This window comes from Mustela putorius, unplaced genomic scaffold (genome assembly GCF_011764305.1).
Source record: "Mustela putorius furo isolate JIRA1106 unplaced genomic scaffold, ASM1176430v1.1 tig00000275_pilon_pilon_pilon, whole genome shotgun sequence".
NCBI lineage: Eukaryota > Metazoa > Chordata > Mammalia > Carnivora > Mustelidae > Mustela > Mustela putorius.
In genome coordinates, this window is record NW_025421341.1 from 20,298,157 (window position 1) to 20,368,191 (window position 70,035).

Genomic DNA, 70,035 nt, shown 5'->3' on the forward strand with positions numbered 1-70,035 from the left:
TGGGTTAAACCTCTGCCTTCAGCTCAGGTCATGATCTCAGGGTCCTGGAATGGAGCCCTGCATCGGGCTCTCTGCGTAGCAGAGAGCCTGCTTCTCTCTCTCTCTCTCTCTCTACCTGCCTCTCTGCCTACGGGTGATCTATCGAATAAATACTATAAAATCTTTTTTAAAAGAAAATAAAATAATAGGATGAAGGTAGCTTCGTGGTAATTTAAGAAGGATCAGGCTGCTGAGTTAGGGCAACAAAGGCAAATGATTTAGAATAGGCAGAAAGTGTAATAAACACTCCCTACATCCTGGAGGCTGGCATTTGGGTTTGCATGTCTAAAGAATCAAACTTGGGGCTCCTACATGGTTCAATCCATTAAGCTTCTGTCTTCAGCTCAGGTCATGATCCCAGGGTCCTGGGATTGAGCCCTGGTCAGGCTCACTGCTCAGTGGACAGCCTGTTTCTCCCTCTCCCTCTGCCTGCCGCTCCTGCTTGTGCTCTGTCAAATAAATAAATAAAATATTTTTAAAAAGATAATAATAATAAATAAATAAATAAATAAATAAAAATAAAAACTCGATCTTATTATTGCTCTCTCCAAAGTTCTCAGAACTCAGGGATACTGGCTCACGCTCATAAACCCACTGGGAATTAAAGCATGTGGTCTAGGCTAACACAAAAGTCTCACAGTGGCTCGACATTCTGAGGTGCCAGAGCAGCCCATTATTTCCGCTTAGGCAAAACTGCACAGAAAATCAGATATCTTAGATTCTTTTTTGCACATGGACTTGGAGGGAAGGGAGTTGCTTTAACGAATTCAGTTCTGAAAGTCTGATGCACCCTTTTCCACAGCCAATGTGTACACACTGAGCCAAGCAAATGTTTGTAACCTGTGAGTGGGGTGTGTGTCTTATGACCAGTTTCTACACTGGATGATGGATCACTCTCCCACTTTGGAGGGCTGCATGTTTTCTGCTCACATTTGTATTTTAAACCACGTTAAAATGAATAATTGCTGTGAAATGACAGGGAATTTTGGAATTTACTCTAAGATACTTAGCAATCAAGTAGGGGAGATAAACAAGTTTGGAAAAACATACATCATAATTAAATCTGGGGGGGCACCTGGGTGGCTCAGTGGGTTAAGCTGTTGCCTTCGGCTCAGGTCATGATCTCAGGGTCCTGGGATCGAGTCCCGCATCGGGCCCTCTACTCAGCAGGGAGCCTGCTTCCTCCTCTCTCTCTCTCTGCCTGCCTCTCTGCCTACTTGTCATCTCTCTCTGTCAAATATATAAATAAAATATTTTTAAAAAAATTAAATCTGGGTAATGGATATTATGATACTCTTCTCTCTAGTGAATGTTTGAATGGTTCCATTAACAAAAATGTTTGTGTTATCTCTCGATGCCTTGGTGAGAGTCTGTCTCTCTCAGGATATCACATTGGTCACCGGCTCTACAGTTAGACTCTTTCAGCTCAAATCCCACTTCTGCATTCAGTAGGTAAGATCTGGAGCAAGGCATTGGGCCTGTTTGTGCAGGTTTCCCCAACTATAAATGCTGCTAGTGATGAAACCTACCGCATGTGGTCTTTGTAAGGGTAAGATGACATCATGCATGGAAAGTGTTTGGCACTATCTGGCATGTCGTAATCACTCAATAAATGATAGTTCTCATTACCTACGGCGTATTGGTTCTATAGCTCTGTGGGCAGTATGTTTCTGCTCTCCAATTTGAACTCCCAAGCCAACACAAAGCCCATTTCTATCCACACATGCTTTGCTTGCTCAACAAAATATTCTCTTCTGTGTCTTACTGAAATCCTCTCCATTTTATTCCTCCAAGTAAAATAGTAAGAACTAATGAGGATCCAATGAAGGCATCCATCCTCCACAATTCCCCAATCTCCATCCCAACAACACAGAAGAGAAGGGTTGCTCCTTCTCCCTCCCCACCATGGTCAGTCCCACCAACCCCCAATCCAGACTCAATGCCTCACTTGGAAATCTTCCCAGGGGGAAGAAATAGACGAGTCTTCTGTTTTCAGCTCATCTGAAAACAAGAAGCTAAAGAAATTTAACAAAATCAGCTTTGGTACATACAGCCTTTACTTTAGAGGCTAAAATTAAAGGGTAAGAAATTCTGACAATTACTCCAAATCACCTAATCACCTATAGAAATGACCTTATTATTTTTTTTAAAGAAATCTTTATTACCTGAGTTTATGGTAATTATTAGTATCTGAAAAAAGGTAATTCTGTTGGGTTATACTTAAAACTACAAATTCTAACTATATTTGTGACTCAGTCTATACAGATGAAAACAAGCTTCATGGTCCAAATAGTCAAGAAAACCAAGGAATATTGGTCTTGCTTTGGCTATTTGAGTTTTTCCAAATTTACCAATTGGATATAATTTCCCCATTGAAGTGTATGAACTCAACTATATCAATGTCACTGGAATAACTGGACCATTGTCCCTTTCCTGCTACTCTACATCTTTACCTAACTGGTTTGTGCTGGGCCTGACTAACTGGTAATGCTAACCAACCAGGATGGGAGGCTGGCCAGAACTTCGTGTTGTGCCCAGTGCCTGCAGGACAGAATTCAGGTTAAGAGGCAATAATTTTATACCACCAAATACATATGCTCCTTGGAACCTGGTCTTTTCCTCTCTCTGCCATACCCATGTACCCCCAAGAACCATTGGATGTAACTGCAAACTCTCTCCTGTTTCTCCCCTTTCTTTACAACCAACTAATTCTTGACCATGTTACCCACTATCCAAGTAATGAGTGAGACCATTTTTATTTTGCAAATTTTTTTTTATTTGAGGAATTTCCAAACTTACCCAAATGTAGAGATAAGAATAGAATTAACCAATATATAATTATCTGTCAGTGGCCTAAACAATTACTATCATGCTTCCAATCTCCTTCCACTTCCTCCCATCCCCTACCCCACTTTTCTTTAAACTGGAGTATTTAAAACCAAATCCCAAATACCGTTTCTTTCCTAATAGGGAAGGACATTAAAAAAAAAAAAAAAAAAAAAAGTAACTGCCCTGTTATTATCACATCGAATGACAAGTATCTCTTGCATAACATAGGCTAATATCCAGTCCATATTCTAACCTCGCAATTGTCTCAAAGCCGTGACAAGAGTCAGTGGTAGAAGCTGGAATTGGAAACCAGGCAGTTGGACGCCAGCAGAGACTAAGAGCCCTAACTCATGGAAGGAGAGAGCCCACGGAGCGCTCTGTAGGAACGGGCAGGAAAGGGCAGAATAAACAGGGGGAGAGGATGTAAGGGTGCCTGTGAGCAGACAGGTTGTTGTTAACGTCTGCAAAGTGGCGTCAATCAGGAGAGAACGGACAAGCTCCAGAAGACCAAGTTTGGAGGCTGCAGATGGTAAAGAGGTATAGGCGGGCTCGCTCGATGAGAGGAGTAAGAACACCCCCCGCGATGCAGCCCCGATGCGGACAGTGTTAGGACTTGCGGTCCGCAGGATCTGACTCCCACCGGGGCAGAGGACAGACATGCCTCTGGTCCACGCCCAGCTGAGAAAACTGGGCGGAGGCGCGGCTTGGGGCAGAGCAGACACGAACCGACAGGGGGCGCTGGTTACCAAGCAAATCAGAGCATTGCCCGCGGGATTCCAAACATCCCTTTGGATAAGCAGAAATTTCGATATTCCTTGGGATAATTGTCATAAAACAAGCGCTGGATGTTCACCCGCTTTTACTCGAATACACTTTTCTGGATTATGGTTTCAAATCTTCCTGCCAGTTGTTCAAATTTCAACACTTCAGGGAAGTGGATGTGATTTGAAGTTTGGTTCAATAAGCAAACGGCCAAGGAAGAATTCTTGAGAGGTTTTTGGTCCAAAAAAGGTGATTTTATTATAGTAGGGGGACAGGCTCCGTAGGCCGATGAGCTGCACCTGAGTGTGGGGGTGACTGACTATATATTTTACGTTTGTGGAGGGAGGGGAGGTAGAGATAACAGGTTTCTAAGGAATTTCTGTATGCGCAAAGCAGGGTCTTACAGGACTGTGAAGATCTAGCTATCATCAAGATAACGTTGCTTCTAGTCTTTAACGAATATCCCTGGACTGCAAGCTCTAAGTTTCATTTAAAAAACATCTTTCTTGCCTTTGTCCTCCTCATCAAAGTGAAACCCTTGTAAAGGAGGAGTGCAGAAGAAATACTAGAAGACATTAGAGCTCAAGTGGAAACTTTGCAGGCAAGTCTTGGCTTCCCAAGAAGGCCCTGTCCAGAGAGGCTCCTGTTCCACAATTAACCACAAGGTGACACTTTTTTGAGCCAAGCTTTTGGGATAGTGTTGAAAATAAAAGGGGCTGGTGGTCACGGGATATAGGCATGTGGCAGCTTCAAAATGCAACCCTTTGGCCGTGGGCAACAGTTAATTGCCATCTCGGCCCTAGTATATTAGTAGTTCCTTTTTATATCTGCTTTTCCCTTACTGGTTTTTTCAGTAAGCACTGTGCCTAATGTGAGGCTGGAACCCACCACTCTGAGATCAAGAGTTTTGTGCTCTATCAACTGAGCCAGGCAGGTGCCCTTATTCCATTATTCTTTACAGTTCTCCTTACTTCCTATTAGCCAATCTCTCATCGCTCCCATCCCCTGTGGTAGCTCATAGTGCGAGATACTGAATCCAGGTGAGAGTTTACCATTCCTGCTCGCAGGGACTCAGACACCAGTCTCCTGGGGCTTATACACAGACTGATCCACAGGCACGGAATCCCAAGCATCAGCATGCAATCAGGTGACCCACTTCCCAGGAAAATGTGTGAGACTGGGTCCCTGACCTTGAAACCATCAGTCATTGCACACACAATGCTTCTAGAAGGAGCCAGCTCCACAGAGGACTAGAACAACCAATGCACAGCCTAAGTGCCAGCATCCTTCTGAAAGGTTGGAGTACCATCTGTCAGGATGCCTTTCCCCAAAGTCTTCGGGAGCATTTCTGGGAACCAGTGAGTGGAAGAGAGAGTGGTCCTACTTACCAACACTTCCAAAGCTCCACCGTGGGACTTGGTACTTCCCATCCATTTCTGAATCTTGTAGCATTGGAAGTCCTGGTTCCAAAGCAAGGCATTCTTGCCAACTATGAACTATGGCCGAGTTCAGGGACCATTGGCCTGCCTGTGTGCAGGCACGAGCTGATGAAAAAAGGAGTATCCCGGGCCAGCAGGAGGAGCAGAGCTACTCCTAGACAGTGAGGACAAGAGTGACCATGTGGAACCCAGGTCATCTACCAAGTGTCTCCGGGTACCCCCAGGCCCCACCGTGGTGTGAATGTGCACATGCAGCAAACCTTCCCTCTGCCTCCTGCTCACTCCTGTCTTTGTCCCTCTTTCACGGGTGTCACACTTGCTCCACGGTCTGAAGGTCGCCGCAGTCTTCTGGGGCTCCCCGCCTCTGCAGCCATATCCCCCAAGTCTCACGCACATCTCATTCTGTCTTGGCACCTGCTTCCCAGAGGACCTGAACTAACATAAGCCATGAACAAAAGGAGAGGCATGTGGGTGGGGGAGAATGTCCACTCTTTTAACTCAATTAACAGAGTTGTTTTTTCCTCTTGATATCTTTTTCTTCCTGGTATATGCCTTTAGCACCATGACCTTACGTTTTATGGCACTTAGAGCACTTAGGGAGGCTTAAATTTCTATGTGGCTTGATTAATGTTTCTCTCTCTCTCTTACTCTTGTAACCTCTGTTGGGGGGCAAGGTCAGTGTGGCTTTGGTTGTTGTTGTTTTGTTTTTTTTTTTTTTTCAAAATTGTACACCCAATACTTTTTTTTTCTTTTTAAGATGTTATTTATTTGACAGAGATCACAAGTAAGCAGAGCGACAGGCAGAGAGAGGGGGAAACAGGCTCCCTGCTGAGCAGAGCGCTCAATGTGGGGCTCAATCCCAGGACCCTGAGATCATGACTGGAGCCAAAGGCAGAGGCTTTAACCCACTGAGCCACCCAGGTGCCCCTGCACACCCAATTCTTAACATGATGCTGAGCACACAGGGGCTTAAAATTATTGAATGATTAAACTTATTCAGGAATATTCAGTCTATAACCAAATTTCCTAAGTGTAGTAGCAAGAGAACATTATTGAGAGGACACTATCATGAAATGTACAGAAGTCCTGGGGAGTAGACTTATGATCCTAGAACATAGATAATGGTCAGCTGTCCAATCATTAAGCTAACAAGAAGATCTAATGAGGAGTGGTAGTTACGTCTCATGCTATGTGGGGTGGCCTCCATGCCTTACATAGAAATAAACATGCGACAACATCATGGAGAATTGTGGGGTTGTTTTCGGTTATGGGCATGAGGAAATTTGAAAAGGAAGCCCTCCCTGCCTCTTTGTCTTCCACACCAACCAATGTTAGGGTTAACCTGTGGCTTGAACGCTTAACAACTACGATATTATCGTGTCCAGAAGGCCATTTTCAAGTGTTTTCTAGAAGGAAAAGATTTCTGATCTTTCGCTCTGAATAGCACGGACACAAAATGTACAGTTGTGTGTGTCCTCTCAGGGGCGACTCTGCACTTGGGCTCACCCATTAGAGAGCATCTCTTTCATGCTGCCCAACCCCTTCCAGGCATCTAGTTAGCCTCACCCTGGTCCTGGCCCCATGTGGGAGCCTCATAAAATGGCAGATTTGTGGGTCACTTCCGGGGCATGGAAAATTACATATAGCTGTCAGCAACTTAACGATGGTTTGATGAGATTTTTCAACTTCACTGTGGTGTGAAAGCGAAAAGACTTTCAGCAGGAATTGCAGACCATTCTGCACCCATACAACCGTTCTGGTTTTCACTTTCAGCACAGTATTCACTAAATTACATGAGATATTCAACACTTCAGTGTAACGTCGGCTTTGTGTGAGATGATCTTGACCAACTGTTGGCTAGCGTAAGTGTTCTGGGCATGTTGAAGGGAGACGAGGCCAAATGACTGATTTTCAATAAGCTGGGTGCATTAAATGCATTTTTGACTTAATGATATTATCAACTAACAATGGGGTTATCAGGACATGACCCCTTTTTAAGCCAAGAAGATCTGTACTTCGCACTGAGAATAAAGAAAAGAAAATATCTACTTGACTTCAAGAGGGAATAAGTCAATTAAAAGATGTTTAATTAATACAAAAAATGAATGTACATAATTTATAAAAGGCATTTCAGAAGTTGGGATCATTGCCCAAAAAAGTCAAGTGAAGGTAGGATATTGAACCCTAATTTGCATAACCTTTCATTTAAAATTCTTGTTTTGCATACAAAAAGAGAAACATGAAATAAAGGGAATACTTTAGATTGGAAATCAAGACACAAATGAAATACTTCCAAGAAATGCTGCACATGACTCTACTTCTCTTCTGATTCAAGAGGCTTTATGCAAATCTAACTTCATGAACAAAACAAATCATTATCGACTATTATCATAAAGCCTTATGGCTCCAAAAGCATGATACCCACCATGAGACATGAATCACTGTCTATCTCTATACACTGTATATCTTCTATATACAGAGTTTTAAGAATCATCCAGAGGCCAGGTTTACTGCCTACCTTTACAACCAAATATTAAAACCTTTTTGGAAGATCATAATACCTCTATTATTAATTTGAAATGATTTCATTTTTCAATTAGCTTGCTTAGAAATGAAAGGCATCATCATAAAGTATGTTAAGCCCCATTCCTAAAACAGAAATCTTTAATCACAGGCTAAACAGTGTTGTTTGGGGCTTAAACATGCATTATTTCAAGAACAGTTTTTGCATAGGCATGACTGATAACATTAAAAGGCAGAAAGTGATAGTTCCCTTCATATTATCAGCTCCTGGAAAGTACCAAAGTGCATTCTTGAGATATTAAGGCATTTGGAGACAAAAGACACGTGTAGTTTCCTTAGCTTAGAGCTTGCTTTTACTCTTGAAATCCTCCTTCATCTGTTTGACGACAGAAAGGTCCCCTGCTCCATCAGGCCAGTTGTCGTGGTCTGGTGAGTAAGCGGAAAAGCTCACATCAAGCGTAAATCTATTAACCTCCTTCATCATCTTAGTTTCCAGAAGACTCCCTTCTTATTTTCCCTGGTTCAACCCTTTTCTTTTCTCAGCAAGAAAAAAGAAATCATTAGGACAACTGGCAAAGGTCCTGAGAAAATCCTGGTTTGGAATCCCAGCCCTGCCAGGTACCAGCATTTCCAAATTTGGAGAGGTTCCTCCTCCTGAGCCTGTTTTCCTGGGGCGGGGGGGGGGGGTTGCTAACAACATCTGCTCTTCTAAAGTTGTGAAAATTAAATGTGACGGCCTATGCAGAGTGCTCGGCGCACCGCAGCCGTTCCACACGTACTATTTCCTTAGGAACCAGGATGACTTTAAAGCCGTGTACTTAATTTGTACCGGGCACACACAGCTGCCTGTCCAGCATCCAGTCCCTCATCCTCTCTTTCCAAGAGCCTCCACCTGCACTGGGGAAATCCATGAGTTTCTGGGGAAGTGGCCCCACTTTGATCTCTGACCGAGCTAAGTCATGCCTCTGGCTACTGGTTGGTGAGAGCTAAACACGTCAGCTGGTCCAAAACAGAGTAGGTCTGAGAATTCTGCCTGAAATGCTATAAAACGTCATTCCACTCCCTTCTCTCTGTCCAGCAGGCTGGGGAAAAAGAAGCATGGGGCTTTCAGAGGACAGGCAGCCGTTCTGCAACCAGGAGAGTCCGTTTTAAGAGAAAGCCAACACCACAGAAGCAAAAACAGAGGGAAAAGAAAAAAAAAAAAAAACATTGCCCCCAAAGAGCTCAATGAGGGGATAATTTAAGTCTAGCAGACCATTTATTTACGGGCCAATAAATGCCTTTCCTGCTCAGGTCAGTATGAGCTACAGCTAAAAACATGCTATCTGACGCAAGGCTTTAAATGTGCATTATCTAATTTAACGCTTCCAACTGTTTACCCAATTAATGCTGTAAGTGACCCTGCTTTACAGAAAGGAAAATAGAAGCCTACAGATATTAATTTTCCCAGGACTTGTCACTCCTGGGCTGGCAATCTTCAAGAAAACATAGGACGAAAGGCTCAGTATTCCCACTCATGGTGGGGTCGGGGCAGAAGTATATTCTTTTTTTTTTTTTTTTTTTTTAAGATTTTGTTTATTTGTCAGAGAGAGGGAGCACAAGCAGGGGGAGCATCAAGCAGATCAGGCAGAGGTAGAGGCAGACTCCCCGCTGTGCAGGGAGCCCGATGTGAGACTCCATCCCAGGACCCTGGGATCATGACTTGAGCTGAAGGCAGCTGCTTAACCAACTGAGCCCCCCAGGCATGCCTCGGTGGTGGAGGGAGAATATTCTTGAAAAACTGCTGTAGCTGATTTCACCAAAAACTTAAAAAAAAAAAAAATCTCTACACTAATAAATACAGTGTTTGAGGCGCTTGGGTGGCTCAGTCGGGTGAGTGTCCGACTCTTGATTTTGGCTCAGGTCATGATCTCAGGGTCCTGAGATGGAGCCTAGCATTGGGCTCAGCAGGGAGTCTGCTTGGAGATTCTCCCTCTCCCTTCCCCCTGCTCACTCTCTCTAGTATAAATAAATAAAATCTTAAAAACAAAACAAAACAAAACAAAACAGCGTTGGAATTAATAAGGAAAATCTTTCACTGGTGGCCGGGAGAAGCCGCTATCTGGAGTTCCTTTCCCTTTCTAGACGGAATCGATAAATACCCTCAGCACCGCCGGGGAGGGAAGTGGCCACTTTAACTACTATCTGAAAATGGTATTGTACAGCATGGAGGTGTTTCTGTCTTTCTAACCAGGTGCCTTAAAACCATCATATCTGGGGCACCTGGGTGCTCAGTGAGTTAAAGCCTCTGCCTTTGACTCGGGTCATGATCCCAGGGTCCTGGGATCCAGCCTGCCATTGGGCTCTCTGCTCAGTGGGGAGCCTGCTTCCCTCTCTCTCTCTCTGCCTGCCTCTCTGCCTACTTGTGATCTCTATCAAATAAATAAATAAAATTTAAAACAAAAACGAAAACCACGATATCTTCTGCACATCACCACATTGATGTTACTTGTAAATACTAGTAAAGAAATCTATATAGGAGGGGAAAATAATAATATTGAAGTCCTATACGTATCATTTATTAATGCAAAGAAGGTCTGAAGCCTGGAGTAGACTGTTAGTACACAAAAGAGTAGGGTGAACGTCGGTCCCTGATGTGAAACTGAAATACACATGCAGGAGTCTGGAGTGGCCCAGTAGGTTAAGTGTCCAACCCTTGGTTTCAGCTCAGGTCTGATCTCAGGGTCGTGAGATGGAGCCCTGCTTTGGACTCCATGCTCAGCAAAGAGTCTGCTTGAGATTCTCTCTCCCTGTCCTTCTGCCTGCCCCTTCTCCCGTGTTCTCTCTCTCACTGAAATAAATAAATAAATAACTCTTTAAAAAAAATACACATGCCTTACCTCAACCACACTTTGATTTGGTAGTAGCCACTTAACACTCTTCAGTAACAGTGTGAATAGCTTTGAATTTTATATTTGTGTGCAATGTCTATATTTGGCTGAGACTCATGAAATTATTGGTTTTGTATATTAAAAGTGGTTGAAGAAGGTATTCACACACGACACTACATACAAAGGGCTGATATCCAAGATCTATAAAGAACTCCTCAAACTCAACATACACAAAACAGATAATCACGTCAAAAAATGGGCAGAAGACATGAACAGACACTTCTCCAAAGAAGACATACAAATGGCTAACAGACGCATGAAAAAATGTTCATCGTCATTAGCCATCAGGGAGATTCCAATCAAAACCACATGGAGATGCCACCTAACAACCAGTCAGAATGACAAAAATTAATAAGACCGGAAACAACAAGTGTTAGAGAGGATGTGGAGAAAGGGGAACCCTCTTACACTGTTGGTAGAAAGGCAAGTTGGTGCAGCCACTTTGGAAAACAGTGTGGAGATTCCTTAAGAAATTAAAAATCGAGCTTTCCTATGACCCTGCAAAAGCACTATTGGGTGTTTCCCACAAAGATACAGATGTAGTGAGAAGAAGGGCCATCTGTACCCCAATGTTCATAGCAGCAATGGCCATAGTCGCCAAACTGTAGAAAGAGCCGAGATGCCCTTCAACAGACGAAGAGATAAAGAAGATATGGTCCATATCTACAATGGAATACTTTGCCTCCATCAGAAAGGATGAATACCCAACTTTTGTATCAACATGGACAGGACTGGAAGAGATTATGCTGAATGAAATAAGTCAAGCAGAGAGAGTCAATTATCATATGGTTTCACTTACTTGTGAAGCATAAGGAATAACATGGAGGACACTGGGAGATAGAGAGGAAAAGTGAGTTGGGGGAAATTGGAGGGGGAGACAAACCATGAGAGACTGTGGACTCTGAGAAACAAACTGAGGGTTTTGGAGGGGAGTGCGGTGGGGGGGTTGGGTGAGCCCGGTGGTGGGTATTAAAGAGGGCACGTATTGCATGGAGTACTGGGTATGGTACATAAACAAAGAATTATGGATCACTGAAAAAAAATTAAGTTAAATTTTAAAAAAAAGAAAAATAAGGTTGAATATAGAAAATTCCTACGGTTTCACTCAATACATATCCCAAAGATAATGTAAAATGGTACCGTAGCACCCTTCCCTATCTAGTAGGTCTGAGTCTTCTGCTCAGATATAAAACTCACTTATTAGAGGAACAAAGAGGAATTAAATCTTAAAAATACGGCAACCTCTTGCCTCTTTTCTATCTCCTCCTTATATATTCATATCAAGAATATTTTTCAAGGTTAAAAATCCACCAACCTATATACACAAGGCAATTTCTTAAAATATATAAATATGTGCTATGATAAAAAATATTTAGATATTTTCTTTAGGAACATTTCCTTTAAAGATGCTTTTAAGAATATAAACATTTTGAAATAAGTCAAGCAGAGAAAGACAACTATCATATGATCTCCCTGATATGAGGAAGTGGTGATGCAACATGGAGGCTTAAGTGGGTAGAAGAATAAATGAAACAAGATGGGATTGGGAGGGAGACAAACCATAAGTGACTCTTAATCTCACAAAACAAACTGAGGGTTGCCGGGGGGAGGGGATTTGGGAGAAGGGGGTGGGATTATGGACATTGGGGAGGGTATGTGATTTGGTGAGTGCTGTGAAGTGTGTAAACCTGGTGATTCACAGACCTGTACCCCTGGGGATAAAAATATATGTTTATAAAAAATAAAAAATTTAAAAAAAAATAAAAAAATAAAAAACAAAAAATGTACAAAAAAAATAATATAAACATTTTGTACATTTTTTATGTCCCGTGAGAGAAAACCATAATCCTCTCTGTAACTGCTTAAACTTTTTTTGAAAATCTGTGCACCTGCATGACTCAGAAAATCAAGCATATGCCTTAAGCTCAGATCATGATCCCAGGGCCCTGGGATCAAGTCCCACATCAAGCACCCTGCTCGGCGGGGAGCCTGCATCTCCTTCTTCCTCTGCCTGCAGCTCCCCCTGCTTGTGCTCTTTCTTTCTCTCTCACAAATAAACAAATAAAATGTTACAAAAAGAAAGAGATTTTGAGAACTTGAAGCTGAAAAGGCACAAAGTTAGTGGTGGTCATTTCTTGTGGGCCCACCTGGTACATCGAAGATGTGCGTGTACAAGGACTGGCCCCCGTCCACATCCACCAACTGTCCGGTGATGAAGGAAGCCGCAGGGGACAGCAGGAAGCAGACCAGCGAGGAGATCTGGAAACGGAAGCATACATATGCACACAGAAAAGCAGATACTCCCCACCTGGGGCTGCTCCCCTGCCCAAGGAAACGCATCCCGAAACACAGCTGTAACACACAACCTATAGTCCGTGTGCAACCTGACAGATCACAGATGACTAACCGCTTTTTCTATTTGAGGCCCGCTGAAACAACGTGACTGGTGTGGAGAGATAGGAAGGCGCCCACACAGTGTCAAATAAGCTAGACGTGGTGAAGAACTGAAAGCAAACACAGTGCTTGATTTTTCCCAGACCACCCAGTTCCTGGCACACCTCTCAGCACCTACCATAACTCACTCACCACACCACCATGTGCCTTTTATGGTTTTGCCCCTGACGTAGTCGATGTGTCTATGGAACATGAAGCTGGCATCTAGCCAAGGATCCTGCAGGCTGCAAGGCCAGGAACGGAGACTACAGGAGCCTGATGATTACAGCTTTGTAATCATGCTTGAAGTCCAGAATTATGATGCCATCTGCTTTGGTTTTCTTTTTCAACATTCCTTTGGCAATTTGGGGTCTTTTTTTATTCCATACAAATGTTAGGATTATTTGTGCCAGTTCCATGAAAAAAAGGTGATGATATTTTCATAGGAATTGCATTGATTACGTAGCTTGTTCTAGGCAGCATGGACATTTTAACAATATTTGTTCTTCTAATCCGTGAGCATGGAACATTTTTCCACTTCTTTGTGTCTTCCTCAATTTTTTTTTCATGAGTATTCTACAGTTTTCTGAATACAGACCCTTTGCCTCTTGGGTTTATTCTTAGGTATCTTACAGTTTGGGGTGCAATTGGAAATGGGATCATCTCCTTAACTTCTTTCTTCTGTCTCACTGTTGGTGTACAGAAATGCAACTGATTCCTGTGCTTGGATTTTATAACCTACCACTTTACTGAATTCCTGTATGAATTCTAGCAGTTTTGGAGTAGTCTTTTGGGTTTTCCACATAGAATATCATGTCATCGGCAAAGAGTGAGAGTTTGACTTCTTCTTTGCCAATTCCGATGCCTTTTATTTTTTGTTGTCTGATTGCTGAGGCTAGGACTTGTAGTACTATGTTCAACAGCAGTGGTGAGCATGGACATCCATGTCCTGTTCCTGACCTTAGGGGACAAGCTCTCAGTTTTCCCCCACTGGGAATGATATTTGCTGTGGGTTTTTCATTATGGCTTTTATGATATTGAGGTATGTACCCTCTATCCCTCCCCTGTAAAGAGTTTTGATCAAGAAAGGATGCTTTACTAAAAAAAAAAAAAATGCTATACTTTGTCAAATGCCTTTTCTGCATCTATTGACAGGATCATATGGTTCTAGTCCTTTCTTTTATTTATGTAGTGTTATCACATTGATTTGTGGGTGTTGAACCAACCTTGTAGCCCAGGAATAAATGCCACTTGGTCGTGGTGACTAATCCTTTTAATATACTGCTGGATCCTATTGGCTAGTCTTTTGGTGAGAATTTGTGCATCCATGTTCATCAGGGATATTGGTCAGTAGTTCTCCTTTTTGATGGGGTCTTTGTCTGGCTTTGGGATCAAGGTAATGCTGGCTTCAAAGAAGGAGTTTGGAAGTGTTCCTTCCATCTCAAGTTTCTGAAACAGCTTCAGAAGAATATGCATTAATTCTTTTTAACTGTTTGGTAGAATTTCCCTGAGAAGCCATCTGGCCCTGGGCTCTTGTTTGTTGAGACATTTTTGATTACTGCTTCAATTTCCTTGCTGCTTATGGGTCTGCTCAGGTTTTCTGGTTCAGTTTTGGTAGTTTATATGTCGCTAGGAATGCATCCATTTCTCCAAGATTGTCTAATTTGTTGGCATATAGTTGCTCATAATATATTCTTATAATTGTTTGTATTTCCTTGGTATTGGTTGTGACCTCACCTCTTTCATTCATGATTTTATTTATTGGGGTCCTTTCTCTTTTCTTTTTGATAAGTCTGGCTAGGGTTTTATCAATCTTATTAATTCTTTCAAAGAACCAGCTCCTAGGTTCGTTGATCTGTTTTACTGTTCCTATTTCATTGATTTCTGTTATAATCTTTATTATTTCTCTTCTGCTGGGCTTAGGCTTTATTTGTTGGTCTTTCTCCAGCTAATTTAGGTGTAAGGTTAGGTTGTATACTTGAGACCTTTCTTGTTTCTTGAGAAAGGCCTGTAGTGCTATGTACTTCCCTCTTAGAAATATCTTCGCTGCATCCTACGGATTTTGAACAGTTGTGTTTTCATTTTCATTTGTTTCCATGATTTTTTAAAGTCTTCTTTAATTTCCTGGTTGACCCATTCATTCTTTAGTAGAATGCTCTTTAGCCTCCATGTCTTTGAGTTCTTTTCAAATTTCCACTTGTGATTAAGTTCCAGTTTCAAAGCATTGGGTCTGAAAATATGCATGGAATGACTCCTAGCTTCCGGTACTAGTTGAGTCCTGATTTGTGACCAGGTATGTGATCTATTCTGGGGAATGTTCCGTGAGCACTTGGGAAGAATGTATATTCTGTTGCTTTAAGATGGAGTGTTTTGAATAGATCTGTTAGGTCCAGCTGGTTTAGTGTGTCATTCATAGCCTTGTTTCCTTGTTTATCTTCTGCTTGGGTCATCTGTCCATTACAGTGAGGGGGGGCATTAATATCCCCTACTATTATTATTATTGATTTTTTTATTTTGTTATTAATTGGCTTATATAATTGGCTGCTCCCATGTAGGGGTATAAATGTTTACAATTGTTAGAGCTTCTTGTTGGATAGGCCCTTTAATTATAATCAGCAACCTTCCTCATCTTTTATTACAGTCTTCAGTTTAAAATCTACTTTGATATAAGGATTGCTACCCCAGCTTTCTTTTGATGTCCATTGGCACAATGAATGACTTTCCCCCCCTCACTTTAAATCTGAAGGTGTCTTTGGGTATAAAATGACTCTCCTGCTGATAACATATCGACAGATCTTGCTTTTTTATCCAACCTGATACCCTGTGTCTTTTGATTGGGGCATTTAGCCCATTTACAGATTAACCATGGAAATATATCAATTTAGTGGCATTGTATTACCTGTAAAGTCACTGTTTCTGTATATTGACTCTGTTCCTTTCTGGTCTGTGTCACTTTTAAGCTATCTTGATCTTTAAAAGATCCCCTTTAATATTTCTTGCAGGGCTGGTTTGGTGATCACAAATTCTTTTAGTTTCTGTTTGTCCTGGAAGCTTTTTATCTTTCCTTCTATTTTGAATGACATCCTTGTTGAAAAAATATTCTTGACTGCATGTTCTCACTTAGCACCCTCAATGTATCATTCCAATCCTTTCTGGCCTGCCAGGTCTCTGTGGATAGGTCTGCTGCTCATCTAATGCTTCTACCCTTGTAGGTTATCGACCTCTCGTCTGGGGCTGCTTTCAGGACATTTTTTGTCTCTGAGATGTGCGAGATTCACTGTTATATACTGAGGTGTTGATCTATTTCTATTGATTTTGAGGGGGCTTCCCTGTGTCTGCTGGACTTGAATGTGTGTTTCCTTCCCCAGATTAGGGAAGTTCTCAGCTATAATTTGCTCCAATATACCTTCTGCACCCTCATCTCTTTCCTCTTCTTCTGAGATCCCAACTATTCTAATATTGTTTTGCTTTATGGTATCACTTATCTCTCAAATTCTCCCCCACGTGATCCAGTAGTTGTTTATCTCTCTTTTTCACAGCTTGTTTATTCCCTATCATTTTGTCTTCTGTATCGCTAATTCTCTCTTCTGCTTCATTTATCCTACCTTAAAAAATTTAGCCTCCATTTTTTATTGCATATCATTAACAGCCCCTTTTATTTTTGACTTACTAGATTTTAGTCCACTTTTTTCTCCAGAAAAGGATTCTCTCGTGTCTTCTATGCTTTTTTCAAGCCCAATTAGTATAAGCGTTATTTTGAACTCTAGCTCTGACATATTACTTATTATATTCATACTGATTAGGTTCCTGGTGGTCAGTACTGCCTCTTATTCTCTTTTTGGAGGTGAGTTTTTCTGTCTTGTCATTCCTGCAAAAAGTGTTCACTTTTCTAGTTGTAGAATCTAGCAAGTCTTCTCTTAGATCTCTACTCGAGTTCACAGGTGTTCAGAATGAGAAGGGCTCCTACTTCTCACCAACATGGACTCCTCACAAATGTGATCTTTTGATATTGTATAATGGATTATATGTAACCACCTAGAAGTTCTCCATAACACGGTGGACCAGTTTTTCCCAAAAGAACAATAACTTATGTCACAAAATCATGTTTGGGTGAAAGATCTAATCAAAGTGCAATAAACACTAGTGGTTTTCATGTAACAGAGTACGAAAGATTCATGGACATGGTTTGAGGTCAATCCACATTGCAACCCATCTTTAAGAAACAGCCACTTGTCAAATATCAAAGAAGAACATCCACAATTATCTAAAAAGACCATTAAAATGCTGCTCCCTTTTCTAACTGTTCATGTACATGAAACTCAATTTCCTCATATGATTTAAACAAAACAATATACAGCAACGTATGGAATGAAGACATAAATAAAGCAAGTGCAAAAAGTGGTTTTCTTTTGCTTTTTAATGAATAGCAACTTTTCACTAAAAATATTAAGTTAACATGTAATGTCTTTATTACTATTATTTTAACTGAACTGATAAATATTCCTTAAACTTCTCAATTTTGATTTTATACAGTTAATAGAGATAGTATAGTTCACATAAACAAAGGGAGTGCTCTCCCCAAAATAAAAATATAATCATATCACCTCCTTGATTAAAATCTTTTAAAACCCCTCTTAGTTTACAGAATAGAAATCCAAACATCACGCTTAAAATGGCCCATCAAATGTCTGATTTAACGGTATCTTCCAAAAACTTAATATGCAAAACTATTTTACTTCAAAAATTCTAGAAAGTTACTCCTGACACAAGAGTGCACATCTGTGTTCAGGGATGTTCACTACAGAATTACCACAATATCAGAAATATAAAAGGAATCTAAATATGCAACAGTAGAATCTAGTTGAACATATCATGGTATAGCCATAGCAAGCTGCAGAAAAAGACATACAGCAGAATCCCAATCTGTAAAAAAGTTGGTAAATATGGGTCTTTTGGGGTTGTCTAGTAAATTTCTGTAAAGAAAGACATCAAAATGCCAATGAAACCTAGTTTAGAAATTAGAAAACTTTTTCTTTGAAGAGTTTAATGGACTTGCTTGTACATTTAGCACTTCAATATATGTGAAAATTATTTTGAATGTGATATGAGATAAGAGGCCTAGCTTTTTTCTAATTAAACAGCCAATTGCCATAAGACTTTCCTCGCAGATTTGAAATCTTATTTTTCCCTATTAAACTCCTTATACATACATGGCACAAAAAGAGGAGTACATTCTACTCCACTAAATTTATTCTGTTCCAGTGTCAGCACCAGATACCCTAAATAAGTATGACATTTATAATATGTTTTGATATTGGGAAGGTCAAATTCCCCCATTATTCTTTTTCAACACTTGTTGGCTGCTTTCGCATTAAAATTTCTCTGACAAACATTAGAATCAGTGTGTTTAATTCCAAAACTATATTAAATGTATGCATTAGTTTAGGGAAGCTTGATATTATGTATTTTTTATTATTTATTAATTTTTTAATTAAAGTACAGCTGACACCCAACATTTCATTAGTTTCAAGCATACAACATAGTATCTCACAACTCTATGTTATCCTACGCTCAGCAGAAGTGTAGCTACCCTCTGCCATTAAACAAAGAGAACCATGATTTTTAATAAAACTGATTCTCTCCACTGAGGATTATGACCTGTATCTATTTACTCTTTTTTCTTGTTCTTCAGGAATAAATTTCTTGTTGTTTAGAGATAAGTTTATACCATGTAGTTCCATTTTTATTATTATTATAAAAACTATATCCTTTTTCCATTGTATTTTAAGACTGATATTGCTGGCCTCTAAGAAAACTACTGATTTCTACATACTTAAATCTGGTCACCTTCCAGAAACCAAGTATGGAACTTCACATAGTTCTGGAAGTGAAGTACGGAACTTCACCTGATTTGGCTTAGGGTCCCGGGTACCAACAAAGGCCATGTGATAAAATAACATAGCTGAAAAGTGCAATGAAATAAAACCAGGCTGCTCTTCATTCACACTGCATTCAGTTCTGGATAAAGAGAGCTGTGAGTGTGTAAGGCACAGAGCCAGAAAGTGTAGGGGAAATGGGCTGGTGGCAATAGGACCACTCATCTCTGTCAGCCTCTATCATCTATCAGAATGTGTAAAAAGGACAGCAAATGTCACAGTATTACAAAGTATAAAAGAAAGCAATTGGAATCAATGTTAGAAATATACATTACCTCCTCAGGAATTCCAATTCGCTTAGCTGGGATTCTCTTAAAGAACCTTGCAAATACGTTTTTTGCCAACGGACCATAGTTTTCAACAGCAGTCGGGGAATAAATGACTCCCTATGTTTAAGAATAAAAAAGAACAAAATGAAGCCCATAAAACTAAATTTTAAAATCACAAAGACATCAAGGCAGTCGTCAACGAACACCAAAACAGTGGCTTAATAGAAAAGGCAACATTTCTAATATAAATTTTTCTCAATATCATCAAGGAAGTACAGTTAACCACGATTACAAGTGGATCATATGAATTTTCATTTTGTGAACTCTTCTCCCTGAATAACCAGCAAAGCCCTGTATTTTTCCTGAAAAGATGTGTTCTCTAAAAACATAATTCCATGAATAGATCAGAGAGGCACTTAAGTGTGAAAAGGCGGGTGATAGAGGAGTCTATTCTGTTTTCCACGAGGCTTCTCTGATTTGTAACAGAAGCCTGGGCTGTGGTTATGTGAGACATGGAAAATACAATGGTTTCATGGGTTTTCATTATGGTAAAACCACAGATAAAATGTTTGAATCCAATATAAATAAATAAAATTTCAATTGTTTGGGAATTCTTTGATTTGGCTCTTACTAGTTTTCAAGTATGTTCCCGAGACATTTTCTCTTCACTTTGAATCAATCTCTAACTTGAATTAGACCTTAGTTTTTTCTCTCTCTCCTACAGAAGCATTAATGATACACCAAGAAATAACAACATAATCTGGCAAATATTTGTTCTCTAAAGCAGAGGTTCTCAATCTTCATTGTGCATTTGAATGTCCTAGGTGGCTTTTAAAAATACCAACACCTCAACTCCATAGCAGGGAATCAAGCTTACCTTTCAATATTTTTTAGACGTTTCCTAGATAATTCTAAGATACTGTCAAGACTGAGAATCACTGGCTTCCATTCACCTGCTTGACACTCTAGTCGTAAATCGAAGCTTCAGTCTCTCCAATTTTACCTATTTTTAAAACCCTGTGTTTCCTAGTATGCAGGCATATGAACAAACACATCCATCGACAATACTACGTGAATCAGAAAAGCACGTATGGAACGTTTACCTACAGGGGCAACACAGTTGATCCTTACTCCACTGCTAGCCCATTCCACAGCCAAGGACTTGGTGAGGTTGTAAACCCCTGCTCTAGCGGCTCCAGAATGCCTTTAAAAGACAAAGCATAACAAATCCAATCAGCTTCCACTGAATGTTTCTCTCGTTACCTCAAGTGACAGGTATGTCAGTGGCCCATCAGATCCCCACAGATATGTCTTGTTGAGCTGTTATTTGGAGTCCTCGTCTGAACAGTGGGAAAGAAGTGGGTCCTTTAACAGTAAAGCCAAAACATAGATATCTCATAGTCAATTGTGTGTGACCAGTCCACACAAGATTCTTCAAAACACTATGACCATAAGAGAAATATTTTAAAAGAAGATCTTTTATTATGTAGAAAAATTAACAGATAGGTTATTTTGGGAGTTACAAGTGTGGTTATCTTTGAAATCAATTTTAGATGACAAGGCATAAGAAATTCATACATTGGGCTAAAAATAGTATCAGTACACTTTCTAAACACACCCAAATTTATGTAAATTTTAATATATTTTCAGATACAAAGTTCAAAATAGTTAGGTCTGCATGGATATGGGGTCTTATGCACAAGGTACACTGTGGCTTAGAATTTCTAATTATAAGGTCCTCTGACCTTATAATATCCTCTGACCAAGTATGTCAGATCTGGGGGCCTATCCACTTCTCACTAGAGAGGACCTACAGAGATCAACCTCTTTGGAGAAAACCCATCTCTGTCCCAGTGTTGGCCACAGTAACCTTAGTGGGATTCCAGGCAGAAGACAACTACTTTGTCAGAATTACCCAAGAGATTCCATCGCCATCAGGTATGGCCACAACTTCTGTTGCTACTGCATCCAGCAGTCTGGGTCTATCTGTAGGACATGTTCCCTTGCCCTGCCTACCGCCCCCAATGCTAAGAGTGGTCCAAAAGCAACACTCAGCTGGAAGGATAATGGAAATTTCCAGGCTTCTCCACAACACCAGAAGTAAGAGGAAGTGGCAGGAATAAACATGCTTGATTGAAATGCAATCAAGCCCTGGCCCTTTTCTGTGAGGGGGACCTAGAGGTGTTTGTCCCCTTGCACTCAATGCCCTGATCACCAGGGCCACCACATGAGGTCCTGCCTCAGCATAGGAAAAGCCTCGGCAGTTATGTTGACCCCCTGAAAAAGAAGCAAGTGGCAGACGTTCAGAAGTTGGAGTAACGGCCAAAGAGAGACAGCCACTAGAACTGAGAGACAGGTGGAAAACCAGAGACAGAAGTTACTGGATTTCAGCATCTGAACCAGTTTGTTATACATGAGCAAGAGACAGATGCAGGGCAACAGAATATGCCACTCCAAAATATGACAGTAGAAGCTCAGGACATGCCACCCAAAATACACAGCTTTGATAGATTATTTTGAGCTGTAGGCACTTGAAAAATAGAGGAGCTTTCTCTGAACTCCCCTTATCTGCCTAAATATAGACTGGGTTCCACCCAAAGGAGCTCGATTACCATAAATCCCCTCCCCAAGGGGTTTATCACCCAGGGAAGACTGCCTGTGGCCACATTTGTAGAAAGACTAGAAGTTGACATCACACCCAGACACACTCTGTCACAAGCTACCATACCTCCCACCTATTTTTCCAAGGGGCCCACACATCTTTCGTAAAAATCATTTGCTCTCCTCTATGAGGCCTCCACTGTTCCTCCCCTATCGTTACTAAGATAGTGGTTCAGTCTGAGCTCTAAGCCACTCTTGGAAGCTACTCATTTCTCCCTGGGTATCTCCCGCATACACATGATTTATACCTATGAAGAAAGTTTTTTTTGTCTTGTTAATTTGTCTGTTATTGCAGGGGTCTCTACTAAGAACTCAGAAGGGTAGAGGGAAAATTCTTTTTCCTCCCCTACACAGTTTTCTCATGCTTCACAGATGCAGAGAAGGACATTCAGTAGAAACTTAACACAAACATAACAACATGTTGAGATTACATTTCCATACTCAACGATCTACCAGAGAAGGTGACAGAAAAGGGTGTGACGTCAGAAGTGAAACTGCTGATGGATGTCAAGGGCACAGCAACAGGGGAGCCTGAGGCCCAGCTCTCCATCCTTCCCGGTTAAGGAGAGAAGGATGCAGTCTTCCTCCATGGGATTCAGATCTCCTAAAAGTGATACAAGGACTGAAAGAAGTTACTCTCGATCCCCAAACAGCACATCCTAATCTGCTTCTCTCTGAGGATAAACAACAACAACAAACACCAAAACCCAGAAAAAACTTTGACAACTGTGAAGAAAAAGCAGAGAGTTCATTCAAATCCAGAGAGACTTATAGTTTATCCAGTCCTGTGCTCTGAAAGACTTGATTCCGGTGGGTGTTCCTCAGAGGTCAAGGTGGATGAGATGCCTGAATGGGCCATGGGGATTTGTGAAGATTCCCTTTCCAGGAAGAGAAAGTGGTTCCCATTGGAACAGAACAGATACTGGACAATTCAGCTTCAGAGTGATGACTATGTCACATTAAGTGCTGCCCTAGTCACTCTTCTTCTAATGGAAAACCCCAGAGGGACAGACATTTATTTGAACTATGAGTTGACTGAGATTATATGTTACCATTTCCATGACAGGTCTCACCGCTGTTCTTTCAATGACCCATTTTCTGAAGAATGAAGGCCTCGTTTCTGCATCAGATATGATTTAAAATCTCTTACAATCTGTACTGGAACAGACTGTGAGTGATAAACTGTCTTGAAGCTTGTCACAATGCCTCACTGTCTTCCTCTAATTTATAATAGGAAGCAGAAGGATGCATGACTCTCCATGAATATAGCACCAACCAATTTTTTCAATGCTTCTACAACTTAAATTCATAACACCATACAGCATACAGTCCTTTTCATCAGGCCTCTTTCAATCAGAATAATTATTTTGAGGGAGGAGTAAAGATGGTGGAGTAGGGAGCCCTATTTCAACCGGTCCCCTGAATTGAGCTGGCTATCTACCAGATCATTCTGAACACCCAAGAAATCAGCGTCAGATGTAAGAAGATATATCTGGATCTCTACAAACAGCATGTCTGCAGTGGATGGCCTCGAGGTATGAAGTGGGAAGCCGTGATTCTGCAGGCAGATACCGGAAGATAAATGGATGGGGGAGGAAACCTCCATAATCTTGTACCAGGAAGGCAAAAGCCTCCCACACTGGGGACTGGGCACAGACTCACAGACTGGAAGCCAGGGAGATAGGACTTTAGGGTAGCCTACCAGACTGGAACCTGGAACTACAGGGGTACATGTGTGAACGGGGGTACAGCTTGCGGTTTTAGAAGCACTATGGGCAGAGTGTCCGGCCCTGGGAGTGAGGACTGGAGTTCTGCTATGCAGCCTGCAATGCAGGATGCTGCAGTTTTTAGCAGCACAGACAGAAAGAGAGGCAGTGTGGCCTGGAGGGCTCAGTGAAGAGCAGACTGCAATCTCATTGTTCTGGGACAAAGGTTTGGATATGGTTACTACTTCTGTTCTGACACTCAGAAGAGACGCATAAATCGACCAGAGAACCAAAGCCCCTCTTCCCCCAAACCAGCTTTCACTGAGCCCATCTCCCTCCCCCCACAGGGGGCAGGGCAACTCTGCCCAAACAGGGTTGCCTCAGTGACAGTGTGGCAGGCCCCTCCTCCAGAAGACAGGCTGGAAGAACAAGAAACGGACAACCCTAAGTTCCCTATAAAGCAGGTGCATCTTGCTTGGGTTGTGGTCAATAAAATGTACTTTGTACGTTCCCGAAACCACCCCTCAACAGAATGATTATGAGCAGGAACCCCAACAAAGGAAAGAATCAGAGAATATGGCCTCTGCCACAGAACTAATACATATGGATATAACCAAGATGTCAGAAATAGCTTCAGAGTAACAATTACAAGGGGAAATCTAGACTTGAGAAAAATATTAACAACAATATAGAATCTCTAAGGGCAAAAATGAAATCGAATCAGGCCAAACTTTAAAATGCTATGAATGAATTGCAGTCTAAACTGGATAGTCTGACTGCTGGGGTAAACAAGAAGAATGAATTAGTGAGCTAGAGGATAAGATGATAGAAAAGAAGGAAACTGAGGCAGGATGGAAAAAACAAGTTAAAGCCTAAGGAATCAAACTGAGAGAGATTAGCGACTCAATGAAACATTCCAATATCAGAATTATTGGGATCCCTGAGGGGGTGGAAAGCAAGAGAAAGAGAGAAAGAGAGAGAGAGATCGATCTAGAAGATATATTTGAGTAAATTGCATCTGAGAAGTTCCCTAATCTGGTAAAGGAAATAAGCATTCAAGTCCAAGAGGCAGAGAGGACCCAAGATCAATGTGAACAGACCAACACCCCAGCATAGAATAGTACAATCTGTAAATCCTAGATCCAAGGAAACAATCTTAAAAGGGGCAAGAGGGAAGAGATTTCTTATTTACAGAGAGAGGAACATCAGAATAATGTCAGACCTGTCCACAGAGACCTGGCAAGCCAAAAAGGCAAGACATATTCAGGGTACTCAATGAGAAGAACACGAATGCAAGGATACTTTATCCAGCAAGGCTGTCCTTCAGAATGGATGGAGAGACAAAGAGCTTCCAAGAATGGCAGAAACTGAAAGAATATATGACCACAAAGCCAGCCCTATAAGAAAGATTAAGGGGGGTTTTATAAAAGGAGAAAAAACCCAACAGTGATATAGAACAGGATTGACAGAGGCAATCTAGAGAAAAAAGCTTCACAGGCAACATGACAATAAAATCGTATCTTTCAAAAATCACTCTTAACACGAATGGCTTATACGTTCCCAAGAAATGGCACAGGGTTGCAGACTGGGTAAAAAGACATGACCCATACCTATGCTCTCTACAAGAGACTCATTTTGAAACTAAAGATACATCCAGACTGTAGGTGAAGGGATAGAGAACCATTTTTCATACCAACAGACCTCAAGGGAAAACTGGAGCAGCAATTCTCGTATCAGAAAAATTAGATTTTAAGCTAAAGACTATAGTTAGAGATACAGAAGGACACTATGTCATTCTTAAAGCGTCGGTCCAACAAGAGGATCTAACAATTGTAAATATTTATGCCCCCAACATGGGAGCAGCCACTACATAAAAGACCTCAACACTCCACTCTCGGCAATAGATCATCTAAGCAGAAAATCAACAAAGAAAGAAGAGCTTTGAATGTCACACTGGACCAGATGGACCTCAGAGATATACCACAGGACACTTCACCTTAAAATATCAGAATACTTATTCTTCTCAAACACACATGGAACTTTTTCCAGAATTAAGCATATACTGGGACACAAATCAGGTACCAACCAATACCAAAGATTGAGATTATTCCCTGCACATTCTCAGACCATAAAGCTTTGCAACTGGAACTCAAACACAAGAAAAAGTTTGGAAGAAATTTGAACACTTGGAAGCTAAAGATCATCCTGCTTAAGAATGTTTACATCAACCAGGAAATCAAAGAAGAACATAAACAATTCGTGGAAACCAATGAGAATGAAAACACATCGGTACAAAACCTATGGGATACTGCAAAGGTGATCCTAAGGGGGGAATACATAGCCATCCAAGCGTCACTCAAAAAAAATAAAGAAGTCCCATATACACAAATTAACTTTACACCTTCAGGAACTGGAAAAACAACAACAAATAAAGCCTAAGCCATGCACGAGAAGAGAAGTAATTAAGATTAGAGCAAACATCAATGAATCAGAAACCAGAAATATAGTAGAGCAGATCAACGAAATGAGAAGCTGGTTCCTGGAAAGAATTAATAAGACTGATAAACCACTGGCCAGACTTATCCAAAAGAAAAGAGAAAGGATCCAAATTAATAAAACCATGAATGAAAGGGGAGAGATCACAACTAACACCAAAGAAACAGAAACAATTATTAGAAATTATTATCAATGACTATATGCCAATAAATTAAGGAACCTGGAGGAAATGGATGTCTTCCTGGAAACCTATGAAATACCAAGACTGTAATAGGGAGAAATTGACACCTGAATAGACCCAATAACCAGTAATGATATTGAAGCAGTGATCAAAAACCTCCTAAAAAACAAGAGTCCAGGGCCTGATGGAGTCCCTGGAGGATTCTACCACACATTCAAAGAAGAAATAATACCTATTCTCCTGAAGCTCTTTCACAAAATACAAACAGAAGGAAAACTTCCAAACTCATTCTGTCAGGCCAGCATTACCTTGATCCCAAAACCAGGCGAAGACCCTATTAAAAGGAGAATTACAGAACAATATTCCTGATGAATATAGATGCCAAAATTCTCAACAAGATCCTACCCATTAGGATCCAACAGTGCATTAAAAGGATTATCCATCATAACCAGGTGGGATGTATCCCTGGGATGCAAGGTGGTTCAACGTTTGCAAATCAGTGTGATAGAACACATTAATAAGAGAAAAGATAAGAACGATATAGTCCTCTCAATTGATGTAGAAAAAGTATTTGACAAAGTACAGCAAATCCTTTCCTGAATAAGACTCTTCAGAGTGTAGAGACAGAAGGAAGATTCCTCAATTTCATAAAAACCATCTATGAAAAGCCCACAGCGAAAATCATTCTTGGTGGAGAAAAGCTGAGAGCCTTCCCCCTTAGATCAGGAACGTGACGAGGATGCCCACTCTCGCCAGTATTGTTAAACATAGTACCAGAAGTCCAAGCAACAGCAATTAGAAAACAAAAGGAATGAAAGGTATTCAAATCGACAAAGAAGAAATCAAATTCCCTCTCTTTGCAGATGACATGATACTTTATGTGGAAAACCCAAAGACTCCACTCTCAAATTACTAGAACTCACACAGCAATTCAGTAATGTGGCAGGATACAAAATCAATGCACAGAAATCTGTTTCATTTCTATACACCAACAATGAGACAGAAGAGAGAGAATTAGGGAATTAATTCCATTTACAATAGCACCAAAAACCATAAGATACCTTGGAATAAACCTAACCAAAGAGGGGAAGGATCTATACTTGAGGAACTACAGAACACTCATGAAAGGAACTGAAGACAAAAAGATGGAAAAACATTCCATACTCATGGACTGGAAGAGTAAACATTGGTAAAATGTCTCTGCTGCCCATAGCAATCTATCCTTTCAACGCCATCCTGGTCGAAACACCAATGGCATTTTTCCAAGTCCTGGAACAAACAATCCTAAAATTTGTATGGAACCAGAAAAGACCCTGAACCACCAAGGAAATGTTGCAAAAGAAAAAAAAAAAGTGCTGGGGGCATCATGTTGCCTGACTTCAAGCTATATTACAAAGCTGTGATCACCCAAACAGCATGTTATGGGCACAAAAACAGACACATAGATCAATGGAACAGAATAGAGAGCCCAGATATGGACCCACAACTCTATGGTCTAATAATCTTCAACAAAGAAGGAGAAAATATCCAATGGAAAAAAGACAGTCTCTTCAATAAATGGTGTTGGGAAAATTGGACAGCTACATACAGAAGAATGAAATTTGACCATTCTCTTACACCATACAAAAAGATAAACTCTAAATGGATGAAAGACCTCAATGGGAGGCAGAAATCTCCCAAAATCCTAGAAGGGAAAACAAGCAGTCACCTCTTCGACATCAGCCACAGCTACTTCTTTCAAGACAGGTCTCCAAAGGCAAGGGAAACAAAAGCGAAAATGAAAAATGAACTTTGGGACTTCATCGAGATCAAAAGTCTCTGCACAGCAAAGGAAATAGTCAACAAAACAAAGAGGCAACCCATGGAATGGGAGAAGATAACACTACAGATAAAGGGCTGGTATCCGAGATCTATAAAGAACTTCTCAAACTCAAAACTCAAAAAACAAATAAGTCAAAAAATGGGCAGAAAACATGAGCGGACACTTCTCTAAAGACAAATGAATGGTTAACAGACACATGAAAAAATGCTCAACATCATTAGCCGTTGGAAATTCAAATCAAAACCACATTGAAATATACCTTATACCAGTTAAAATGGCAAAAATTGATAAGGCAAGAAATAACAGATGTTGGAGAGGATGTGGAGAAAGGGAACGCAAGTTGGTGCAGCCACTTTGGAAACAGTGTGGGGAAAAAAAAAAACAGAGTGGAGGTTCCTCAAAAAGTTAATAATAGAGCCATGCTATGACCCAGCATCTGTACTACTGGGTATTGATCCCCAAAGATACAGATGTGGTGAAAAGAAGGGCCACATGCACCCCTATGTTCATAGCAGCAATGGTCACAATAGCCAAACTGTAGAAGGAACCAAGATGACCTTCAACAGATGAATGGATAAAGAAGATTATTCATACATAAATACAATGGAATATTACTCAGCCATCAGAAAAGATGAATACTTACCATTGGCATTGACATGGATGTAACTGGAGGAGATTATGCTAAGTAAAATAAGTCAAACAGAGGAAGACAATTACCATATGGTTTCACTTATTTGTGGAGCATAAGGAACAGCATGGAGGACATTAGGAGAAGGAAGGAAAAAATGAAGGGGGGGATATCAGAGGGGAAGGCAAACCATGAGAGACTATGGACTCTGGGAAACAAACTGAGGGTTTTAGAGGGTAGTGGAGCTGGGGGATGGGTTAGCACAGTGATGGGCATTAAGGAGGGCATGTATTATAATGAGCACTGGGTATTATACAAAAACAGTAATGTTATACGAAAACATGGAACACTATATCAAAAACTAATGATGTACTGTATGGTGATTAAGACAACATAATTTTTTAAAAAGGAATAATTATTTTGAGATTCATCCATGTTGTTGCGTGAGTTAATAGTTCATTACCTCTTGTTTCCAATTAGTAGTCTGTTATACAGATATATCACAGTGTGTTTAGTCATTCACCCACTGATGGGCATGTGAGTTACAAACTGTCCATGGAAGACATGAGTTGCTTTTTGACCTACCTTTTGCCCTCACAATTATTTATTAGTTAAAATAAAGGGGCATCTGGGTGGCTCAGCGGGTTAAAGTCTCTGCCTTCGGCTCAGGTCATGGTCTCAGGGTCCTGGGATCAACCCACATCAGGCTCTCTGCTCAGCGGGGAGCCTGCTTCCTCTTCTCTCTCTGACTGCCTCTCTGACTACTTGTGATCTCTGTCTAACAAATAAATAAAATCTTTAAAAAATAAATTTTTTTTTAAATTTAAAAAAGATCAGCATTTCAGACTAAATTCCCCTGCAAAGATGTAATAGAAAATAGACTAGCCTTAGACAGGATTAAGAAAAATGTGCCAAGACAGCAATATGACTCAAACATATACACAAGATTTCCAGATAGCCTTTTTTTTTTTTAAGATTTGATTTATTTCTTTGACAGAAAGAGGTAACAAGTAGGCAGAAAGGCAGGCGGTGGGGTGGGGGAGCAGGCTTCCAGCTGAGCAGAGCCCGACACGGGGCTGGATCCTAGGACCCTGAGACCATGACCCAAGCCGAAGACAGAGGCTTAATCCACTGAGCCACCTGGGCGCCCCACCAGATAGGCTTTCAACAACTCAAAAGATCTTCACAGAGAATACCATTTCTTGACCATGAGAGCTGTCCAGAAGTTGACAACACACATTTTGGGTCAGGCTCTGGGGAATATACACTCTCATACTTTGTTGGCTGGAAATACCTAAAAGTATGCATTTACCCATCACCTTCACCCAGCAATCCAACTTCCAGGATGTACCCTGAAGATATAACTCCACAACTATGAAACAAGTATGTACAGTGTTACTCACTGCAGAATTATTTGTAATGCAAAATGTAGAAACAATACAAATTTCTACTAAGTTTGAGATAGTACGCGCATTTGGATAAAGGAATTTGAAAAGAAATCTGTAAGTCCCTCATAGTGGTCTACCAAAAAATTTAATAATAATAATAATAAATACAGAGAGAAAGAAGGAATGGCTGTTGCAGAAAAGTCATTTTACAGAAGAATATCAGCTAATAAATACAGAAGCAATTATGAAATCAGAAAAATCAACATCTTCCGAATCCTAATGTCTTAAGTGATTCAGGTAAGAATCAACAATGGTTACAAAAATCACAATGGCAAACAGGATATTCATGCAGTGCCAAAATATCACCCTGCACATTACAGTTTACATATTACTAATAAAGGAAGTCAGGTCATGGTCTTACTTGGTTAACAGGCTATCTCTGGAATGAGAAGGTACAGAGCACTCAACTTTGTACCTTATGCAGTTTTATACATAGGTAAAAACTAGCATGCTTTGTTCTTATAACACTAGGATAGGTCTATTTCATAAAAAGAAATACTCTATGCTGGAAAATCTTTAAAAATTTTTAATTAAAAAAAAGAAGGAATCAGAACTTATCAAAGATACAAAAGAAATAAAAATGAAATAGATACAAAAGAAATACAAAATGGATTTTTTTAACTACTAAAAGTGTGGTTTTCAAATAGCTTCCTGGCAAACTGTTTTCTCTTCTTTCTATGTGGACACACTTTTAGATTATTAAGACTCTACTGAGCCAGGAGGCTAAGTTAGTTCACTGATTGACTTTTTTTTTTAATCTATTTCCAACATCAAAATTAACCAAAATCAGAGTAAGAGTCAAACATGTCCAACTCCATTACAGAGTAACAATTTAGCAGTTCTGTCTAAAATTGAACATATTCACAGTATTCAATTCTAAATTAATCTAAATTTGTTTCATTTCCACATGTTAACAACAACCAAAAAAATCTCTTCAGACACTGATGACCAGTTTAGTGACATCTGGATTAGGGTTACTGGATAAAATAGAGGACAACCAGTTAAATTTGAATTTCAGATAAACAAGAAAATATTTTATCATAAATATGCCCCAAGCAATATTTGGGATAGACATAATATAAAACTTAATGGGGCCTCCTGTTTCTATTTTCTTGGTAAATCTGGCAAGTCTAATATGCGTAGGAACGTTTTGCAAGTACATTTTTGAAGATCAAATAAAGGGCAATGTTAAGTATTGAGATTGAAACTCATTACAGCATTCAGGATTGTGACTTATGAAATCTTCTCCACCCCACTCCCCCCATTCAGAGGACAAAACCCCAAGACATAGGAAAAAAATATGTATATATATATTAAGTATGCTTACACAAATCCTGGAAATCCGTTTCTAGTAAGGACAATAATATTGACAATAGATCCTCCGTGCTCTTTCATCCAGGACTTGTAAACTGCAGGAAACAGCCAATGACAAGCATATGAAATAGCGTCCTGACTCTCTTCTCACTCACCGTCCCACCATCTTGCTTGCTATTTAAAAATTTTTAATTTCAGGGTACCTGGGTGGTTCAGTGGGTTAAGCCTCTGCCTTTGGCTCAGCCCTGCATCAGGCTCTCTGCTCAGCAGGGAACCTACTACCCCCTCTCTCTCTGCCTGCCTCTCTGCCTACTTGTGATCTCTCTCCCTGCCAAATAAATAAATAAAATCTTAAAATTTTTTAAAATTTACAATTCCTTTTTTAAAAAGCCTGACTGAATATAACTTATATATCAAGAAACTCATCCACTTTATGCGTACAATTTAATGATTTTGATAAACATAGAGCCATGCACCACTATCACAATCCAGTTTTAGAACATTCCATCACCCCCAAAAACATTGCTTTGTGCCCATCTGCAGCCAAGCCATCCCCACGCAAACCCTCATCTACTTTCCATTTATATAAATTCGTCTTTTCTGGATATTTCAGATAAATGAAATCACACCATATGCGGTCTTTTGTGTCTGGCTTCTTTTACTTAGAATAGTATCTGTAAGGTTCATCCACAGGGTAACGTGTATCAATAGTTAATTTTTATTGCCAAATCGTATTCCAGTGAATAGACAGGCCATATTTCATTTGTCTGCTCACCAGAGGATGAACATTTGAATTGTTTCCACTGGCAGGTGATGAAGAATACAAACTGTTGGGTGGACATAGGTTTTTATTTCTCTTGGGTAGATGCTTGGGAATGGAACAGCTGGGTCATATGGTAACTGTATGTTTAACTTTTTCAGGAACTGCCAAACTGTTTTCTGGTGTCACCACTATTTTACATTTCTACCAGATATGCATGAGGGTTCCAGTTTCTCCAGGCTATTATTGACTAATTTTTTTTTATTATAACCATTCTAGTGGGTATGAAGTGACATTTCACTGAGGTTTTGATCTGATGTCCCGAATGACTAACGGTGCTGACAATCTTCTGATGTACTTATCAGCCATTCAGTTATTTTCTTTGGTAAAATATCTATTCAAATATTTTGCTCATTTTTTAGTTGGTTTGTTTTCTTAATACTGAATGATAAGAGCTCTTTCTCTGTTCTGGATACAAGTCCTTTGCAGATGTGTGATTTCCCCCAGTCTAGCTTATCTTTTCATTTTCTTAATGTTGTCTTTTGAAATGCAAACATATTTAAGTTTGATTAAGTCAGGTTTATCAATTTTTTTACTTTATACATGGTATTCTAGATGGTGTATCTCAGGACTCTGCCTAAGTTAAGGTCATAAAGATTTTGTGCTTTATTAGTTCCACAAGTTACACAATGTTACCAGCTACATTTAGGTCTACCGTCCATTTTGTACTTTTGGTTAACTTTTACTTATGGTATGAGGGAAGGGTCTTCTTGCATGTGGATATCCAACTGTCTAGGACCATCTGCTGAAAAGACGATCATTTCCCCACAGAATTGCCTTGGCCCCCTTGGCAAAAATCGTAAATATAAGGGATTGATCACAACTATAAGGGTTTATTTCTAGACTTTCAAATTTGTCCAAAATATCTATTCTTTTCTCCTTATGCCAGTACCACATTATCTTGAAATCAAGAAGTATAAATCCTCCAACTTTCCAGGTTTGCAAAACTGAGTGCTTTGCACTTCCACATGTATTTTAGGATCTGCTTGTCATTTTCTGCAAAAGTACTAGGGACTGCATTGAACCTATATACCAGTTTGGGAAGAACTACAACATTAACCGTATCAAGTCTTCCAATTCATAAATACTGAATGTTTTTCCATTTATTCTGATCATTCATTTCTCTCAGCAATGTTTTGTCGTTTGTAGATACAAGTCTTATCTTGCTTTTGTTAATTCTTTAAGTATTTTCTTTTCAATTTTGGTGTTTTTTTATAGGGGGAGAGAGTGGGAGTGGGGTTGGGGGTAGTAAGGTGGAGGGAGAAGAAGAGAGACTCTTAAGCGGTTCTACAACCAGCGCAGAACCCTACACAGGACTCGATCTTGTGAGAGCTCATGACCTGAGCTGAAATCAAGACTCAGACCCTCAACTGACGAAGCCACCAGGTGTCCCTCATTCTTTCAGTATTTTATCCTTTTTTGAAGACCCATTTGATATTTAGCCATCACCTCTATTCATACAAATCAAGACAACGTCAGATGTGTACCCTCAAGACTCACTTCAATAGAAATCTAATTTTTAGAATGTAAAGGCCAGAGAACAAAAAAAGACCCATTCCTATTAAGAGCTAAGACAAAAATAAGAATGGTTTCCCATCATTACTTAAAGCTTTCCAGTTGAGTTCTTCCCAATTCATACTAGATGACAGAAAAAGGAGGTAAAGCCCCCAGAAAAGAAGACATAAAATATAGTATTTTGGGACTCTAAGATAATTCTTTAATATTATTTTGAAATTGTTGAAACTGGGATATATTTTACAGTTGGTGGCTTGTTAGGATAGAAATAATGCTGTTTCTACTTTCTTAGTAGTGTATAAAATGATGGTGCATTTCACCAAAGATACATTGAGTGTATCTTTCACTCAATGAAATACATTATTTATTTTTAGACAACATGATTGTGTAACTAAAACACCTGAAAGGCTAATTTCAAAAACTTAGATAAACTACAAATTGCTAGGTAAAGCTACAAGATGAACTTGAAAAAGTCGTTCTTCCATAAACCACCAATAATTCAACTGAAAATAACTGGGGAAAGGAGCCCATTCAAAAAGCAGGCGTCGGAGTGCCACGGTGGCTCAGTCAGTTAAGCATCTGCTTTCAGCTCAGGTCACAATCCCAGGATCCTGGGATCAAGCCCTGCATCAGGTGCCCTGCTCATAGGGGAGTCTGCTTCTCCCTCCCCTTCTGTCTCTCCCTCTGCTCATGCTCTTTCTGTCGCTCTCAAATAAATAAATAAAATATTTTTAAAGATCTTAAAAAAGAAAAATCCTTAGGAGTCATCCAAAATATCGAGGTATAACCTTAGTAAAAAATATGAAAGGGGCTCCTGGGTGGCCTAGTCAGTTAAGCGTCTGACTTTTGATTTGGATTCAGGGTCATGAGTTCAAGCCCTGTGTTGGGCTCCATGCCCAGCATGGAGCTTACTTTAAAAAGATTTACATGACGAAAACCACAGACCTTTGCCAAAAAATATAAAATAAGAATCCATTAATAGAAAGATGCGCCATGGTGCAGAGATAATATTTCAACACATTGTCAAATTATTGACAGGTTGAACACCATTCCAAGCAAATTCCCCACCAGGAGTTTAGAGGAAAAAAACCTGAATATAAAACTCATCTGAAAGAATAAAAGGGGGGCACCTGGGTGGCTCGGTTGGTTAAGCGTCTCCCTTCAACTAAGTTATGATCCCAGAGTCCTAGGAATAAGCTCCGCATCAGGTTCCTTGATCAGTGGGGAGCCTGCTCCTCCCTCTGCGTGTGCTCCACCTGCTTGTGCTCTCTTGCTCTCTGTCAAAAAATAAAATCTTGGGCGCCTGGGTGGCTCAGTGGGTTGAGCCGCTGCTTTCGGCTCAGGTCATGATCTCAGGGTCCCGGGATCGGGTCCCGCATCGGGCCCCGCATCGGGCCCCGCATCGGGCTCTCTGCTCAGCAGGGAGCCTGCTTCCCTCTCTCTCTCTCTGCCTGCCTCTCTGTCTACTGTGATCTCTCTCTGTCAAATAAATAAATAAAATCTTTAAATAAATAAATAAATAAAATCTTTTAAAAAAAGATAATAAATACAAATAAAATAAAAATGAAAGATAATAAATATAATAAAATAAATATAAATATATTTTATATATTTATATAAATATATAAAAATAAAAAATAAAGATAAAATAAAGATAAAAGACAATAGAATCTTTAAAAAAAAATAGAAAAGCTCCCTCTTCTTGTGCTTCCCCTGCTTGTGCTCTCTTGCTTTCTGTCAAAAAAATAAAATCTTTTAAAAAAAGAAAGAAAGAAAGAAAGAGGTCATGAATAACCCGAAAAGTTTGGAAATGAAAATAAATAAATATGTGCCATATCAAATATCTAAAAAAAAAAAAAACTATGAAAAAATAAAAAGATATAAATTTATTTCAATTACCCTACACAGACTTTCTGCTTTTGCTTAAATGCTTTTGCTCTATGTTAGAACTCTGAAATCAAAAGCACCTGGGGGCTCATCATTAAGTGTCTGCCTTTGGCTCAGGTCATGATCCCAGGGTCCTGAGATCCAGCCCCACATCAGGCTCCCTGCTCAGTGGGAAGTGTGCTTCTCCCTCTCCCATTCCCCGTGCTTGTGTTCCCTCTCTCTGTGTGTCTTTCTCTGTCAAATAAATAAATAAATAAAGTCTTAAAGAAAAAAGAACTCTGAAATCATCTTTGTGTTTTTCCCCTGACACTTCCAGAGCTGTCATGGGAATATTTCTTTAAGAAATGTGAGGTAGTCTCAGATGCCAATCACAAGTCCAGCTTGTGCTTCCGACTAAGTGGCTATAAATCAGAGGTTCCCATGAAACAGCCAGCCACAACGAATGTAAAGCTTTATACTACAGTTAGATGAAGTTGAAAGCTGGAAATGTCTGCAAGATTTTGACACAGAGATGTTAAGATATAAAGCCTAATCCATATTAGGGCGAAGACACTTTGGGTTGGAATTCTACCTGTTCTGTGGTTTTCATCATGAAAATGTCTTCGATTGTTTTTCAATAAACCCTTGAATTACTCAATGTCGGGGTTGAATATCATCACCTATGAAATATAACTTTCAATCCAAAGATCTCCATGCATGCTAATTAGTTGTTAGTCAGAAAGGATGTGGACTCCAGCATTTTCCCTGAAGATTTGACAAGTTACAAGAGAGTAAACAGATTCATTTCTTTAAAACTAAGTGTGAGAGTTTTTTTTTTTCCAGGAACAACTTTGTAGCTATATCTTTGTACAGATTCTTAATAATTTTCTCATGATAAATTCCTAGATATAAAATTGTAAGATCAAACCATACCCATATTTTACAAATATTGCCAAATGACTATCCAGAAAAGCAGCAAATATTGCCAAATGACTATCCAGAAAAGCAGCAATTTACATTTCTGTATCGTATGCAAGCAAATCAGGGCAGTCAATACTGCAGACATGGAGTTTCTGAGTCCCCAACAATTCTCTTGGAAGATTCTCTATGATCTAGGGGCACCTAGGTGGCTCAGTGGGTTAACCTTCTGCCTTCGGCTTAGGTCATGAACTCAGGGTCCCAGGACTGAGTCCAGTATCCGGCTCCCTGCTCAGGGGTAGCCTGCTTCTCCATTTCTACTCCCCCTGCTTATGTGTGCGTGCTCTCTCTCTCTCTCTCTCTCTGATAAATAAGTAAAATCTTTAAAGAAAAAAGAAGATTCTCTATGACTTTAAATAAAAACACCTTGCCCTTTTTGTGTTATTGGTCATACTCACCTGCTTTGCACATGTAGAAGGTGCCCGTCAGGTTGGTCTCAATCACAGCATGCCATCCCTTTGCACTGATGTGTTCTGCAGGAGACATGAACTGGCCTCCTCCATTGTTTACCAAAAAATTGATCTTACCGTAAACATCTAAGGTGGATCTGACCAAATTCTCCACCTAAAGAAAAATGTTCAAAGTAAACTGGTTAACAACTTCACTTGCTAGCTGGACTGATAGCTTACTCTGGGAGAAGAACTTGCAGTCTGTCACAGTAAATGGTATCACTACCAGTAGCCGAAATCCAGGTAAAATTAACACTAAGAAATTACTTAAAAGGGGCACCTGTCTGGCTCAGTTGATACACCATGTGACTCTTGATCTTGGGGTTGTGAGTTTGAGCCCCACGGTGGGTGCAGAAATGACTGATCACTTAAAAATAAGATCTTTAAAAAAAAATAAAGAAATGACTTAAAGGGCAAAAGGCACAAAAAGTAATCTCGCTGAGCCCACATCCTTGCTTAGCTTCCTTAAAGATTGTTTCTTTCCTCTCCTCCCCCACGCGGTAATACTCAATATATCATTAGCGAAAGAATCTCTTTTACAGCCTCAGCTTCTAGTTAAACTCCTCTAAGACGTCTACCACAGGAACATCTGAAGCACTAGTTTTAGGAACCGCTACTGTAAATAAAATGAATGAATAAAGGCTATAGACATATTTGCATTACCTCCTCTTCATTGCGGATATTGCATTTTATGGGAGTGACCTGAGCCTGGTTGTTGGGAGGCAGGCTGGCCTTCAGTTCTGTTGCAACAGATTTTAATCTATCCAAGTTACGAGATGCAATGACCACATTACACCCTGAAAAGAAAACAGTCAAGAAATAGTAAATATGCTTTCATTGATAAATATGCTTTCACTGGTTGTCTAAATTAAGAAAAAAAAAATTTCAGAAGTTCTTTTATGTGTACCCATTAAAAAATGGTGAATCAGGGGGTGCCTGGGTGGCTCAGTGGGTTAAAGCCTCTGCCTTCAGCTCAGGTCATGATCTCAGGGTCCTGGGATCGAGCCACGCATGGGGCTCTCTGCTCGGGGGGTAGAGCCTGCTTCCCCCTCTCTCTATCTGCCTGCCTCTCAAACTACTTATGATCTCTCAAATAAATAAATCAAAACTTAAAAAAAAAATTGGTGAATCAGGACTTCCGCCTCTGGTTAAGATCGAACATCAATAATAGAGTTTATCCTCTAGACCAATGAACAAAAAGATGGGCAAAGTATAATGCAGAACGGCTTTCAGGCACAGGACTTGGGGTAGCATGGCACAGTGATCTATCTCAGAGAGTGGAAACAAACAATGTGAGCCCTATGATCGTTCCAGCTTGCTACCTGGAGAGAGTTTCCCAGGTGCAGCCCAGGGAGGAGGAAGAGGAACCATTCAGATTCCAGGACGAGATGAAGTTGGGAGTCAAGGGAGGCCAAGAAGGCACTGGAAGTAGTGTTTCAAACAGGCAAAACCTCATTTAAAAAGCCAATGGGTAAGATACTGAGAAGGATATGGCCTGAGTGGTATAGCAAAATTACCCTAGATTAACTAGATTAAAGGCTATTCAGGTCAATGGTTAATATATAACAAGTCTCTCCTTAAAGTATTAAGCTGTTTCCCAAGAACCTAACAACAGAAGTAACAACTTCCGGGGTGCAGTTAACACAGAACAAAGCTCAAGAATATTTATTTATTTATTTATTTATCTTTAAAGAGATTTTATTTATTTATTTGACAGATTACAAGTAGGCAGACAGGCAGAGAGAGAGAGAGAGAGAGAGAAGCTGAGCAGACAACCCGATGAGGAACTGGATCCCAGAATCCTGGGATCATGACCTGAGCGAAGGCAGAGACTTTAACCCACGGAGCCACCCAGGTGCCCCAAAGCTCAGGAATATTTAAATGAATATAAAAATAACCAGCATCCAACAAGGTAAAATGTTCAGCAGTAATGCAAAGAAGCAGGTACGTCCAACCCATAATGAGGAGAAAAGTAAGTTAATAACAAAACAGAAATGGCAATGACGATATCATTAAATAAACCAATGATAAAGAGAAAAATATGAAAAGTCTTCCCGCGTTTCCTCATTCGGTTCATAGGACGGGTTCATTTTAAACACATCTATAAAGAATTCCACAGCACGTTTCCACAGGTCTCCTTGTTCCTTACCTCGAGCACGTTATCTGTGATTCTAACTGTTCCCTTTAGTGCACAAATAGTGGTTTCATCCTTCAAGGCTTCTGCAGCATTTCTTAGAGACTCTTCCCTTCCCCCCCGCGGTTTCAACGTCTCCTACAGGTACAGCCTCTTGGCTTGGCCAGTCCAGGTCTCCCAGCCCTGCCGCCTACCTCCTGGCTCCCGAAACCCCGTGAGGCCAGTGTGTGTCTCTGCCGACCTCTTGATCTTAGGTAGCCTGACCCTGAGGGCCCGCTCGCGTACCCAGGTGCAGCAGCTCCGTGGCGATGGCCTTTCCGATACCCGTGGCCCCTCCGGTGACGATGGCCAGTTGGTGCTGCAGCAGGCCCGGCGCCAAGCAGCTCCTGCACTCGCCCCAAACGGCCATATCGGCGGGGAGTCGGAATCCCGAGAGCGCTAAGGTCTCTGTCCCCTCGGTCTAGGAAGGGCGACGGTATAGGGACCCTGCCCACGTGACCGCGCGGGCCCCGCCCTGTCGCCCAGCCTCGGCAGGCCCCATCCTCCCAACCGATGGCTGCTTTCTGGCCGCGCTTACCGACCGGGTCAGGGTCCTCTGCCAGACTTTGTCCGCGGCATGTGTAGGTGAGATCCCTTGTTCGTTGGGTTTGGGCTTTTGTTTTTAAATTTCGGTGCCACCGTGGGGACCGGAGGAAGGGAAGCAGACAAAAAGCGGGCGTGTGCTTCATTTCCAAAAATCCTCGGTGCTTTAGGTCTCCTGGTTAATTAAGATAGAATTCTCCAGGGCATCTGGGGAAGGAGAGGCTGCAGGCTCCGGCTCCAGTTGCTGTGTGCCTCTGGCTGGGAAGGAAAGGGGCAGGCTTAGCTGCGGGGAAGAAATCTGGCCTCCAGATCCTTTCCCCCTCTGGAAGGGACGCTGAGCGCTGAGTTGGGGGTGGGGGTGGGGAGTGGGATGCCCTTGTAGTTATCCACAGAACCAAGACAATAAAGGATCTTAAAAATAAACTCGAGCCCACCGCCACCTCATCTCCCTTTCCCTGCCCAGGAATGAAGGGGAGATGCAACCTTTACCCCATTTGAGATTTAATCCATTTCAGCCAGGCTGCAGAACTGACAAATCCACGGGTGTGTGCTTCCTGCAAGGACTCTGATGTAGGTGTGTGAGATCCTTATCATCGGGTTCATTCCTCAAGCAGGGAAGCAAGCATTCGGAGGATGGGGGGAGGGGCGTGCCATTTCTCATCCTCAGTTTGACATCCAGTGGCCCAGGGTTATTATTCAGATTCTCCTCTGCATTGTTCCTCTAGCTTCCCGCTGTCCCCCCACCAGAGAGAGCTTATGCCTGGACTGTCTTACTGAGACTTGGCCTAAGAATTTGGCAGATCTAGGGAATGTGTGTGGTACTGTGGTCTTAACAATTCAGGGAACACGCTATTTCTGTCTACTATCAGAGTACTGGATTTTCACCTACAAGGCATTAAAATGATGTAAAAGCAAACAAAGGCTATCCTTTTGTTGGGCCCACCCCCCAGATAGTTATTCAAAAAAGCAGATTAGAAATAGGTCTTGTTAAAAGTGGAATCATGCGGGGGAGGGGTGTCAGGGGAAGTAGTGGGGTGATGGACATTGGGGAGGGTATGTGCTATGGTGAGTGCTGTGAAGTGTATAAACCTGGCGATTCACAGATCTGTACCGGGGTAAATAATACATTATATGTTAATAAAAAATAAAAATTTAATTAAGAAAAAAAAGAGTGAAATCTTGCCATTTGCAATGACATGGATGGAACTAGAGGGTATTATGTTGAGCACAATAAGTCAATCAGAGAAAGACAAAGACCATATGATTTCACTCATACAAGGAATTTAAGAAACGAAACAAGAATATAGGGGAAGGGAAGGAAAAATAAAGCAAGACGAAATCAGAGAGGGCAACAAACCATAAGAGACTCTTAACCATAGGAAACAAACTGAGGGTCACTGGAGGGGAGGTGGGTGGGAGGGGGTAACTGGGTGATGGACATTAGAAGGACACTTGATAGAATGAGCACGAGGTATTGTTTGCAACTGATTAATCCCTTAACTCTACCTCTGAGTCTAATAACACTCTATATGAATTTAAATTGAATTTAAACTAAAAAAAAAAAAAAAAAAAGGATGATGAGCCAATGAAAGAGGACACAGATGAGGTCTCAGTGCCCTGGGGGCACATGTCAAATTCATTCACTCATCCCCTCAATTGTTGATTCCACAAACGTGAAATGGATGCCTGCTGTTTACTGCGCACCAGGCTGGGTGTTTTGGGGACCTGACAAAAACAGGACATTGCCCCGTTCTTAGTGTGACCAGAGTGCAATGAGATAAATGAAATTAAATTTTTTAAGTATAAACAGAACATCGTAGAACAAGAGAATGAGTGACAACCTGTGTGATGGGAAGGAAGCTCAAGAAAAGTTTTGTGGAGGGGGCGCCTGGTTGGCTCAGTGGGTTAAAGCCTCTGCCTTCAGCTCAGGTCATGATCCCAGGGTCCTGGGATGGAGCCCTGCATCTGGCTCTCTGCTCAGCGGGGAGCCTGCTTCCCTTCCTCTCTCTGCCTGCCGCTCTGCCTACTAGTGATCTCTCTGTGCCAAATAAATAAATAAAGTAAAAAAATAAAAAAAAAAAAGAAAAAAAAAAAAAGAAAGGTTTTGTGGAGGTGATCTCTAACCCAGACCCGAGGAATGTACCACCAGGCGCCAGGAGGAGAAGCCGGGGAAAGGTATTCCCGGCAGAGGGAACGACGGGGGCGGCGCACGGAGGCCTGAAGCAAGCACAGGCCTGGGGGATTCCAAGCCTCCCCGTGTGGCTACACCACACAGTGCTGGCACAGAGGGAAACAGAAGCGTGGGAAGAAGAAAAGGTCACTCGGGGTCAGACTGATGACCCTGCCGGACTTTGGACTTTATTGTGTGAACTGTGGAAAAGTTTAAGGGGATTTTGAGCCTTGTCAGGTCTGGGTTTTAGAAACAATTCAGGCGGAGGAAGGACCAAGGACATGGCCTAGGAGGCCATCCCGGGTGTTCATGATGATCTCTGAGGTCCTCTGTCAGGGGGCCGGGGGCGGGAGTGGGGCAGACAGACACAGAAGCCCACGAACCAGCCACAACCACAAGGCCGCTCGATTTAAATGTCATTTGTTAGAGTTCCAACGCAGGTTGCTTTGCGGCACAGGAAAGTGGAGTTCTGCTAATAAATACATATTTCACCATACATGTCTGAAATACTGGTTGGGAGAGCACGAGCAAGGGTGTAGATACAGAAATAGGACAGGAGGGGACATGGAGGATACACTCTAGCATCTCGAGAGGTTAGAGCCCATGGCGGGCAGAGTCCTAGCTGATATGGGAGACGGAGGCCTTTAACTGACCCCATGCAGAGGAGGCCAGGGTTGACCGTGAGCCTATGGGACGTTCACAGGGAGGTGAAGCTGGCTTGGGAACAAGGACGGGGCTGGCCATCTAGACTAGGGAGAAATGCCCATGCACTTCCATCCCCTGGAAGACGCAGCATCGGAGGACCGGCCTGGGCCTGGGGAGTAAGGAAAGGCTTTGATGGAAACAGCTAGACTTAAGCAGCAGGAATGGAAGGGCCACTGGAGAGAGAAGGGGAGTCCCAAGGAAGACAGACGGTGAGGCCGAGAGGAACTCCAAAGGGCAGGCAGACACTGGAAAGGCGTCCACGATGTGAGACGTGCTGCCTCTGATGGCTTTCTGCCTAAGTAGATTTTACAGTTGTTGATAAAGCCCCGCTGCCTTACACAGAGCTTCGCCTGGGGGCTCCCATGTCCCACCCCTCCTGCCACACGGTTGTCTGAGGTCAGAAGGATAGGTAACACTACCCTGTTTGCAGATGCAGACCAGACTCAGACCAGACTTTGGCATTGCTTGACCGTCTGCCCAGGACTGACTGCCAGATGAGAGACCTCCCAGCATGAGGTCCCCAGTGGGGTGGCTCCAAGCAGCCACGTGTCACAGGCTGGACATCCAAACGCGGTGACAGGGACACACCCACAAATGGAGCGGCTCAGCTAACCAGTGCACGTGTGCAGTGTTCCCCTCTAAACCGGCAAATTCCCCCGGGGCGGCTCCTCTGGGCATGGAGACCCCAGAGGCTCACGGTGGCCGCCGCCCTGGCTCCCGATGCCACAGAACATTTCCCTCCGAGGCCGTGAGACTCTAGTACTTTCCTGAAACCGCTCTTCAGCTTGTCCCCGAATCTGTTCCACTTGTGTCAGTCTGGACTCTGCAACACGCTGGAACGTCCCTCCAGGGAGGGACTGTACTCTGCACTTCTTAACATCCCACACGGCCTGGCAGGAACAGGCACAGAGGAGGTGTTTTCAGAGTATGTGACGAGTGTCTGTCGCAAAGTGAGCTGTTAGAGGAAATGTCAGCCACAACCGCCCATTGCCACCTTTCTAAGACTCCCGCCAAAGCAGGAGGTTGAGAAATTCGCCAGTACCCACCTGCGTTATCCGTGATCAAGCACATGGGACCACGAGTAATCTAGCCCACTTTCTGCTCGCAACCCACAATCCCTTTGCATGTTTACATTATAACAGGTGCCTCCCAGGCTAGTCCCCTTCCTCTCAAAGCCCATCTCTCTCTCTCTCTATCTGTCCCTCTCTCTTTCACCCCAACACACACACACACACACACACACACACGTACACACACAGAAACACGCATGTTTCTGGCCAGTGTGAAACACAGCCTCTCCTTCTTCGTCTGCAAACCCAAACACAGCTGCTCAGCCTGTTCAGAGGAGCTCATGCTCCAGACACGGGGAGCCTCCCCAGTGGTCTCCACATCTCACGCTGCCCTAATTAGAAGCCGAGTTGCCCTGGCATCCCGTGAGCTTCGGACTGCCTCGTCCCTGACACCCAGGGGGATGGCATAAAACAGAAAAGAGAATCCAGCTCTTTGGCCCATGGGCGACCAATGACTCTGACCCGTGCTGTTTGCCTGGGGCTCCTGCGCCCCTCCTGAGAGTGGGATGTGACCGTAACCCTAACCTGGTCAGCCACACTCTGGTCCAGATGAAAGTGAAGGAGGGTCAGTCAGAGCCCGCCTGACTCGCTGATCCCAGATTCTCTGCTCTGGCAGGCTAGACCCTGACCCTTTTCTTCTGCACCGCCCACCCCATCCAGGCATCAGTCTGCTTTACTTCAAAACTGTAAGCCCATAAGGTGGAGAGACCAGAAATAAAAGAGAGAAAGAAAGAAATGTGTAAAGCAAATGACAGGGGAAGCAGCTTGGGAACCTTGTGAAGGACTCTGAGGCTTGTGTAAAGAGAATTCAGTGCAAAGGCCCTGAGGTCTGAACCCACGAAGCTCAGGGAAGCCAGAAAGCAGCGACAGGGGGGTGCTGAACCAGGAACTTTGACCTTCTCCCCACCCCCCATAGAATGATTTTGAAAAGGTTCTTAAGAAAGTGAGAGCAGCTGTTTTGCTCCCGGCCACCATCTGCTGATAATAAATATTTTATTAACATCAGGCATTTGAGAAGTGGCTCTAAAGTCACATTAGAAGCTGAAGCAGTTTTCACTCCCAACAGGTAGGACAGTTCCACCCCTAGTCCTTCCTGGGGGCGTAAGACCCAGTCAATCCTCTTTTCTTTCAACCCATCTGCAGCTCCCAGGAGACTCCAGATCTGGGAGCACCAAGCTCCCTGCCTGGGGCCCGAGGGTGCAAAGTGCTGGCAGCTGCTAAGACTGCTTACCCAGAGTTTCCAGAGCTTCCAGAACTTTCCTACCAACAAGACCTTGGAAGGCCCAGAAACTACCGTGCATGCTGCTGATACCCACAGCTGCAGGGAGTGGCTCCATGGGTCTCCCCACAAACAGGCCACGTGTCAGAGGTGGCTGGCTTAAGGCTGAAGCCCTAAAGAGAGTGAAAAGATAAAAATCTCCAATAGGGATGCCGGGGGTGGGGGGCACCACTGGTTGAGAGTCCGACTCTTGGTTTCAGGTCATGTTCTCAGGGTCTTGAGATGGAGCCCCGTGTTGGGTTCCGCACTCAGCAGCGAGTCATCTCGAGAGTCTCTCCCTCTGCCCTACCCTCCCCTGCTCTCTCTGATAAGTAAATTATTTTCTTAAAATCTCCAGTAAACAGCAACCAAAGGTCTCAAAAAACAGACCCCGAAGGCTGTTTGGTGCCACCTCCTTGACTAAGGACTTCTCACCTGATTCCCCACCCAGAACGTGTCTGCCTGCTGAGCCCCTGGCTTCCAGATCTTTCCTTTCCTCTTGCTAAGGAAGCCTCCCAGTGACGAGCCGGTGGAGCAAAGATCCTCTCCCTCTCCTTCTTTTCCCCTCCGTCCTTCCTCTGTGCTGCTGTTCCCTCTCTCTCTCCCTCTCTCTCTCTCTCTCTCTGCCCCTCCCTGCCTTCATTCCCTCCCTGCCTTTTTCCTTCCTCCCCTCCCGCCAGACACCCAAGCTCTTCCTCACACCGACTCATCCGGTATCAACACGGTTCCGTAGATGCCAGAGTTTTCCTCAGCATTGCGCCAAGGAGGTCCATGACTTCCTTCAACGCCGGAGGTTCCCCTCGCCTCAGTGTGAAGGAAGAAAAGCCCCAACTGGGGGCCCCTTTTCCAGGCCTGCTGCCCACTGGGCCCCTGCCCTCCTGCCTTCTGTCCGCGGGGCTAAACGAGAGCCCCAGGACAGCACGTCTCATGCCTGCGCCCAGCGCTTCCCGGCTTGAAGACGGCCCTGACAAGAAGCCTGGGAAGCAGTCAGGAGCACGGGACCCAGTCCTCGGTCTGCTCTGCTCCCGCTCTTTCCCACTCACCTCACCCCCTCTCCTGTCTACACCTGTGTCCCCAGACTCCTCCACGTGCTGCTCCTTCCCATTTTTGTGGAGCTGTGAGAGGCACCTTGAGCTCCACAAGGTCACAACCAAGCACCTGGTTGTCCCACCTGACCTCCCCACCAGCAGCCTCCAGTCAGATCCTGGACACTCCATGCTTCCCACTGCTCCAGCCAAAATCCTGACGTCACTCTTGGCTCTCTCATCCCCTACCTCCAAGCCATCAGAAACTCCCATTGGTTCTACATGCAAAACACATCCATCTCCCACCACTCTGAGCCAAGGATATAAGGGGCAGGCACCGGCACGTCCCAGCACAGTCTGGGGTCTGGCGAGCCAGGGTGGTCGGTCTCCCATCTGGCATAGGACTCCCTCCACTCACTGTTTCTACCACCGCTGGACCGTTGCGCCCCACCAAGTCTGTCCCTAACACAACAGCCAACATAATCCCCTTACGGTGTAAATCAGACCACGTCACCCCTCCGTCAAAACCCTGCAGTGGCTCCCACTTGACCTAGACTATAAGCCAGTCATTCAGTGCTCTGTTAGGCTCCATAGGACACCCCAGCCACTCTGGCCTCTTCGCTGTTCCCTGAACCGCCCAGTCACCCTGGCTGTCCCTTCTACCTGGAATGTTCTCCCCCAGATACCCACATGCCCCCTTCCCTCCCCTCCTCCACATCTGTCTAAACCTCAGCTCCTCCATGAGGCCTGCTCTGACCAATCTACTTAAAATGGCAAGCGTGCTCCCCCGCCCATGCTCTCCTTTTCTCTTCCCTGTACATGTTTCTCTTCCCGTTTACTTACTACGTTTGCTGCTTCCTCCCCCACTAGAGTAAAAGCAGAAGAGGATCACTACCTACTCGGCCCAGGGGTGATATATCAGAGGACTCAGAACAGCTCCTGGCATGCAGGAGATGCTAAATAAATATTTTCTGTTGAGTGATGAATTGTTGTTTCCCAAGTTCACAGGGCTCTGAATGGTCGAAATGAGGCTGGAAATCCCTGTCTCCAGACTCACAGACAAACTCTCAACATGTTTTAGCTCTTTCAGTTCACAAAGGTGAAGCTCATCGTCTCTCCAGAGGAAGCAGACAATAAGTACATACATTTATATCAGGTGATGCTCCGGGCCTAGCAGGAATACCAGGTGAATGAAGGGACAGAGGGAGGAGGTGGGGGCCTGTTTTAAAACGGGTTGTCAGGGAAGCTTTTCTGATAAAATGACTTCGAGCAGAGACCTGGATAGAGTGAGGGAGTTACCCACACAGGTAAGTGGAGGAAGAACATGCTAAGCAGGTGAACAGGAAGTGCAAAGCCCGTGAAGCAGGAGCATGCTCTGTGTATCTGAGGACCCAAGGGAAGGTCCATATGGCTGAAGGAAGAAAAATTTCACCTGATGTGCTGACTTTAAAATCGGAGCCTGGTGTGACAGTCCTAAAGTGGAAACTACCCAAAAGTCCACCAACAGTAGGATGGGTGAGCAAAATGCATACCGTACAGAAACCGAGAATCACAAGTTAATAGACACACTGCAACCTGGATGGATCTTGCACAGTTGGATGTCATTGAGTACAGCTGAAAAGCAGGCAAAACTAAAATACATGTTCAAGGTGCACACATAGATGGTAAAGCCTTAAAGAAAAGCCAGGAAATGACTATCACAAAAATTTACATAGAATCTGGGGTGGGGGATACAGGGCTAGCCATAGTTATCTCCTGGCCCGGATGGTTGTTATAAGTATAGTTACTTTATAGCTGTTGTTTATACTGTAGCTATTTTTATATGTTTTAGTTTCCTTTGTTTTAATTTTTTTTAATTTATTTGACAGAGAGATATCACAATTAGGCAGAGAGACAGAGAGAGGAAGAAGCAGGTTCCCTGCTGAGCAGAGAGCCTGATGCAGGACTCCATCCAAGACCCTGAGATCATGACCTGAGCTGAAGGCAGAGGCTTAACCCACTGAGCCGCCCAGGCACACACGTTTTTAGTTTCTGATAACGCATATACAGATGTGAACATTTTTTAAGTTAAGGAAAAAAATAGTAATTGACGGAATTCAGTAAACTCTTATGGGGGTATTTTAGATACATGTTGCGTCGCCAAAATTATTCCCTAGGTAGGGCCCCAAAAAGAACAGAGTGCATAGTACATAAAAGGCACCAAACAAATATGTATCACCCAGACTAAAAAAGACTTCCATCGTTAACAAAATAAATTTATTTTACCCAGCACTGAAGCAGAATTTACTCTCTAAACAAAGGTGAAGAGATAAGATCACTTCAAGATATCTAGAGAAAAAAAAGTTCCAGGAAGGGGCGCCTGGGCGGCTCAGTGGGTTAGGCCTCTGCCTTCAGCTCAGGTCATGATCTCAGGGTTCTGGGATCGAGCCCCGCATCAGGCTCTCTGCTCAGCAGGGAGCCTGCTTCCTCCTCTCTCTATGCCTGCCTCTCTGTCTACCTGTGATCTCTCTGTGAAATAAATAAATAAAATCTTAAAAAAAAAAAAGTTCCTGGAAACCTAGATCACAGGCTGCGTAAGAGAAAGAAATTTCATCTTCTCTGGAACTTCCAGTGTCACTAAGACTGACTCATGCAATTCACGAAAGGGGAAGAGAGACACTGGAGGTTCCCTGGAAAAAAAACCTTTAAAAGTCATCCCTCTATGCACCCTGAGTGGCTGACTTCTTGGTAAAGCATTCACCTCCTACCCATTGGACTGGAGGCCCGGTCTGGGAACTGTGTCCTTGACCCCTGCCTCTCTCCCCTCTGGCTTTCGAAAAGGTTAAGCATCCAGGCTTTGCGAAAGGTTCTTCGAGCTGGGAGCTGATTCCTGCAGTAGGAATCCTTTGTGCCTCTGCAAGCATTTCCTAGGAATCATGGTCCAGTCCAGGGCTCCGGGCTTTGAAGCTGCTTTGTCTGTCATCCCAGATCGATGCTGGTGCTGCTTCTGCAGCATTCAAGAGGCACGTCACCAGCTGGGTTACTCTGCACGATGCCCTGCTTGCTAGGCTCAGCTCTCATAGTGCAGACAAGTGTCCTTTCCGTCATGTATCTGGTGCCAAGATTTTTTGCATTTCTGTGTTTTTTATTGGTGATTCCACTGTTTGGAATGGCCCCCAAGCATAGTGCTGAAAGCCCTCAAACCCGTGGGTTAGATAAGCTCCATCCAGACAGCAGTGGGAGGGCTACTGGCCCTGAGTTCAATGCTAGCGAGTCAAAATATAAAGAATAAGATGTCGTGGAGGAGAGCCGGGAATTAAGGCGATGTGGTCGCTCGTCACGTGGCTCACTCAGGTGGCTTAAGAGAGAGCCACAATTAAAAACTCAGCCACGGTTGTAATTCTCTCCCTTTCTTCTTTGGCTTTTCAACAACTGGACTGTCGTGGTGCTTATCGGTTACCGACAGCCAGTAAAAATCAGAGATTGGCGTGAATACAAATGAGAGCGTCAGACCTGTACTTCCCCGAAAGTCTTCAGAGGGACCCTTGTGAACAGGCTTTAGAGTGTGACATTTGCATGCCAGTTCCTTCACGTTGCATTGAAGGCTCATCCAGATCTCTGAGGTCTGTCCCGTGGGACATCATACAGCAGTGGACTCTGGGGCCGGAGGATGGGACATCGCAATGCTCAAAGGCTGACTGCAGCTGTGCTTCCAGAATCATGACATTTCAAGGACCACAACTCATGCTCAGGGCAATTTTTATATGGCAAGGCATGCTTTTAGCACGGATGGAGGAAAGCCGTGCTATAAAAGTGAAATAAAAACCAATGCTCTGAGCTTGAACATTTTCCCAAAAGTACCCTGTAGTGGGTTGAATAGTGTCCCCCCATAAGATCTGTCCAAGTCCCAACCCCCAGTTCCTGTGAAATGGCACTTCATCCAGAAATAGGGATTTTGCAGCTGGATTTATGATGACCCCTAAATCCAGCGACTGGTATCTTTATAAGAGCAAAGAGAGGAGTGTTTGAGACAGGAGGAGAGGCACACAGAGGGAAACAGAGGCAAAGACCGGAGGTGGGCAGCCAGAAGCCAAGGACACCGGCAGCCACCAGAAGCTGGAACCTGCAAGAAGCAATTCTCCCTAGAGCCCTTCCAGGTTCCAGAAGTGTGAACGAACATATTTCTGTTTATTTAAGCTACCAGATTCGTGGTACTTTGCTGTGCCAGCCCTAGGAAACTAATGATAAACACCCCATGTGTTTCTTTCCATTAGTCACATAAAACCTTGAGCCCAAAAGCTATTCACTATTTTACAGACAAATGATCGACCACCTAGCCATTCCAGAACAATCCAGAACAATCCATTGGGCCTCAGTGCACATTGGTTCCTTATGGTTTTGATCACTATTTACTTTAGGAATATAGGCCGTGCAGGGAAGAATGGCAAGCAGAATGTCAAACCTTCCAAGATGATTAAAAAATGAGTCTTAGATGACTCTGTCCTAAAATCAGAGTGAAGGGAAGAAAACAGAGACTGACCAAAACCTCTGGCTTTCTTCAGCCCTAAAGCCTGGTGTGAAGGTCAGGTCTTACGTCCTTTCTCCAGACCTGTTCTCAAGCTTCCTGGCAATAGAGATGACTTCACCTATTTGCTGGTGAAACAGCCGTGAGCAGGTAGGAGTTGGACAATTGCTTGTCCTTCATATGCCCTGGGCCCTCAGGTTCTCTCCCTGTACCACAGACGGTCTCGCTGGCCCTGGAGTCCAAGTCAAACAATGTCAGTGGACACAAGCCCACAGGAGGAGGAGAATTTGCATCAAACCTGGGACAGCCCTGCAAGATCCTACATCAAAGTCTGATCCCACAGGGCGCCTGGGTGGCTCAATCGCTTGAGTGGGACTTGATTTCAGCTCAGGTCGTGGGTCATGAGATAGAGCCCAGCACTGAGGTCCGAGCTCAGCGAGGAGTCAGCTTGAGGCATCTTTCCCTCCCTCCCCTCTGCCTCTCCCCTGCTTGCATACCCTCTTGCTCTTAAAAACAAATAAATCTTTTTTTTTTTAAAGTCTGATCTCACATACAAATGGCTATCAGACACATAAAAAACATTTCATCATCATTAGCCATCAGGGAGATTCAAATCAAAACCACACTGAGATACCACCTGACACCAGTTAGATTGGCCAAAATTAACAAGACAGTAAACAGCTAGTGTTGGAGAGGATGTGGAGAAAGGGGAACCCTCTTACACTGTTGGTGGGAATGCAAGTTAGTGCAGCCACTTTGGAAAACACTGTGGAGATTCCTTAAGAAATTAAAAATAGAGCTGCCTTATGACCCTGCAATTGCACTATATGGTATTTACCCCAAAGATACAGATGTCATGGAAAGAAGAGCTATCTGTACCCCAATGTTCATAGCACCAATGGCCACAGTTGCCAAACTGTGGAAAGAACCAAGATGCCCTTCAACACACGAATGGATAAAGAAGATGTGGTCCAGGGACCCCTGGGTGGCTCAGTTGGTTAGGCGGCTGCCTTTGGCTTGGGTCACGATCCCAGCATCCTGGGATTGAGTCCCACATCGGGCTCCTTGCTCGGCAGGGAGCCTGCTTCTCTCTCTGCCTCTGCCTGCCACTCTGTCTGCCTGTGCTTGCTCGCTCGCTCTCTCTGAAAAATAAATAAATAAAATCTTAAAAAAAAAAAAAAGAAGAAGAAGATGTGTTCCATATATGCAATGGAGTATTATGTCTCCATTAGAAGGAATGTATACCCCACTTTTGTATCAACATGAACGGGACTGGAAGAGATTATGCTGAGTGAAGTTAAGTCAAGCAGAGTCAATTATCATACAGTTTCACATACTTCTGGAGCATAAGGAATAACACGAAGGACATTGGAAGGAAAGGAATAGTGAATTGGGGGAAACTGGAGGGGAAGCTGAATCATGAGAGACTGTGGACTCTGAGAAACAAACTGAGGATTTTGGAGGGATGGGGGGTTGGGTGAGCCTGGTCGTGTGTATTAACGGGGGCACGTATTGCATGGAGCACTGGGTGTGGTACATAAACAATGAATATTAGAACACTGAAAAAAAAAATAAAATTACCAAAAAAAAGTCTGATCTCATTTTGCAAAAGAAGAAAGTAGAATTTGAGGAAGATAAGGGAGGTCCACCCCCACCCCCACAAATCCCACAGTCAGTTAATAGCTGAAACTAGGACTCAGGTCTCCTAACTCCCCCTGGGCTTGGTTCACAGGGCCAGGTTGCTTCTACTTCTACTTTACCCACAAAGGACATGGAAGAAGGGAAGGAGAAAGGGGCCAAAACAGACAGGAGCCAAGGCTACTGATATCCACCAGTTTCTTGTGCATAAATCTTATATTACTTTCGGAAAACATTTGGTAGTTTTCTGAATTTTTTTACAATGCAAGGCATGGATTTGGAAGTCTGACAGACATGGATTCAAATTCTGGCTCTCCGACTTCCCAACTGGGATTCTGAATTCATTTAAACTCTCTAAGCCTTGGGTTCCTCCTTTACCAAATGGAGCTAAGTAACACCCATTTCATTCAGGGCTAGGGATGACTAACAACAGAAGGTATGCAAGGAAATCTCACTCGTGCAATAAGCTATACCCAGGATGCACCATTTCTAGAAAGTTAAGAAAGAAGGTAGATGCAGTCAGGAGAGATACGTTGGGGGGTTCAACTCCATCGCTGCTTTCTAAAGGCAGATGCTGGGTGCATGCGTGTGTTGACTCTATTAGTCTTCACAGCATTTTTGTCTTAAATACATTTTTAAGAAAATTTACACATGGAAATTAACAAGTAAATAGCATTATCATCATTACCAATCAAAAAGGAGCTATTCCGTTCTTACTCCATGTTGAGCACTGTGCTGGGCACAGGAGGAGTCAGGGGAGCTGGATTTAGCCCCTCTAATCTAGACCAGAACCTCCAATCAAGCTACGGTTGCAGCCCCCCCTTAGAAAAGTCATAACCATAAGAGACCCAAGGGGTAAACAGAAAGTAAAGAGATGCCATAACTGCTTGGGGAGACTTTCTAAGGCTGCATCACAAAGGAGGCAGCTGAAATGGGCCTGGAGAACAGAGCAAAGCTTAAGAAGTCGGAAAAAAAATAAGATGTCTATCTAACAAATATGGCATTGGCAACCACACACCAGGGGGAGACCAGCATGACAGGAATGATCACAGGCAGAAACCTGAGAATCAGACAAGCCAGGGAAAGAGGAAGTGTGAAAGCAAGCGCAGACGGTCAGCACAGAGGTATGGCCCACGCACCAACGAAAGAACATCAGATTTCTATTTCTTGTGACTTGCAAGAGAGCAATTTTCATGTCACCAGGCAGAAGCCAGAAACCAGATTTCAGCAGCACCTGGGTGGGGTGGTCAGTTGAGCCTTCGACTCTTGATTTCCGTTCCTGTTGTGATCTTAGGGTCCTAGGATCAAGCCCCGAATCTGGCTCCCTGTTCATCAGGACTTGCAAGTCCATCCATGCCTTGCATTGCAAGGAGCCACTAAGGAACTTGGGATTCTGGCTTTCTCTCTCCCTCTGCTCCTCTCCCACCCGAAAATAAATAAATATTTTAAAAATATTTTTAAAAAAGAGAGAAAGCAGATTTCATGGTGAATGGGTGATAAGGAAGAAAGTGGGGGGTAGGGGGGACAGTTGACAACTCTTTCAAGACCTTTGCGCCCGTCACAAAAGAAAGCAAAGGGTGGTAATTGAAGGGCTGGGCAGTATCAGGATGAATTTTCAGGCATTCCTAAAAAAGGAGAAATTCTTTTTCTAGAAAAAGGGGAAACGAAGAACAGAGAGAAACACAGACACAAAGCAGACAAGGCACAGGCATTTCCCTTCAGGTATAAAGTTCTAGAAAAGCCAAAAAAAGAACAAGGTCAAAACATAAAAGGCAAGATCAGATTGGCAAAGGAGATGAGACTCAGAGTTGCTTTTCTTGAACTCACGAGAATCCCTGGTGCATTTTGGAAGAGGCCCGCAAGTGACCATGTAGACAAATGACACTTGTCATTCCCCAACCACACCTCTTTCCAGCACTGCTCCCTTGCGGCCTGAAACAAAACTTGAAAACCATTACCTCACCATAAATGATTTAGTTAGGGGGAGAGCATATATACAAAACCCTTTTTTTATAAATATTAAAAAAAAAAAAAGACATAAAGAAGTCTCCATAAAATAAAAATTAAGACCATCTGGCCCCATGATTTCACCACATCAAGATTTCAAACCGGCCACTTTTCGAAACAGTCTGGCAGTTTGTCAAAAAGTTAAATGGAGGATTCCTGTATGACCCAGCATCCCACTTCTAGGGATATACCCAAGGTCACCGAAAACTTACATCCACACAAAAACTTGTGCGCAGACGATCACAGCCCCAAAGTGGAAACAACCCAAATGCCCATCCGTTGGTGAACAGGTAAATAATATGTAAAGAAGCCAAACATAAAAAGGGTATTCAGCCTTAAAAAGGAATGAAGTGATAATAAATGCTACAATGCAGCCGAAACTCAAAAACACGATTTGGAGTGAAAGAAGCCAGGTGCCCAAGGCCACAGAGTGTTAAGATTCCATTTATAAGCAACTTGCAGAAGAGGCAAATCTAGGGAGACAGCAAATCTAGGGCTGAGGAAGGGGGAGTGGCGAGTCATTGCTAAGGGGTGTGGCATTTCGTTGGGACTTGATGGAAATGTTCTCTCTCAGATAGAGGAGACGATTACACAACTTTCTGAATATATGAAAAACCACAGAACTTCCCACTTTAAAAATAAATAAACAAACAAAAAAAGATTTCAAATGACACCTCATGGTGACTTCAGTAAGGAAGAACATACAGTTCCCCATACACACACCTATCACTGCTCCACACTTCCACAAACAGGCCGCTCTTCCCAAATGGGATTGCACTGAAATGATGCCAGGATTGACACTAAGCCACAGAAGACCAGTCCACTCATATCCGCATGCTCAGAAGAATAACAACGATAATTAACACTAACAAGAATTTATTGGTTGTTTGCTATGGGTCAGAACACTCTGCTCAACACTTTACATGGATTAGCTCATTTTCTTTCTCACCGCAACCCTTTGAGGAACACACTGCTGTCCTCCCCATTTTATAGAAGAGGAAATTAAGGCAGAAATAAGTTTCATAATTTATGCCCAGTCACCCAGTTGGGATTTTCACCCCAGGCATTCTGACTCATGAACACTAGGCTCTTCTGAAAATCACTGACAAAAATTCACTGCCTTCCAATGCAAACCGGGCAGGTGAAGATTTTTAAATAACCAAAACTATTAACTTGAATAGCAATTGGGATGGAAAACTGGAAAGACCCAAGACACTGAGAATCAGTACTGTATTCTCGTTACACTGAATACTGACAAGTTGCGCATACAAGCAAGCATCAAATTCCAGATTGTTACTTACTTCTTTGTAGACTGAGGGTGGTTGACTAGCTGTCTCCCTGTCCATATTATCCTAATAGTCTAGGTTTCTTGTTGAAACCATCAGCAAGAGCTCACAAAAGTTTGTGCATCGTGTGTACAGTTGTTTCTGTATATAAAGCCAACATTACATATATATTTACACACATGTGCGCTCACTAAACAGTGAGAGGCAGATCGTGAATTCTAAATCCTAAGTCATGGGAGTGAGAGATGAATGAGCTCAGAGTCATCAAAGAGAGCTGCTGCGGGGAAGGGGGTGGGGGGTGGCTTGAGAACCAGCATTTAGCTGGTTGGGGGGAGGCAGGAAGGGAGGATAAAGGCCATTTCTTGAGGCAAGCTTGGGGGAAATAAGAAGGTTGAATTGTCCCTAGAACAGCAAGGATGCCTGTCTGATTAAATCAAGGAGTGCACAGTATTTAATACACTGGAAAATAAGAGTGGACAGGCAGCAAGGGGTTACGTAAGACCTCCTAAGTCACGGGAAGTGTTTGGACTTGACCGAGTAAGAAAAGGTAAATCATGCTTTTGCAAACTTAGAAAAGCTTTATCATGTTAGCTGCAGGTTTCATAAGAAACTACCCCCTAAACATGACCTAATGGAACCCTCATTTCATCACTGCGAAGGTACAAAATTAATTGCTTAACATGACAGCCCAGAACAAAACTGTGTCGCATGGCCCCTTCCACAGAGCCACTAAGCGCACTCACTGCCAACCTGCGTTCCATTTCCTCACACTTCCTAACCGAACCTGTAATGAGTCAACAGCCTAGTCAACAGGCTGTCCCTAAAGGAAATAAGCATTTTTGTTTTGTTTTGTTTAATGTGAAAAATATTACGGCGGCTCAGTCACTTATAATGGTCTTTCTTTGGTAATAAAACTGAAGGCACCGTACCCAACTTCTCTCCTGGACTAACTAGAAACTCACAGTCGCCTTTTTCACTGAAATACGCCTATTAAAGACAGGGTCGCCCCAGGTCCTCCAGACCGACCCCGACGCCAACTTCTCTCCCGCGCTTCCCTTGGCGCTTCCCGCGGGCGTCCACCTGGGTCTCCCGCGCCTCCGGAGGTCTGCGCTCGCGGACAAAACTCCTACCCACGGGACAGGATCTCCGGGCGGAGGCCGAGGGGCTGAGTGGGCGCCTCGGTGCGACCGTGAAGCGAGCCCCCTTCCCCGGCTCGGACGGGCACACGGGTACCCGGCTCCGCGCCGCCGGCCGCCGCCACGGAAGCGCAGACGGCGGCCCCGGGGCGCGCACCCACCTGACCAGGGGCTCCTTCTCCGGCGCGGCGGGCTCCTCCAGGCACCTGCACGGGCAGCAGCAGCACACGGTCCTCAGCCAGTCCCGCGGCCCCATGGGGAGCGAGGGGCCCCGCGGCGCCGGCACTCTGGGACACGGCCGCGGCGGCGAGCGAGCGCGGCTGGGGCGCGGCCACCCGGCCGGCGTCCAGGTGCGGGGACAGTGGCGGCCCTGGCGTCGCGGGCCGGTCCGTGCGCATCACGCCGCGGCCGGGGACGCGGGCGAGGCCGGGACGCCTGCAGGGCCCGGGGTCTGCGTGGCCGCGCGCTTTCCTCCACTTGGGTTTTGTTTGGGGCGCCTGTTTGGTTGGGGCTTCCCCCCTCCCTTTCTTTTAATTCCCCGGGGGCCAGTTGGGACGCATGCGTCCCCGAGACGCTCCGCTGCTGCCCTCTCAGGAGGAAGCGGGGACTCCAGGCAGCCGGCACCTCCGACGGGCGCCCGGGGCTGGGGGAGGGACGGGGCTTGCCCGGGAGTGACGGGGCACGAGGCTGGGCGGACTCCATTCAGACGTTTTATTGGCTTCGCTCCCCAAGGAAATAAAAGGTCCTCCTTCCTACTCAGTGTCTTCAAAGCAGAGTGGAGGGCACGTTTTTTACCAGGTCAGCCCCACACGGAGTAAAAGCTAGCAGAAGAGCGTGGATTGACACGTTAGCGAAGCGGTTTGTTTGGTTTTGTTTCGTTTTGTATTTAAGTAATCCCACACCCAGCATCAGGCCCCAACTCGAACCCAGATCAGGAGCCCCAAGATCCCCGCAGTGAGCCAGCCAGACGCCCCCAGAAGCGGGTTTTTTTAAAGTACTGCATTTCCCATAATTTTCCAGTTGTTTTCAAGCTCACCAGCCCCTAAAACACAGAACAGGCAACCCCTATCATTAGTTTCTTGCAATTTTCCAGAGCTCTTTATGTGCTTATTTATAAACGTATGTATGCTTGTAAGAACTTGTAAGTATGTGTACTTCCGTCCCGCTCCTTTTTTTTTTTTTGAAACCCAAATGGTAGCATACATCCCACATTTGCGCCCTGGCTTGTTCTACTCATTAGATCATGGAGACCTACAGCAATACGGGTCTATCTTCCTCTGTCATTTTAAAGGTTATTGTACGGTCATACCGATTCCCATGTTATTCAAGCAGACCCCTACCTACTGACATTTCAGTTCATTCTGGCCTTTTCTCATTAAAATAATGCACCAGTGACCATCCTTGAACTACACATTTGGACATGTGTATCTATTGAGTAAATACTTGGCAGCTCAATGCTGGGTCTTGGTAAGGACTTTTTAAAAATTTTAATAGAGATCTTGCCAGATTGCTTTCCAAGGAGGCAATTCCAATTTGCACTCTGACGGGTAACGTGCGAAAGTATCTATTTCCCTACACTCCTGCCAATCAAGTCACCATCTAATTTGTCATCTTTGCCAATCTAATTTATTCAACAAATACGTAATCAGCGTCTGTTGTGTGCCAGACTTGTACGAGGCGCTGGGCAAACTGCAGGGAACAAAAGAAAACAAAAATCCCTGTTCTCTGGAGCAAGCATTCTAGGAGGAGAGTTAGGCAAAACAAGTGTGTTCTTTAATGTGTTAGAAGGTAATGCGTGGGGGCTCCTAGAGGGCTCAGTCGTTAAGGATCTGCCTTAGGCTCAGGTCATGATCCCAGGTTCCTGGGATCAAACCCCACACAGGGCTCCCTGCTCAGCGGGAAGCCTGCTTCTCCCTCTCCCACTCCCCCTGCTTGTGTTCCCTCTCTCTCACTGTGTCTCTGTCAATTAAATAAATAAAATCATACAAAAAAAAAAAAAAAAAGGTAATGCATGCTATGGGGATAAATAAGGCAGGGAAGGAGACAAGAAATGCCAGGAGGGGGATGTGTGTGTGTGTGTGTGTGTGTGTACACGTGCAGGGGAGAAGGATGCTGCCTGCAGTTTTAAATGGGGTGGTCTCAGAAAGCCTCCTAATATGGTGACATTTAAGCCAAGACTCGAAGGAGGTGAGCAAGCCAGCTATGATATCACAGGGAGGAGCATTTCAGGGAGGGTGGGGCTGGGCTAAATCCCAGAGGAGAGAGAATAGACTATAGGATGCAAGAGAAAGAGAATTCTAGAGGCCCTGGAGATGTGTAGGCTAGGAGGAAGAGTAATAGGTAATGATGGAATATGGGACTTTGTAGGATTTTGCTTCAGCTTAATCTCCGAGTTGGAGGTGTTTGGGTGGAGGGAGTGAAGCGGTCTACCTAGATGACAGTGCGATCCATTAGCTGCCACCTGGAGAAGAAACTGGGTGCCAAGGGCTGTTCAGGGAGATGCACGTGGAAGCCATTCCAGTGATCCAGGTGACAGACCAGGGAGGTCTCAGTAGAGGTGGTATGGACTCTAGATGGAATTTGAAGTTAGAGCCAATGAAATTTGCTAAAGGATTGGAAATAGAGTGTGAAAAAAGAAAGGAGTGACTCTAAGGTTTCCAGTTGACAAGCTGCAAAAGTTGACTCGCTGTTGATTGAGATAGAGAAGAACCTGGTGGGGAACGGGTTTGCAGGAGTGAGGAGGAAGAGCTAGAATTTACTTTCAGAAGCGTCAATTCTCATGGGCAGTGTGTTAATTTTTTTAATGTGTTGCTACCCCTAAGTGTGTCCTCTCCTGGCTACATTATGAAGCTGAAGGAACTTATCAAATGCATGTTCATTGACAGGCTGGCTACAGAAGGATAAAAAGTAACAGGAGGTTTCCTTTGACCTTGACTAAGGTTTTGATGTAAAGTCCACATTACAGAGTAGCTGTTGTTGCCAGGCAGCATGGGGCTGTGTTATCAAGCCCAACACCATGCCATTTATCACCTGCGACTATGACAGCAGGGAGGCTGAATGCTGTTCTTGACGGCAAACTTCCGACTGGCTGGAAAACCCCTTTGGGAGAATGCGCACTAGGTTCTAAAATTGGATTTTGAATGTGAGTCAGTCCACTCAGGTTCAAATAGAAAGTGGGTAGAGAAGGCTGCCAAATGTGAACTCAGCCAGCAAGAAGATGCTGTCTAGGTTCTAGCAACTACTATTAACTACTGGAGTGGGATTTATTGAGTAAATAAATTAGAGAAGGCTTTCAGCTCTTGGAAAATACAGGTGCTCTGCCCCTTTTCTACATGTCACTTAATTCTTCTGAACCTCAATTTGCTAATCTTTGACATGGATATTGAATCTGGCCCTCCCTAACCAGACACTGTTGTGAGCTTCGAATAAGATAGTTCGACAACCATGAAGTTCCTTAGAAATGTCAAAGGTCAACACTATTGATCAAATCCAGTATAGGCCTTTTGGTTCAATGTCTTTTCCAATATTCCTTAGCTTGCCCATGATAGTATCTGTACCTCTGCTGTGTGGGGCATCTTTCATGTGGTCTGTTTCAGACAAGATATTTCTAGAAAGCCATGGAACCACATCTGCTTAACAAACATGATCAAGGAAGTCTTAACGGCCTGATTTACTAAGAATTGTATATACTGTTTACCTGCTCTAACAATTACTAATGTCTTTTTTTTTAATTAATTTTGAGATATAAAAGTTGTAAATGAAACGTTCCTCTAGATAAGTTGAAATATTACAGCTCAAGTTCCTTCTGGCCACGATCCACAATCTGTTCATCTTCTGCCCTCTCCGGGGTAACCTTGTCATCAGTACGGTACCAAACTTTTTCCAGACACATGACCACCTGGGTGAACCTGTGATGTAAATTTACATCACGTGTGTGTTGTTATTCTTGGCAGTGTTTCGTTTGAATATAAAAACTGCATGTTAATCTGCCAGCTTCTTCCACCTAGTAGTATGTCTTGGATATTTAACCTTATTAGCCCATATAATACTACCTCATTCATGTTTTAACTGGTGTGAGTATTCTATTAACCAATTTGCTAAGGATTATTTTATCTATGTTTTTGCAGTGCCCATCTTCCCAGATCTTAAATACTCTCCTGATTTCCCTGTTTCTTTTGGTAAATAGGATCTTGGGGAAGAACAATGTTACCAAACCCTCCAGGTACAGCGTCCAGGTGGCTGAGACCACGTTTTGGTGACCCTGTTTCCTGTTTCAGACCTCATTCACAGAAGGGCAACGAGCCTTCCTGTTTTTAGAGTGATGCTAGATTGTTCCTACCGCCTGAGTTGACCCAGCACCACCCACCACAGATGGCAACATCTGACATCACCAAGAGCCCCTGGGCACCTGATGTCGGGGGAGTAGGCAATCTCCTGGGGCACAGGGTGACTCACAGACCCATCAGCTGCTTGTTTTCAAGGCAGAACCGCTGGCCCATGTTGTCAGCCTTCTCCATGGCAGGAAGAACTCTGGTGCCTGCTTTAAAAACAAGTCTCCTTTAAGAATTTATTGATGATTCCTGTGAGTTACCGGTAGAGGCATCCACAGGGCAGGACAGATCAGAAAAATCACATTCTTAGGCTCCAACAGCACATCGTGATTGCATTCCACAGGAAAGTGAGGCTTGCAATGACATAGTTCAAGCTGATGTCACTCATAGAGTCATTCAGCAAATATTTATTGCACCAGGTCTTGGGGATGCAATGGTGAATTAGAATGTGGGCTCCATCCATGAAAACAAGGATTTTGTTTTGTTCTTGCAATATCCCAGCACCTTAAGCCATGCAGATCCAGCGTAGGGACTCTGGAAGGGAAGGACTCTAGAAGGGAATTCTGTATCATAGCATCAACGAGAGAGCAGCCACAGGGTAGGCACCTAACAAATGTGTTAAAGAAATGTGTGAAAATAGAAAAGGGGCTGTTGAGTGAGTCCAGAGTTTGCGCGAAGTTATCTTTAATTTCTGAAGAGCCCCTTTATGAGCCACCCATATCCAGTAGAGAGGTAAGGGACACTGTCTTCCTTATAGAAAACAACCATCCTCTGAGACAAGCCAGTAATCCAAGCAGACCTCAGCCTCATCACTGTGAGTGCCAAAGGTGGACCGAAGTGACCGAAAAGGGACAGCTAACATGCCTCCTGTCTCTGAAGAAGTCGCATCAGGGACTGAAATGACTGGCTGTCACCAAGATAAAAGTGAGCCAAGGGTCCCTGTTGGGTCTCTTGTTTCTGTCCCTGCAATATGTCTCACGTCTCCTGTTTGTCTTTTTCTAATATTTTATTTATTCATTTGACAGAGAGAGACCACGAGTAGGTAGAGCAACAGACAGAGAGAGGGGTGGAAGCAGGATCCCTGCTGAGCAGAGAGCCGATGTGGGACTCAATCCCAGGACCCTGAGATCATGACCTGAACCGAAGGCAGAGGCTTAACCCACTGAGCCATCCAGGCGCCCCACGTCTGCTGTTTTTCTTTGAGGAAGACCCCACTCCGATCCCATGGGTTGGGTCTGATGATCAATGTACTCCCCGCCTCCAACCCTCAGACCTTAACCTCCAATGAGGGATGGGTGTGCGTCCAAGATGGGCCGATTAGACACGCTTCCTGAAATTCACATCTTAAGGACAATGAGCCAACGACAGAATATGGCTGGAGTGGAGACATGAATTATTTTCAAAACAGCATCCTGAAGAAGTCCAACAGCAATTGCTGTTTAGATATCTGGACCTTGCCTGTTCCCCGATCTTCCAAAATCCCATTGTTCCTGTTGAGTTTGCCCATCATTCTGAGGCTTATTCTATCACTTGTCAAGTCAATATTCTTTTTCCTTTTTTTTGCTTCAAGTCAACAAGGGTCAGAATCTGTTGCTTTCACAGCTAAATCTATACAGTCCTACTGACGAGGGTTAAGAAACAAAAAAGGAGTGATTGTACGCAGAGAGAGAATCATGAAAGACCAGCTCTTTTTTAGACCATACACGACAGGCCAAAGTTTGATGAAGTCAGGTGAGATTTTTGTCTGTTTCTTTGCTTGATTTCTCCTCCCCAAAGAGAAACAGATAAAGATCTGCCACCCAAGAATCCTTCATTGTATCACTCTGTGGTTCTCCATAAAGCAAATGACTTTCCATATTGTCATACTATTTTTATTTGGTAGAGTCTGCTGATCAATTTCACTTGCTTCCCTGCCCCCACAATGCAGACTCAGAGAAAACCTTACTGATCAGTCTTCGCTCCTTCTTCAGTGTCAAGCAACGAACATCTTGGCTCTCTCCTCAAAATTTAGTACAGACTCTTGCAAACAACTTCGTATGTAGGACCCAGTGCAACCCGCACTCTGTAATGGCAGCCTCTGATGCTCTAGTTCTCGCGTGCTTGTGTGTGTGCAAGGAGTTCTGCCGTCTGGAACGGATAGAAAGGACTCCTCAAAAAAAGAGCCTGTCTGTGGGTCTGTCAAGGTCAATGCCCTGCAACTCAGACTACAGGGGCTTTCTGCAGGAGGGATTTAAGAATACCACCCCACCCCCTAAAAATTCAGAAAGGTAATTGATGAGTTCAGTGACGTCTACTCCCAGACCAAAAAGGAAGAGAGAAATTATTGCACTGGATATAGGTTTCTAGTTTCCAGGTGATCCTAAACACCTGCATTAGAATCCCTGGGGAGGCTTATGGAAACACCAGATTCCCAGGCCCTACCAGAGACCTTTGGAATCATAAGCTCTGGGCTGGGGCCCCGGACTCTGCTATTTTACCAGGCTCCCCAGCAGGGATGGTCCTCGGTGGAGGCTGAGGAGGTATTTATGGCCCAGCAGTTAAGGGGACACTCTCTGTTGGGGCAGACCCTGCACTTGTACAAACAGCCCCAAGAGTGAGCCGCCCCTTACTTTCCGGACCCTAGTCCCAACCCCACTTCTCAGGCTTGGGAATTCTGAGGCACTCGGTTACGGACTGAACTGTGTCCCCTCCAAAATTCACATGTTGAAGTCCTAATCCCTCATACCCCAGAACCTGACCCTATTTAAACACGGAACCTTTAAAGGGATCACTGAGGTCAATGAGGTCATCAATCCGACGTGACGGGTCTCCTTATAAGAAGAGGAGATTGGGATGCAGGGACGGAGGGAAGACCAGGCGAAGACACAGACAGAAGGCCGCCATCCACAAGCCAAGGCGAGGCCTCGGGATGAAATCAGCCCTGCTGGCACCTGGGCCTCACAGCTTCCAGAACCGTGAGAAAGTACACCTCTGCTGCTTCACCCACCGAGTGCGTGGCGACTGTGAGGGCCGCTCTGGCAAACTGACCCACGGAGGACACCAGAGAACCACCCGCAGGTTCCCAGCAGGGGCTCCGGCGTCACAGCGCGCCCGTGTGGCTGCGGTCAGGATGAGGTGAAATACTACCCCGCGGGCTTACGGAAAACAGGAAGTGCTCCCTGAACTTCAGCTACAGTTACTGCTGTTAAAAAATATACATACCTTTGGGTGCCTGAGTGGTTCAGTGGGTTCAGCATCTGCCTTCCCCTCAGGTCATGATCCTGGGGTCCTAGGGGTCCTGGGATCAAGTCTGGCAACGGGCTTCCTCCTCAGCCGGGAAGTCGCTCCTCCCCCTTCCCTTGAGCCTCTCTCCTGCTCATGCGCACTCGCATTATGCATATATAATCACCTAGATGGCCCAGTCCGTTAAGCATCTGCCTTTGGTCATGATCCCGGGGTCCTGGGATGGAGTCCCACGTCAGGCTCCCTGCTCAGCGGGGCATCCACTTCTCCCTCTCCCTCTGCTGCTCCCCCTGCTGGTGTTCTTTTGCTCGCTCACAAGTGCGCGCGCTCTCTCTTTCCTTCTCGCAAATAAATAAATAAAATCTTTAAAAATAAATAAAAATAAATACATATGTATTTTTTAAATACATAATTTAATCAGATTCGACTCCTTCCCCTTACACAGCCAACTGTGACCACCTAAAATTATTCAATTTAACAAATACTCATTGAATGTCTACTTTATAAGCATGGCACTGTGCTAAACCTCTTGCGGAATACAAAGATGAAAAATAAGCAGCACTCGTCCCCAGAACATTACTCAGAACACATCTACCCACAACAAAAATTGCAGAATTATGATGCTGAAATCCTCTCTATTCCCCTGTGCCCCAAGGTGCTCAAACTTTTGGTTGCTCACATTTTTCACATAGAACTATCGTAACCAGACTTATCGAGCTAACTGTACTTTTCCCACAATATTCCCATTCTAATTTAATCCTCTAACTCTACTGGGACACACTGTTTAGACATCCAGGCTCAATCCTCACCTCTTCAGGGACGAAACGGTTTTGCTCCTCCGGAAGACCCACCCCTATTATGCCAACTGCTCTACAGCCTGCTAAGTCTCCCCAGTATAGCCAACTAAAATTAAACATCAGCCTGGATCCATTGGTTATACCACACTTGCTCCTGATTTGATTAAACTCTACTCAACAAACACGTATTAAGCACTTGCTACATGCAAGGTGACACGAAGATACTAAACAGGAGAAAACATTCATCCTAACTCCTATACTGGAGAATACATGAGCACCGTCGTTGACTGAGAAAGGCCCTCAAAAGTTTGCTCCAACTTTAAGCCCAGATTCCACCAATCTGAGTGTTCATAAAGAACCAAATTTATGACAATGGGTTTTTAGTTTTCCATTCAATTATATTACTTCTTTCTCCATAACACTCACAGAGATACAGAAACAGACCAGAATCCCACAATTTTTCCTTGTAAGTTGTACCCAAGCGGGAAGTACCAGGTAAACCTCCCCATGAAGATTTCATGTCTCCCCTCCTCTAGTGCTCCATGCTACCACCTAGTGCCTATCCCTCCTAAGGAATCCTAGTTTCTTGGGAGATGGACTAAGGATCTGAAATGGGTTCCAAAGTTTGCTTTCTCTACACCACGTATTCAGACTTAGATCTCAAAGGACCATCTCAATATTCAAATGCGAGGCTTCAACGGTCTCTAACCAAACTCTAAACCTGCTAGGGCACTGCTGAACGTGCCAGGGACAATATGTCCCCTTTTCTTATCAGCATGTGCCACACGTGATTGATTTTTTTTTGGATGTTTGTTTCATTCGATCGGATTATTGCTACTCGATTTATTAGATTGATTTACTATCTTATATAGAGGAAGTAATTGAAATCAGTGACTGAAACTGAAACGTCTTTGTTTTCCAATTTTATTATTTATTTTGCTTTTTATCTACTTGGAATAAAAAGTACTTCCATAAGGTGGTGGGGATATGGACATGGGGGAGGGTATGTGTTATGATGAATACTGTGAAATGTGTAAACCTGGCGAGTCACAGACCTGTACCCCTGGAGATAAAAACACATTATATGTTTATTTAAAATTTTAAAAATTAAAATTAAAAAAAGTACTTCCAAATCAATCGTGGAAACAACTTGACATAAATCAAAGGGTGGGAGCAAAATTCCCCAGAAAAAGAATAGTCCTTGGTGAAATGTGTCGATGGGCCACTTTCGCTGTGTAAAAATTCCCTCTGCTGAATGGCCTAGAACTATGTTGTTCTGCATACTAATGGGGGGGGGGGAGCAGGAGTTGGTGTGGGGACCAAGGACTGGAGAGAAACCAGAAGGAAGAAGAAGCAGGAAGGAGGGAGGAAAGTACCAGAAGGGCACCTGCCGTGAGCTGTGTGTGAAGGAAGGTGGCAGTGAATCCTTCCAGAATAGGACAGCACCGCAGGCCAGGACTCAGACAGGATAGAGTGAGACTCTTAAACTGATGGATGCTTACTTTCTACTTGACCAAAGCTGAGGTCCCTTTGAATACGTTATGAGTGCCCTTCTCAAAGGCTTTGTGAAGTTGGCCAGCTTAGGCCTGTAAGCGCCACTCCCCCTCCCCTTGCTGAGCCCCACAAGGGTCTTTTCTCCATTAGCTCTGTCTGGGTGTTTTCAGTACAGAGAGGCCTTTGTCCCCTAGGTAGGGATTTGACACGGAGCCACCGTCCTTGTCCCTCACGTCTTCCCTATGTGCCCCATAAGAAGGCGAGGTCTCCTGTTTTTTGTCCATAGGCATAGAATTCTGTTCCCCAGGGGAGGCAATCCCATCTATATTAAATTTATTAAAAATAGAAGCTACAGGGGGGTGAACTTCCAAAACATTACGGTAAGTGAAAAACAGCTGGACAGGAAAGGTCACCTACCCTATGATTCATTTACGTGACATCTCCAAAATAGGTCAATCCAAAAAGACAGCTCATCTGGGTGCCAGGGCTGGGAGGAGAGGAAATGGGGGGCAACCGATTGTTGGATATGGAACTTCCTTTTGGGAATGGTTTTGAACTGGACAGAGGTGGTGGATGCACAACACTGGGAATGTACTCAATGCCACTGAATTATCTAAAAACTGTTCATCTTATGGTATGCCAAATTTGCCCGAATTTTTAAAAATGGGTTAGGGGCTCCTGGGTGGCACAGTGGGTTAAAGCCTCTGCCTTTATCTCAGGTCATGATCCCAGGGTCTTGGGATCGAGCCCCGAGTTGGTGTCTCTGCTCAGGAGGGAGCCTGCTTCCTCCTCTCTCTCTGCCTGCCTCTGCCTACTTGTGATCTCTGTCTGTCAAATAAATAAATAAATTTTTTTTAAAAAATGGGTTAAAAAGACCTCTTCCTGGGGTGCCTGCGTGTCTCAGTGGGTTAAACCTCTGCCTTTAGCTCAGGTCATGATCTCAGGGTCCTGGAATGGAGCCCTGCATCGGGCTCTCTGCGTAGCAGAGAGCCTGCTTCTCTCTCTCTCTCTCTCTGCCTGCCTCTCTACCTACGGATGATCTATCGAATAAATACTATAAAATATTTTTTAAAAGAAAATAAAATAGGACGCCTGGGTGGCTCAGTGGGTTAAGCCGCTGCCTTCGGCTCAGGTCATGGTCTCAGGGTCCTGGGATCGAGTCCCACATCGGGCTCTCTGCTCAGCGGGGGGCCTGCTTCCCTTCCTCTCTCTCTGCCTGCCTCTCTGCCTGCCTACTTGTGATTTCTCTCTGTCAAATAAATAAATAAAATCTTAAAAAAAAAAAAAAAAGAAAATAAAATAATAGGATGAAGGACCTTTGTGGTGATTTAAGAAGGATTGGGCTGCTGAGTTAGGGCAACAAAGGCAAATGATTTAGAATAGGCAGAAAATGTCATAAACACTCCCTACCTCCTGGAGGCTGGCATTTGGGTTTGCATGTCTAAAGACTCAAACTTGGGGCTCCTACATGGTTCAATCCATTAAGCTTCTGTCTTCAGCTCAGGTCATGATCCCAGGGTCCTGGGATTGAGCCCTGGTCAGGCTCACTGCTCATTGGACAGCCTGTTTCTCCCTCTCCCTCTGCCTGCCGCTCCTGCTTGTGCTCTGTCAAATAAATAAATAAAATATTTTTAAAAAGATAATAATAATAAATAAAGAAATAAAAATAAAAACTCGATCTTATTATTGCTGTCTCCAAAGTTCTCAGAACTCAGGGATACTGGTTCACGCTCATAAACCCCCTGGGAATTAAAGCATGTGGTCTAGGCTGACACAAAAGTCTCACAGTGGCTTGACATTCTGAGGTGCCAGAGCAGCCCATTATTTCCGCTTAGCCAAAACTGCACAGAAAATCAGATATCTTAGATTCTTTTTTGCACATGGACTTGGAGGGAAGGGAGTTGGTTTAACGGATTCAGTTCTGAAAGTCTGATGCACCCTTTTCCACAGCCGGTGTGTACACACTGAACCAAGCAAATGTTTGTAACCTGTGAGTGGGGTGTGTGTCTTATGACCAGTTTCTACACTGGATGATGGATCACTCTCCCACTTTGGAGGGCTGCATGTTTTCTGCTCACATTTGTATTTTAAACCAAATTAAAATGAATTATTGCTGTGAAATGACAGGGAATTTTGGAATTTCCTCTAAGATACTTAGCAATCAAGTAGGGGAGATAAACAAGTTTGGAAAAACATACATCATAATTAAATCTGGGGGGGGGGGCTGGGTCGCTCAGTGGGTTAAGCCGTTGCCTTCGGCTCAGGTCATGATCTCAGGGTCCTGGGATCGAGTCCCGCATCGGGCTCTCTACTCAGCAGGGAGCCTGCTTCCTCCTCTCTCTCTCTCTGCCTGCCTCTCTGCCTACTTGTCATCTCTCTCTGTCAAATATATAAATAAAATATTTTTTAAAAAATTAAATCTGGGTAATGGGTATTATGATACTTTTCTCTCTAGTGAATGTTTGAATGGTTCCATTAACAAAAATGTTTGTGTTATCTCTCGATGCCTTGGTGAGAGTCTGTCTCTCTCAGGATATCACATTGGTCACCGGCTCTACAGTTAGACTCTTTCAGCTCAAATCCCACTTCTGCATTCAGTAGGTGAGATCTGGAGCAAGGCATTGGGCCTGTTTGTGCAGGTTTCCCCAACTACAAATGCTGCTAGTGATGAAACCTACCGCATGTGGTCTTTGTAAGGGTAAGATGAGATCATGCATGGAAAGTGTTTGGCACTATCTGGCATGTCGTAATCACTCAATAAATGATAGTTCTCATTACCTACGGCGTATTGGTTCTATAGCTCTGTGGGCAGTATGTTTCTGCTCTCCAATTTGAACTCCCAAGCCAGCACAAAGCCCATTTCCATCCACACATGCTTTGCTTGCTCAACAAAGTATTCTCTTCTGTGTATTACTGAACTCCTCTCCATTTTATTCCTCCAAGTAAAATAGTAAGAACTAATGAGGATCCAATGAAGGCATCCATCCTCCACAATTCCCCAATGTCCATCCCAACAACAAGGAAGAGAAGGGTTGCTCCTTCTCCCTCCCCACCACGGTCAGTCCCACCAACCCCCAATCCAGACTCAATGCCTCACTTGGAAATCTTCCCAGGGGAAAGAAATAGACTAATCTTCTGTTTTCAGCTCATCTGAAAACAAGAAGCTAAAGAAATTTAACAAAATCAGCTTTGGTACATACAGCCTTTACTTTAGAGGCTAAAATTAAAGGGTAAGACATTCTGACAATTACTCCGAATCACCTAATCACCTATAGAAATGACCTTATTATTTTTTTTAAAGAAATCTTTATTACCTGAGTTTATGGTAATTATTAGCATCTGAAAAAAGGTAATTCTGTTGGGTTATACTTAAACTACAAATTGTAACTATATTTGTGACTCAGTCTATACAGATGAAAACAAGCTTCATGGTCCAAATGGTCAAGAAAACCAAGGAATATTGGTTTTGCTTTGACTATTTGAGTTTTTCCAAATTTACCAATTGGATATAATTTCCCCACTCAAGTGTATGAACTCAAGTATATCAATGTCACTGGAATAACTGGACCATTGTCCCTTTCCTGCTACTCTACATCTTTACCTAACTGGCTTGTGCTGGGCCTGACTAACTG

At 43.5% G+C, this 70,035-nt stretch overlaps 1 protein-coding gene across 3 annotated transcripts; it reads right to left on the reverse strand.

Moving 5' to 3' along the window:
- Positions 1 to 3,862: 3,862 nt before the first annotated feature.
- LOC101679986 (peroxisomal trans-2-enoyl-CoA reductase) lies at positions 3,863 to 56,848 on the reverse strand. Of its 3 annotated transcripts, none has more exons than XM_045078723.1 (9): positions 56,721 to 56,848; positions 39,756 to 40,018; positions 37,708 to 37,841; positions 36,994 to 37,159; positions 31,430 to 31,511; positions 20,268 to 20,364; positions 19,167 to 19,277; positions 12,670 to 12,781; positions 3,863 to 5,504 (listed from the first exon to the last, which is right to left on the reverse strand). In XM_045078723.1, the coding sequence occupies exons 2-9, from the start codon at positions 39,904 to 39,906 to the stop codon at positions 5,467 to 5,469; spliced, it is 891 nt and encodes a 296-aa protein (XP_044934658.1). In that variant the 5' UTR covers positions 39,907 to 40,018; positions 56,721 to 56,848; the 3' UTR covers positions 3,863 to 5,466. The 3 variants fall into 3 exon arrangements, with proteins under 3 accessions (XP_044934658.1, XP_044934656.1, XP_044934657.1); XM_045078721.1 differs by lacking the exon at positions 3,863 to 5,504 and adding an exon at positions 7,140 to 8,018; XM_045078722.1 differs by lacking the exons at positions 3,863 to 5,504; positions 39,756 to 40,018; positions 56,721 to 56,848 and adding exons at positions 7,140 to 8,018; positions 39,464 to 39,738.
- Between the last annotated feature and the right edge of the window lie 13,187 nt (positions 56,849 to 70,035).

What these genes read in the sequence shown, in the direction of transcription:
- LOC101679986 (XM_045078721.1), bottom strand. Translation starts at nt 39,906, where the DNA reads ATGAAGCACACGCCCGCTTTTTGTCTGCTTCCCTTCCTCCGGTCCCCA. An exon ending in ATATCCGCAATGAAGAGGAG is followed by an intron (nt 37,160 to 37,707) that starts GTAATGCAAATA and finishes ATTTTTCTTTAG; the next exon opens with GTGGAGAATTTGGTCAGATC. An exon ending in GAATTGGAATTCCTGAGGAG is followed by an intron (nt 12,782 to 19,166) that starts GTAATGTATATT and finishes TTCCGTTTCCAG; the next exon opens with ATCTCCTCGCTGGTCTGCTT.